The sequence below is a fragment of the Pleurodeles waltl genome, chromosome 1_2 (assembly GCF_031143425.1).
Source record: "Pleurodeles waltl isolate 20211129_DDA chromosome 1_2, aPleWal1.hap1.20221129, whole genome shotgun sequence".
NCBI lineage: Eukaryota > Metazoa > Chordata > Amphibia > Caudata > Salamandridae > Pleurodeles > Pleurodeles waltl.
The window spans coordinates 729,331,624-729,403,712 of NC_090437.1; positions in this window are offsets into that span (position 1 = coordinate 729,331,624).

Sequence of the window (72,089 nt, forward strand, 5' to 3'; positions counted from 1 at the left end):
TCCCTCCAAATCTTTTTAATCCTGAACCCTCCTAATTAATCTACCTGTCATTTTTATTTATTGTGTAAGTGTGTATTTTTTTGTCTGCGTATTTTTACATTTGTTTTCATTTTTCGTGACTTTTAATATATTTTTTTATTTTTAGCCTTCCCTTCCTTCCTTCCTCCCTTCCTTCCTTCCTTCCTTCCTTCCTTCCTTCCTTCCTTCCTTCCTTCCTTCCTTCCTTCCTTCCTTCCTTCCTTACTTTCCTTCCTTCCTTTCTTCTTTCCTTTCTTCCTTCCTTCCTTCTCCTGTTTCTTTTATTTACTTGACCCAGCACTTTGGCAGAGCAGGGCAGCGACCAGGGTGAGGTGGAGATGGCAGCACTGTCTTTTTTTACATGCAGCACCACCTTCCCTCCATGCTGGCAGCAGGTGGTAGGCCTGGCACTGGGTAGTCACTGTGGGAGCATATGCTGTGTTAGAGAAGGGTGCCCAGGTCTGTGGTTGCACCAGCAGGTCCAGTGCACCACCCAGCAGCTTACACACCACTAGTTGGATATCCGCGACTGTGAGCAGGACCTGCTCAACCTACTAAATGTCGTGATTCCGGGCCTTGTGAGTATTAATTGTGTGATCTGTTGTGTTTGTGTTCTACAATGCTAACTTTTTTCTGAATAGCATGCTGCTTACACTCAGAGGTAAGTTATGTTTAGTTTACATAAAGAATATTATTAATGTATTTCAATTTGAGCTAGGCAGGTGCTCAGCGCTACCTAATCGTACGCGTCGGTGCTCGTTTTGGCTGATTATTTAAGAGGCCATTGTAGTGCAGACTCCTCTGCCCTCCTGTCACCATAGTGAATTAGTCATGTCAGTGTGTTTGTGCTCTCTGTGACTTCTATGTAGCTTGTACAGTCCCAACCAATGTCACAGTGATGTGCAGTACTAGTATGCATCTTCAGTGCAAAAAGGGGAGACTGAGTTGGTCCAGCAAGGGTGTTGAGAAATGAAAATGGAATCAAAGATCATTCATTTCAATGCATTATTTCCAAATGCAGTTTTTGTATTTGGAATAGGGACTTTAGGATTAGTATAGTCAACTGAACAATAGTCGATACTAGCACTATAGGTGATCTGATTTAGGTAAAACAAAATACCTGCATTTGCCTGTTATAAGAATTTTGTAAAGATTAACTGTACCACTAATCTAGTTTTTCATCTCCTTTCTTTCTTACATCAGCTACCAAGGGCAAGAAGAGAGGTAGCTCCGAGGCAGGTCTAGGAAGAGTGGAGGGGGAAGAGGCACAAACCACCAGTCCCACTGCTGAGGGCTCTGCTCATCACAGTAAGTCCTTTTATTTATTTCCCTAACTTTTACCTCTGCCCACTGTTATACTACTTTTAGTTTTGTCTTGTTTCTTTCTTTATAGTGTCTCCTTTTTTCCAACTCCCCTATCCTTTTTTTGAAAATTCCTGTTATCCCTGCATTTCTTTGTTTTCCTTATTTCATTTTTTTTTTGTAACTGACTTTTTCTTGTCTGTAGTAGTCTGTAGATTTCTTCTGCTTTGGTGGTAATCTTTCCCTCTCCCCTATATGTATTGTGGTACTGTAAGACTAGGAACAGATTTTTGGTACTCTACTGTCTACTGTGAAGATCTCATGCTCAAGTAAGTTGGTATTATAAATAATATTCACATGTATGTTTATTGAAAAGGCTTTCATGTTCATGAACAAATAACAAAAGAGAGTGCCCATTGGCATGGCCCACCCCCAACCCCAATGTTGTGCTGTGTAATTCTTTTTCACAGTATCCCAGCAGCTCCCATAACAGTGCATCATGGCTGGAAAGTATGAGGTCCCATTGCATTTGCCAACAAACACCATGGGGCATATTTATACTCTGTTTGCACCGATTGTGCGTCAAACATTTTGACGCACATTCGGCGCAAACCTTGCACCATATTTATACTATGACGCCCGACCCCGCGAATGTCAAAATTCCTCTGTGTGTGTCATTTTCTAGATGCGGGAAACCGCCTTGCGTTAATGACATGCAAGGTAGGCGTTCCCTCCCAAAAAATGACTTTAAGACCTGTGCGCCTTATTTATACTCCATCGTCATTTTGACGCATATGAGGGGGTGGGCCTTAAAAAACGGCGCCCAGCCTGATGTGCGCCAATTTTTAACACCTGGGTGAGGGCAGGCATTAAGGGACCTGTGGGCTCATGTCCATGGTCTCTGACCATGGAAGCAGTCCACAGGTGCCGTTCCCTGCCCCCAGGGACACCCCCTGCCACCCACCCCTGGAGGACAGCCATGGATGGGGGGACCCATCCCAGGTAACTACAGGTAAGTTGAGATAATAATTTTTTTTTTTTAATTTAGTGGCATAGGGGGACCTAACTTGGGCCCCCCTACATGCCACTGTGCCCAATGGCCATGCCCAGGGGACAGATTTCCCCTGGGCATGGCCAATGGGCAGGCGGTCATGACTCCTGTCTTTGCTAAGACAGGAGTCATTTCAATGGGGGTTGTGCATCAAAAAATGGTGCAAGTCCGGTTAGAGCCATGATTTTTTACTCTAACCTGACTTGCACCATTTTTTGACGCACAATCCCCATTTTCCCTTATGCCTGCGCTGCCTGGTTAGAGACTTTTTCTTTTGTCTGACCAGCCCGCAGGGCCGGCTAATGTCAATCCATAAATAAGGCGCCCGACTGGCGCGTTAGAATGGCGTTAGCCGGCGGTAAAAAATTTCACGCAAACCGGCGCTGGTTTGCGTCAAAAAGTATAAATATGGGCCCATATGTCTTTCATTGACCATTATTATTCTACCCCTTTATAGTGCTTCCATGATCCAGTCATCATCATCATAGGCTATAGTTCTGCCCCTCCATTATGAAAAGTTTTTGGTTGGCTTGACTACCTGGCTTTTCTATCATTGTGAACCAACATAATGCCCATAGTGATATTTTTGATAGAAGATACTGCAGTGCTAACCAAACTATAGCGATGCATTGCAGGTGTATTTTTTTTATTTAAAAAATTAAAGGAGCAGCATATCTGGCATCTAAAAACTGTGTAATGTGTTTTACTAGCCACATAAAGTGCTGCTGGCTCACGTGCGATTGCAGGTGGAGATTAGAGGGTGAAGAGTTGGTGGCAGGGACGGTGGTGGTAAATCACATTGCTTTCTTATTGGCAATTGCTATTATATGCCTTGGATGAGGCTCAGCAGCCTAAAGCTGAACTCTGAAAAAACGGAAGTCCTCATCCTCAGCAACACCCCGTCCGCCTGGGACGACTCCTGGCGGCCCGCGGCCCTCGGCACCGCACCGGCCCCCGCAGACCACGCCCGCAACCTCGGCTTCATCTTGGACCCTCTTCTCACCATGACCAAGCAAGTCAACGCCGTGTCCTCCGCCTGCTTCCTCATCCTCCGCATGCTCCGCAAGATCTTCCGCTGGATCCCCGCCGACACTAGAAAAACCGTGACCCACGCCCTCGTCATGAGCCGCCTGGACTACGGCAACACCCTCTACGCTGGGACCACAGCCAAACTCCAAAATCGCCTGCAACGCATTCAAAACGCTTCGGCCCGCCTCGTCCTCGACGTACCCCGCAACAGCCACATCTCCGCACACCTGAGACACCTGCATTGGCTCCCAGTCAGCAAAAGGATCACCTTTCGACTTCTCACCCACGCACACAAAGCCCTCCACGACAAGAGACCGGAATACCTCAACCGACGCCTCAGCTTCTACGTCCCCACCCGCCTCCTCCGTTCCTCTGGTCTCGCACTCGCTTCCGTCCCTCGCATCCGCCGCTCCACGGCGGGTGGGAGATCTTTCTCCTTCCTGCCGGCCAGGACCTGGAACTCCCTCCCCACCAGCCTCAGGACCACCCAGGACCACTCCGCTTTCCGGAGACTCCTAAAGACCTGGCTTTTCGAGCAGCAGTAACCCCCTCTTTCCCCTAGCGCCTTGAGACCCGCACGGGTGAGTAGCGCGCTTTATAAATGTTAATGATTTGATTTGATACTCACTAGCTACAAGGGCATCATTGTGACTCATGATCGCAAACCACCAGCTTTACCAGCTACAGCGGTGGTTGAGTTATGGTCTCGTCTATCTGCAACTCAGCAAAAGCTCACATGCACTAAAAATGATGGCTTGATGTAAACAGGAAAGAATGGATTGTTAGAAGAAAGGATGGGTGAAATGACTGAAAGTAAAGGATGCGTGGGTGGGTGAAAGGATGTGTTGGTGACTATTGGATAAATGGATGGATGGCTGAAACGGTATTGAAAGAAAGGGTGGAGGCTGAATGGATGGCTAATGGATTGGAAATTTTGGTGAGAGACTGGATGAGAGAAAATAAAGTTCAAATCATGGTGGCTATGGGTGAATATAGTAGGAAGAATGAAAGGATGATTTAAAAATAGCTTGGAAGAATAAACAAGGGAGATCTTCTGGAGAGGGGCATGCTGCTCACCTACTTCACTTACTTTGTTTTATCATTATCAAAGCTATGGTTTAAAGTGGGGGGTATTTTAATTTCTGTTCTAATCCCTTGACTCACTGTATTTGTTAAGCAAGGTAGATATGTATCTCACCCATCACCATTCATCAACCCTCTCCCTGACCATGACATTTCACCACCCATGACCAAAGAAGTGGATTATGGTTCAATTTATGACAACAGTGTTGGCTCTGCAATATACATATGCTACAGCTGATGAATCATTTGAATGGTTTTAAATACATTGCAAACAGAACACACAAGGTGTGTTTCCCTTCACCCACTCAGATCTCTTATTACTTGACTCCTTCATTCTTTCCTAAGTTCTTCTGTCCCAGCCAACTCAAAAAATTTAAAATTCATTCTTGGCATGTGCCACACTTTTATGGCCACGTGAAGTGGTTCCAAAATATATTTCATGGTCTGCTATAACAGATTTATTTTACGCCTGTTCATACTTTTTGTTTGAGACTGTTGTCTATTATAGTGACTGAATAAGCCAAAGCATAGGGGCAAAAGCTCTGCCTACCTGCCTAATCCCTCTACCTTACCCTGCAATAGAGTAAATCAAGTTTCCTTTCCTCACTGCCCAGCAAACTAATTAGTTGGAAATAATTTGTGGTGGTAGGCAAGGTCATTTAGTAAAGTGGGACTAGTAAGTGCCTGATTTGCTGCTCTGTAATGTACTTGCCAAATGCAATCGATATAGCCAGTTCTTTTCCTGTAGTGCAGTGCATTGTTTTCCCTACCGTCTACGTACGGCAGACAGGATAATAATATCTACATTTTATACATGAGCTGTGTGACATGGTATCCTATTTATTATGCATCTACCTCTTTGGAGTCAGGGTAGAAAGTGAAAGGCATTATGTGAGGCATGTGTCGGTAATCAAATAAAATTGGCCCTGTGATTCCTAACAATAATCAGATAAAATTCCAATGTTCCTAGGGGGCCAGCAATGTACTGCTATGGTGCCACCCATGACTCAATTTTAAACAAGTGTTTGCACAGAGCATTGTGTTCAATTTGTCCTTTTTTATTTTTGTTTTTCTACTACTGCTATGGTCTACCTGCATCACCCACCAGGCAGGAGATAGTGGCCCATCTACAGCGGCGGAGGCTGGTGACTATCCAGGCATACTACCTGCAGCTGGTGGTCGTGGAGGGAGGATGAAGAAGTGGAAATAGCTGCCTCTCACTTGGGTATGCGGGTTTGATAGCCCAGCCTCCAGCCTCCTGGCCATTACATTGCTGGTGCTGCTGGCAGCTGACGGGGGCCCTGAATACAACTGTTGCTGCCCCTTCCCACTCTGAGACAGGGCATTTCTGCATCACATTTTGCAGCGGTTGGACAGTATGGATAGCCAGCTTTGGACCCAAATAGACAATCCCCTCTTCTGAGCCATTTTTAAAAATGTTGGTTTTGGTGGGAGAGACTTGTTATGAGTGGAGAGGTTGGGCAGGGAGTTGGGACCAGGTGTCACTTTGAACTTGAACTTTCATTGGACTTTATGGGGACAGGGACATTTGTTTGAAGAGAGGGGCGGGCTTTCTATTTGTAAAAGATAAAAGGGGATGTTTCATTTTACTTAATTTATACCTCATATGTTTATTTGATGTTTTAGCTTACACTGCTGTCTTTTAGTGTAGCCTGTTTTTTAAATCTGCTACAAAAAATGTATTTTACTTATACCCTCATTCTACTGCCCTCTGTAACTATATCTACCATGTGGGGATGACTGCCATTGATTAGTTTGCCTACAAACCTAGAAACACACATACAGCATCTTCAGTAGACGTTAATTACTAACTAAGCAAGTTTACTTCAATCCATAGTTCTTCTCTCACCTGAATAGATGAAGCATCAGCTGATACCTCTATCTTTTTTCTGCAGGGTTTTTCTAAGGTGGCATATTATCTTAATGGGATAGTAGTAATAGTAGAAGTAGCTGGCTAACGCACTAACATGGAAGACACACGGTACCACTCCCACCTATGTGAACTCCAACTGCAGGATTAATCAAAGGATTATCCATTACTGTCAACAAGATTGAAAGAAAACAGAAAGTTAGCGGGTCATATGTTATATCATAACTTTAGCGAGACTGAGACCAGACTACCACAGTGACAGTATTTGACACACAACAAAGGAGACTTGATATGATAGTAAAAACTAGCAAGATCAATTTCTTCTGAGCTATGGGGAGCTAGTATGAAAACTAAAGTTAGGAAATGAAATGCTTGACTCAGGACAAGTGTGGTCAGAGTCAGAAGTGGCTGGACAAGGTTAAATATTTTTTCAACACAAGCCCTTAATGATGATGTTGAGGTGGCCACTGTGGAATATTGCGCAGGTAATTGAAGGTCATGCAATGAGTATAATTTTGACCACATCAGCCCCAGTAAGTGTGTAATATGTTTATGGTGTAAAGTTAAGTCACAACTCAATAAATCACAAAGCACAGGGGGAGAGGATTAGGGGCTTAATGAATGGATGGGAAAAGGGAATTGGGTAAAAGTGTGACAAAGACAAACACCACACAAAAGAAACCACTACAATATTAATCGGGTGCTGAGCAGCACACCATAATCAATCTGTTGTGGAAGGAAACAATGAAGGGATAAGTATGACACAATTCAGTTAAATGCATTCCAAACAGTCCTTCTGATCCAGAGAGACCCAAGAGAGTATATCTTTAAATGTTATGTCTTCTAGGTTTGAAAAGTACAAATTATGGAAGATTGCAGTTAACCCACTGAGTTGTAAAAATTATGATTGTTTAAAGGAAAAATATATTGTATTGCCATATTGGGCGGTGCATCTCCATTCTTCTTGGATTGTCTGTCACTCCTGGGTGCCTGGCTGAACCTGTCTTGTAGGTAAGCTGGTGTGCTGAGCATTCACCAAGTTTTGTTCATGCAGGAGAGGAATAGGAGAAGGCCAGCATATTGAGAAACTATAACTACTATAGAGTAAAGGAGAAGGACAAAAGAAGGCAAGGTAAGCTTCATGAGGAGTCAGAAGTGTACCAAGAAGACTGAGAGCAAGAACATAAAGAAAAGTTTCAAGTTTGAGTCAGCAATGCAGCAAACACACACTCAGCAGCATTACCTAAATCAATTCAATGCACCTCTTTCCAGTCTACAGAGCTGAGTGATTACTAGGCCTCAGAGTCCTCACCATCGTCATGGTTTCACTTTGAAGTCAATAAATTTCTCCTTCAAACAGTTGAAGTAGTCCCGCCCTGAGTCCTTCCATCCTCTCCTCCTGATTCTGAGTAACTCCTTCCCAGTCCCAAACTGAGCGAGGTAGACCTGTGTAGAGCACTGATTTTGAAGAACAAATAAAGAAACAGAATTGGAGTATCTTGTGTGGATTTGTGTTTGGTAACTAAAATGACTGGCCTGGTATCTGAGGAACCAGAAAAAAGGAGGGGACCCTTCATGTAGATTTTGCTAAGTTTGAAAGGCCAATAACTTTCAGTAAAGAAAGATTACCCATCAGGCCCCAAACATTGCAAATCATCAAAATCAAGTTGACATATTTGTTAAACTCTCTTCCTTACTGCCAGCCACCAAATACTCATCAGTCATCACTTACAATCACTCAATATATTACCACTCATTGGTGCAATAGTTGGTAGTAACCTCTTCCAATCCAAGCATGGTGGTTGATACAAAATGTTATCTTCTCTTAGATGGTAGCAACACATTGAAATGTGGCATTGGCATTGGCAGTCTTATAATCAATGATTTTCCTGGGGCAGTCCTGCTAGGTGATGTAAAAAAAAGAATAGACAATGGCATGTGAGAGAGGCAGGCATTGTCTCCAATGGTTTGAAGGAAAGTGGGGGCTTCTTCACTGCACACTGTTACAACTCCAGTACGGCCCTATATGCCACTACAAAATGGTGGGGCAGCGTCAATTTGACACAAACATAAAGTTATACTACCTGTTATTTTATTTTGCTAAGAAAGAAACAAAGAAATTAGTTCAATGACAAATATTTAAGAAGTTCTACGGTGGCACTGGCATACTCAGTCCAGGAAGTAGAGTTCATCCTCAAAATCAGCTAACACACTTGATTCTGAACAATTATCCTTTTCACCCTCCTGTGGTGTTTCAGGAATGGTGATATCAGGCGGTATAAAAAGCTGGTTCATTTTGATCAGGGTTTTGAGACAAGAGACTGGTCCTTCTCACTGCAAAAACCACACCAGCTGCACTGAACACATGTTCAGCTGACACACTGGCTACAGGCGAGGCTAGATACTTTATTACAAACCTGTTGAACCTTGGCCATTGGCACATATTCCCATACCAATACACCAATGAGTTTTGATCCTCTTAAACCTCTTTTGGGTCATCCAGATACTCCTGGAATATTCTCTGAAGTGTCATTGTTGCTGCCACCTGCTTGACCTCTTTTGCCTTTGCCTCTGCACTGGACTTAAGACCTGCCACTTGAAACCAAACCAATGCCGAGTTTGGGTTTGAGTCTCCTGATGCTGTTGTTGAAGGTGTTTTTGTTGCTGGTGTTGGCTGCTGTGATACAAGACTGCCTTCTCAGGAATTTGAAGGCAGCGCCCCAGATCTTTAAGTTCCAGCCTTTCTTCTTCCAGTTCTCCGGCTTGCTCAACAATCCACCTCTTGTATTTTGAAACATCCCCTTCATAAAAAGGACTGAAGGAAGAATTATTTTGGAGTGTGGGTCAAGTAGGGTGCCACAGATGTGCTCTTTGAATGAGATAATGGCATTTTGTAGCCTTGCATTACAAGTCAAGCAATAGCTTAGGCTCTCAACCAAGGCAGATGCTTCTCAGTTTTTGTTCACACCTCCAATGTGAACATTTCAGAAACCTTCTTCAGCTGTTCCTGTAGCAGATGTAATAATGGAATAACTTGGCATATTGTACTATCCTCCTTGCTAACTTTTCGCATGAAAACTTCAAAAAGGAGCAACATCTGTGTCAGCCATTTGACTAGGCTCCATTTGTCCACATTGATGGTCATAACTTTCCTAATTGCATCCTCTTCTCCTTGAATGACATAGTCATTGATCTGTCTGTACTGTTCAAACATATTCAAACCTGTTGACACCTTTTGTATCAGGGCTTTAGATAGTACTCTGTTAGCATGTTGAATAATCTGCCATGTCTTCCAGGATTTAATAAAATGACTGAAATGAGTGCAGATTCAGCTGCAGGTGGTCAGTATTGCTGACTAAGGGACCGATTATCATGATGATGGAACGAGTCCTGCTATTGTGTTTTCAGTGGTCTGTCCTCCGGATAATGACAATGACAGTGACACTGACTGTGAACTGCCTCTACCACTGACATTCCTACCACCATGGTGGTGGCAGGGGCCATGGGGGGCAGCTAGGCTCATTGGGACCTGCCTGTCTGCCAACTTTCACCTGGTGGGGTCCACTCTGGGTGAAGGTTGGCAGAAACAACCACACAACAACAACAATGGTCCCAGGGCAATTATGCCCCTCCAAGCAGTCCTTCAATGCTGGCTGTCGGGGACATTTACTGTGTCACTTTCTAGGGATCCAGCATGCCCGAATGGCTGGCCTGCAGGATGCCAAGCATTTGCCCCAGGCTATCACTATAGCTGAAGTGTGCCATTAGCTGCGGTGCCATCACACCACCAGCCCCACTGTGAGGTCAGAATTCAGCAGTTGGGATGCCACTGGCTTGGCTGCCTATTCCCAACCTCTCCACTGTGGTGTGGCAGTGTGTTGCTAAAGTCGGGATGGGGCAGTATGTATTTTGTTTTTTTTTAGAAAGTCTTACACGATCGGGTTGATGCAGGGCACCAAACACAGGACCCTAAAATAGCCACCATCTGCCATGGCCTTGACTATGTTAATGCCATTGTCCGTAATAACAAACCAAATTCAGGGACCTCTGGGTCGCAGCAATTTAGGCACCTTGCTATTAAATTCATCCTAGATGTTTGCAGTTTGAAGTGGTTTCTCCATGGCGAACATAGCTACTGTTGCATGCTCCCAAACACTCTTAAAAATTTATTTAGGGCCAAAACCTGTAGATAGCTTTTGCTTTACCACCACAAAAGAGATCCATTTTTCATGTAATCAATAGCCTGACAACTGGTCCACACATCTGTCATCAGGTAGATAGTGTGAACAAAACTTTGCTGCAAAGCTTGTCCGACCATTTGCAGCACATCAAGATGCAGCAGTGGAACAGTGACTCTGACAAAATAGGTCTCACTTGGAACCTTCTATTTGGTGCAGATGGCTGCCACAAATTCTAATAATCCCACCCCTTAAACAAAAGAAAAAGGGAGGAGGTCCAGCGCTAACATTTTTGCCAGCTTCACATTGTACAAACGTGCCATTGTGTAGTTTTAGGGCCCTTCCTGCCTAAACATGTCTGTAATAGTAGCCTGGATTTTCTTCTTTTCTACAGCCACTGACACAGGTGACATTCGAGAAGTAGGTGGTGGTAGACTCAATGTGCATCGTGGTGCAATCACCATATGCCGTGGTGTCTCCATCTGACTCTGAGCCTTCCTGTGCCATCAGGCGGTCGATCAGGTGGGGGATGCTGGCACTCTGCTGGGGTCAGGGCTGCTTTCCATGAGGATGTCACTCTCTCCTTCATCACCTTCCACCATGACTTGACCAGTTGTAGCTGATGTTTCACAGCTCTCCTCACCTTTACCACCACAACCGCGTTCAACAATTCTTTTAAGGTACTCCTCCCACTGGAGTGTGTGATGATTTTTCATATGGGTCATCTGGCTTCCAGTACAATAAGGTCAACTAGGCTACCTCAACGAACACTTGTGTGTCAAACAGAGCATATTGCAATGTTCTCCTCTTGTTTGCTAATGGTAAAAAGTCCCAAACTGGAGAGAAGTACTTTCTTATTGGGCCACTGCCAATGTCCGAAGAAGAAATGGAGGTAGGTGGGTGTGTTGATTGCCTCTTTGCAGTGCATACTTCTAATGAGGTAGTGGTTGGTTTAGGTCTCAGCTAGGGACTTACAAATATGGGAGTTGGCAGTGCTGCCTGTGCCACATCCCCTGGAGTAGGTTTGTATAGTAATGTCGGACTCCTCTGTGCCAGTTCCCACAATGACTAGCTCATTGTCGTCATCCTCCTCATCATCATTTCCTTCCATGATTCTACAGCTTTCTGGAACTTTTCTTTTCCCTTGACTTTCCTTGTGTCTTCCGGCCCCTGCCGGAGTCCACTCCATGTCCCTATCATTGTTATCAGAAGTGGTGCTTGAAGAAGATTGTGAAGTAGTACTCTTCCTTTTTCTTGCTGGAGATCTGGGAGAAATTGATTCTAAAAGAAGAGGTTGCTTTTCAGCAGGAAGCTCAACCTGTTCTGCTACAATTTTGGGAAAATCTACTATTGGTGGCTGTGGCTGCTGTCCACTTTGCTCTGTTTTCTGAAACAATTGTGTCCTAAGTAGACTTTGCGAAAGGGACAAATCCAACTTAATGTCATTGCTTGTTGGTGTCATCAACGATTGCACTGGCTGCATCACTGGCAGGTATGGTCTTGGGCTTAGGTGGGGGAGGTGCTGTTGATGCAGGAGTGCTGCTCGCAGGTTCCTTCCCAGAAGTCTGGGTGGCAGGCACACGTCTCTCGAATAGGTTGCGATCGGCATGCCACTGGTAGAAAGCTCCTTTTTCTCACTGGCCACTTTCTTGTGAGCAACTTTCTTTGGGGCTATCTTAAAGCTCAGTTTACAGTGGCACTAAGCTTCACAAGCGGAAGGGATTGGAGGACTGAATAATAACTGTACAGGTCTTCTCTTTGACAATACTGCGGGTGATGTGACATCTCTTCTCTTGTGCATCGAAAAACAACCAAGCTAGAAAAGCATGTAGTTAGTGAAATGTGTCATTGTTGCAGGTTAAAATAGTACAGACAAATGCCATATCATTGTGGTTGGTTACTTATGTAATAAATACCAATTTAATCAAACATTTTGAAGTCAAACCATATCACTGCACCATAAATTTAATTTGAAATCAGGTAACGCAACATGCAGATACAGCTTTATGCATTGTCTCCATAAGTTTTAAATGGAGACGCCTGTGGTAGTACATGGGTAAAGGGAATAATCCTTAAAAAAGCTATGGCAGCAAGGTGGTACAAGGGAAGTGGAAAACTCATTAACAAAAAAATGAATTATGCTGTTGATGTGTCTGTAGTGCACCACAGCCAGGGTGTCGAGGAGAAAATGGAATTATTATACACCTAAAGAAACCGAATGTTGTAGCATGGTTGTGCACTTATGGTGAATGGATGAATGGATGGAGGGATGGAGAAAAGGATGGATAGATGAATGGATCACGGCAAAATGCAGAATTAAATAAATTGAAAGGATAAAAAATGAAAAAATAAAAAATCCGAAAACAAAAATTAACAAGTAATAATAAAATGACATTTGTTTTATTTCAAAATAAGAAATTAAAATAAAAAATGATAATAAAAGTAAAACAATAAAACAAAACATTAAAATAAAAAATTTAAGTAAAAAATAAAATGAAAAATTAAAATAAACCCCCTGTCTAGATTCAATCCTAACATTACAGTGTTAAGCTTAATGATCCAAGACAATAAAAAGCCATAAGATTGGCATCATGTGAATAGTTGTGTCATCCTCAGATCACATTATAACAATGATCTTTATGGATACACCTCTGGTTGAGGGACCAGAGATCTGAGACTTAGCCCTGGCAATTCTATCTGGAAACCCTCTAACTTTGCATTATATCCAAAATTATACTTACTATTCCAAATTGCACCTTGACCAGTTACTTAAAGCTAAATTCCATTTAATAAACATTCTACAGAAGATGGAACAATTTACTCACCTAACTCTGGCAAATATTATGGAGGACAAAATAAGACTGGCAAACTCCAAGCCGACCATCTCAAAGTTCAATAAGAGTGAAGGACAAATTAGGGTTGAATCTATTCTAAAGGGGGATAATGTTCCTATACTTGGAGATATTGAGATCTTGGATGCATTTCAAACATATTATACAACGTTGTGTACTCCAGAACAGATACCTACTTTTGATTCTCAACCACAATATCTTTCTCTTAGTCACAAAGAGCCTGACACCTCTATTGACTTCTTTCCTTATGAAGATAAGATTACCACATGTGAACTTCTTTTTCAATTAATTTAATCAAGAAAGGGAATGCTCCTGGGCTTGATAGATTTCCAATTTAATTTTATCTTCATTTTCACAAAATGTTATTCGTAACTTTTCAAGTTGTTTTAATTTTTTAACCTCAACCCTATGGAAGATATTAGATCCAAAATGTTGCAATGAATCACTCAATCATTTCTAGAGCTCACTAATCCCCCACAGGGTCTCAAGGCGCTAGGGAGGGTCCTCAGAGATCAGTTGAAGAGCCAGGTCTTGAGGTCCCTCTTGAACTGAGGGAGCAATGGCAACTGTCTGAGGTGCGGTGGTAAGGTGTTCCAACCTTTAGCTGCCAGGTATGACAATTATCTTCCACCAGACGAGGACTTTTCTTATGCCGGGTACATTAATGAGAGAGTGTTGGGATGGGCAGAGAGGCCTGGAAGGGGAGTACGAGGTGATGCGGTGGTTGAGATAGATGGGCCTACTGTTGTGGATGGCTCTGTTGGTGTGTATGAGGAGTTTGAAGTTGATCCTCTTCTCGACGGTGAGCCACTGGAGGTTCTTCAGGTGAGCGTACTCGCATCTATGGGAACAACTATATGATTGTAATTTACACATGAGAAACGATAAAATCAACTTGTCAAAATGTACTAAGATAAGGTAAGGTGGTAATTAAAATTTGAATAATCTCATTATACAAACAACCACCACAAACCGAGAACGAGTGCTATACCAATAAATGAAGCCCTGAGGAAGTCGGTGGGAGATATCCCTGAAGCAACACTTGTTGGCTTGTGCTCAATGTGGACATCATAAAGTTTTCATAATGGAATCTAAGTTGTTAAGAATGCTGGGCTTGTGCTCAATGTGGACATCATAAAAGGCTTTACAATGGACTTGGACTTGTTATGAATGCTGTAACAATCTGTCTTGAATCTGGGAAATGACAGGATTTGAGGAGGATGTTATGAAGGCTTATGTGTTGATTTGGTTTTGATATCATACATGTAACATTACCTCATTATTATACTATGTTGAAGAGATAGCAGTGAGAATAGAATTTTGTTTGTTTGTGATGTTCTGAATTTGTCGCCGCTTGTTTATGTTCTTCTTTGAAGTTCCACCACAGAGGGCGTTACCGTATTCGAATCTGCTTGTGATTAGGGCGTGTGTCACGGTTTTCTGGCAGTTGGGTGGTATCCATCTGAAAATCTTTCGGAGGAGTTGGAGGGTGTGGTAGCAGGTGGAGGCGACGAAGTTGACCTGTCTGGTCATAGTGAGCATTGAGTCGAGGATGACACCGAGGCTTCTAGCGTGGTCTGTAGGGATGGAGGGGCCTGATAAGTGTTAAGGGCCACCAGGAGTTATCCCAAGCTGACGGGGTGGTCCAAAGATGAAGATCTCGGTTTTGTCAGAGTTCAGCTTTAGGCAGACCTTCCTCATGCAGGTGGTGACTTCTTCCATCCCATCTCTTAAATTGTTTATGGCTGTTGAGGGGTTCTCAATCATGGAGAGGATTAGCTTGGTGTCATCAGTGTAGGATATGTTACTCATGCCATAGTTCCTGAGGATGGGGGTGAGTGGGATCATGTAGATGTTGAGCAGCGTGGGGCTCAGTGATGATCCTTCAGCAGCTGATGTCAGCGGGTTCTGATAGGTGTGGTGGGAGCCTGACTTTCTGTGTTCTGCCTGTTAGGAAGGAGTGTATCTATTGAAGGGCCTTGCCGTATATGCCTGCCGCATGGAGTCTGGCGCATTGTGTACAGTGGGACACTGTATCGAAGGTAGCTGAGAAGTCCAGTAGGATGAGGGCTGCTGTTTGTCTGTGATTGCAAGCAGGGCAGTTTTGGTACTGTCGTTTGTTCTGAATCCTGATTGGGAGAGTCCAGGATGTTGCTTTCTTCAATGTGTTGGTGCAGCTGAGTGTTGATTGCTTTCTCAGCAACTTTCACTGGGAAGGGTAGCAGTGAGATGGATCAGTAGTTCTTTTGGTCCAGCAGGTTGGCTGTGTTTTTTTCAGAAGTGGGCGAATCCTGCGTCCTTTCAGTTTTTGGGGTAGGTTGTTGACTCTAGGGAACAGTTGATGGTCTTGCAGAGTTCAGGTGCAATTGAGAAGCTGGCCTTGTTGAAGATGTATTGTGGGCAGGTGTCAGTCGGGGCTCCCAAGTGGATGATGCCCATGATGGAGTAGGCATCATTCGTTGTGAGGGGAGAGTCCATGTGTGCAGGAGTTGTGTGAGTTCTGATGGTCCTGGCAGGGATGTTGCTGGTAGGCGTGGAGAGTCTAGGGGTCCAAAACTGTTGTATGTGTCTTGGATCTTCTGGTGGAAGAAGGTGGCCAGTCTGTCACAGAGATCCTGCATTGGAGGGACGTCTGTGGCCTCAGCAGGTTTGGTGAATTCTTTGATGTTGTTGTAGAGTTCTTGGGTGTGATGGGTAGTGGAGTTGATGTGATCCTGTAGGGCAGATTTTCTGGAGGACCCGATGAGGCTGTAGTGGGATCTTGTGGCGGCTTTGAAGGTGGCCAGGTCTTGCAGGGATTTGCTGTTTCTCTACTCCTTCTCCTCCTCCTGCATGAACGCTTTGATTCCTGGAGTGTGGGGGTAACCAACTGGGTTTCTTGAAGGAGAGGGACTAAGATGTCAGTGCAGTTGGTGATCCATTTGTGGAGGTTGTGAGGTGTTGGCATCTGTAGTGATGGGGGAGGGAAGTTGTTGAGGGTGCTCCTCTCAGATTTGGTTCCATTTTCTGTAGGGGGGGGGGTGTTGAGTGGGTTTGGGCTGTGGGTGTTGCAATAGTGCAGATTTGTACCAAAAACTATAAATCAGGCCCTCAGTGTTACAAAAATAAAGGTACTTTATTTTTAGTGACATTATGCCAAAAATACATTGGAGACTATGGCCCTCATTACGACCCTGGCGGTGGGTGATAAAATAGTGGTAATACCGCCAACAGGCTGGCGGTAATTACTGCCAAATTATGACCATGGCAGTGATATCTCCCATAGACAGCCAATGTACCACAGTGACCGCAAGGGCGGAAACAACAGTCACCACGGTGGTAACCGCCTACAGCCGGGTTGAAGAGAAAGTAGAGCCCACCATATTTTGACACACGATTCCGCCACCTTTGTCGGGCCGTACCAATGACATCAAAAGCCACCATTGGGACATAGGGAAGGACCACACCGTCATGGAACCCGATCTGCAAGTCTTTCTGATGATCTTTTGCGTTATGCTCCACCTGGAACACCAACGCTGGCAAAGAACACAACAGTGAGTACAGCCGCCTAACACACAAGGGAGGGTGGGAGGAAAACGAGAGTGACACGCACCACACATACCCGACATACACACGCCTTACACACAACCATATGCAATACAAAACACAATTTGGCCACGAACATCTGCAGAATAATGCAAGGACAACAGGAATTGACAAAAGTGATTGTAATCAGTCCAACAATAAAATCAACAATCCTATTTGGCCATGAAATAGATATGTATAATTGTATAAAAAAGGGGCACTGCCCAGCTCATAGTTCATAGGGCCCACATGGCCACAGGGTACAGTCCAAGGCCCCACTCGAATCCGGCACCAATCTAGATAGAACACTGCAGGGGCATCAGTTTTCAAATGGGCAGGCACCTCAGGGAAGGGGGGGCAACTCAGCCAGATGCAGGAACAAGCCCACTGGTTCTGGAGAGGGCACCCTCTTATGGCTACACTGTAGTGGTGGTGGTTGTGGGAGGCTCCTTTTCAGCCCTTGCGATCTCTGATGTCTGCACTGTGATGATGGCTGTGGGAGGCTCCTGCTCAGCCCCTACACCCTCTGATGGCTGCACTTTGGTGGTGGTTGGGGGAGGCTCCTGCTCAGCCACTGCACCCTTTGATGGCTGCACTGTGGTGGTAGTTGGGGGATGCTCCTGCTCAGCCCCTGCACTCTCTGATGGCTACACAACCACAGCTGGTGGTGGGGGCCCTGTGGCAGCTGCTTGTGATGGCAGTGTTTGGCTGGCAGCTTCCGCTGGCGTAGATTGCCTCCTCTCCTCCTGCTCATGGTTTGGGGATTCCTTACCCCTCCTGGCACTAGTGGATGGGTTCTTATCCCCTCTGCCTGCTGGTGCAGGCTCCTTCCCCTTTTTTCCAGCTGACGCAGGCTCCTTCTCCTTCTTTGCAGCTGGTGCAGACTCCTTCCCCTTCTCTCCAGCTGACGCCGGCTTCTTCCCCTTCTTTGCAGCTGGTGCAGGCTCCTTCCCCTTCTTTGCAGCTGGTGCAGGTAGTTATAGTTGGCCTCAAATCCGTACAACCACGAGTAGGTGGTGCTACCACTGGGCCCGTGGACTGTTTGGCTGAAGTGCTGGGCTGGGTCCTTGCTTGCGTTTGTGTCCTTTCGGGGTGTGGGAAGACACAGTGGGAGAGGACACAGGGGATGTGTGCATGGATGTTGTGGAGGTGTACGCCAGTGAGGTGTGTGTTCTGCTTGGTGTGGTGATGATGCTGGCAGAGGATATTGATGTAGTGCATGCAGGTGTGAGTGTAGACGCAACTGGGAGGGAGGTGAAGGAGGAGGGGAAGACCGTGGAGATAGTGGATGTTGTCATGTCTGATTGGTTTTTGTGTGAGTGCCTGTGGGATGAGGTGTGGTGCTTGTGTTTACCTGTGACACTCTTGGGTGTTGTCGTATATACATTTGGCTGTGTGCTTGGTATGGTTTGGGGTTGAGGAGAATGGGACTGGGAAGTGGAAGTTGGAGGGTGGACGGTTGAAACAGGGACAATGGCTGCCATCAGAGAGGAGGACAGAGTATGGATCCAGAGTCTGGATCGATCTCTATTGGGCCGCCAATCCACCATGAATGCCCTCCAGGAATGCATTTTATTGCTGCATCTGAGCTGCCAGCCCCTGGATGGCATTCACAATGGTTGTTTGCCCTACAGAGATGGATCTAAGGAGGTCAATGGCCTCCTCACTCAGGGCAGCAGGGCTCACTGAGGCAGGGCCTGAGGTGTCTGGGGCGAAGGAGATGCCCACCCTCCTGGGTGAGCTGGCACGGACAACTCACTGAGAGGCTACTGGGAGAACGGTGCTGGTACGGGTGGTGGCTGTACCTGCAGCTGGGGTGGTCACAAAGACTCATCGGCGACTCGGATGCCCAATGGATTGGTCGCGACGAAGGATTGGAATCTCGCTGCGGACGATCAATGCCTGAGGAGACCCGAGTCTTGGCAACCACGGCGTTTTTCCCTTCTTTCTGATTTGACCATCCAGGTGGCGCCGGTCCTCGACTGAGATCCTTTTTGTTCATTCGTCATGCAGTGACCATTTGGTCGATTTTAGAACTTGGCAGTTGGAACCTGGACACCCTGTGATTGGTAAGAGCCGTTTTTCGGCACTTGCTGTGGGTTTTGATGCCTGTGTTTGGTAATGTAGTTAGTACTACTTACTGTGGCTTTTGTGATTTGGGTGACTAGTCAATTTGTATTCTTTGGATTTGATATATAAATTGCAATTTATATAGGCAGGTAATGAGGAGAATTCTCTCCAATTTGATTTTGATTTGAACGGCACCTTAAGTGCTACTTTGATTATAATATTGCATATTCTGCACTATTTTTGGCATGCCTGTTTTTAGCGCACTTCGTAGGATGTGTTGCTTTTGTAATGGTACCAATTTGAAACTGGAAGAATCGCACCCGGCACCCCCAGAGGGGACGCCAAATAGAGATATGTATGTTAAACATGGTCTTTCTTCTATAATGTACAGCACATTATGGAATAAATACACCCGCGCGGATCCTGAATTACGTTGGCCTATGAATGGGTCATATGATTTGCGAAAGATTGAGCATGTGGAACAATGTATGCGTAAGAGAAAGTCTAGGCAAGATATGTTTGACTGTGAACGAATGTGGGAGAAAGAAGCGCGTGGACAAGTGAAACGTGAGCAAGCCTTGCTTGAGAAAGAGCAGCGGAAGAATGTATATGTGAAAGCATTGGAAATAAGAAAGAAAGAAATAAATGACTTTAAGGAGCTAGAAGAGAAAGAACGTAAGCTACAGGTAACTGGCCGATACACTGTTAGGCAATCTCTCTATCCTATCCTTAATAAACTACATGATGATTTATTGTTACTGGATCACCCTCCTCCTCCGTATGTCGTCCCTTCTGCCCCTCATGAGTTACCTAAAGTCTCTAGTTCGGAGCAACAGAAGATGCGGGACAGTCGCTCTATGCTGCCTGCTGACCGTGCGTCTGAGCTTAGATCGATTGCTCGTAAAACAATTCGTAGCGCTGTTTCTGCTTCTGAATTTTTAGACAACATGAAAGGGTGGACGGAAAAAGAGCTGCTATATTTTACTGAGGCATTCAGCTCAGAAGTTATTGAACTATATCGGAAATATTCTGATGAGTTAGAGCCCGATGATGTAGCAGCTGATTATAAGCAAATGCGTGATGGTCTTTTTGTTTTCTCCCAGGTGGCTGATGCAATCAGGCGTTTAATGAAATTACGTATTGTGGCAGTCCGTTTGCAAGAAGAGAAAAGGGCTGCGGACGCAGTTGCACGAGCATCTCAGACCGAAGGGGCGCAAGCTTCCATCTTTGAAACAGATAAGACTATGATAGTTCACGCGAAACCAATGCGGGAGGCCGCGCCTTTGTATGTTCCTCCTAAAGGATTGGGTACAAATGATGATAAAACTTCTGTTGATGCTAAGGGTTATTTTATTTATAATTGGGTGTATACTCCTTGGAATAGGGCAGATGTAATGGCACTTAAAACAGCATTACCTGACCCGCGGAAAAATCCAGCCGCCTTTTATGAGGAAGTTGAGGGAGCAATTAGTTCTTGTACTATGACTTTGGCTGACATTGATTTATTTTTTGGATTGATATTACCGCCAGATATGTGGAGAACTGTTCGTAAAATTGATGATTGTACAGTTTTTGGGGCATCATGGAAAGAATAGAACAGATGGACGGGGATAGGGAACCTGCGAAAAAGCCATATCAGTTGATTCTAGATCTTCCTGCAGCCATATTAGTTAGGTTGAAAACGATTATTCCCCCTAAAAAGATAGATTGGACGGTTTTAGCGTCTTGTAAACAAAAAGCAGATGAATCGGTCTCTGATTTCTTTACACGCTTTGAAGAAGCATTTCATGATTTTAGCGGTCAGTCATTGTCAGATGATACGGGCAGACATTTGTTTGTCGATAAATATGTTGCAAATCTGTTACCAGGTATAGCTAGTCGCCTAAAAGCTAGTGAAAGTTCATGGACTACCTCTACTCCGGTTTCTCTTTTGACTATGGCTCAGTATTATGAACGACAGGAATTAGAAGCAAAAGGTAGCGAGGAGAAAAAGATTAAAGAATTAAAGACGAAGGTTATGTTGGCTCAAGCTTATGGTCCGCCTTTTAGAGGCAGTGATAGAGGTGGACGTGGATCTTATGGTTCTTCTTACACTCGTTCGAATTTGTCTGATGATCAGTGTGCGTATTGTAAGAAATTTGGGCACTGGGCTGCCGATTGTCCAGCACTACGTGTACAGCAGTGTTCACGTGGTCGGGGACAAATGAGAAATCGCTCAGGATATTCAGGACCTAGAAGAAGCACAAATGATCATGCTAGGGTTGATGCTAATACACGAGGGCAGGATGGGTTTAACACTTTTGATAGACGGAACCAATACCAGATGTCTGATCATGTGCAGCCTGATTTCCAAGATTCTGCCTATGCATAGGATTGCCTAGGATGGGGTAAGGAATCAGTTGAAGTTCCAGTAGATCAGAGGGGTCCCTATGTTACAGCACATGTGTTGGGTCTTACTGATCAGTTTCTGGTTGATAAAGGAGCTACTCGTAGCGCCTTGTCTAAACAATTGATTCCGAGGGCTCCCCTGTCTGGCTTAACCATTACATCGGTAGGTTTCGATGGAACACCTTCCCCTAGCCCGTTGTCACAACCACTTGCATTCCATGTTGATAAATTTACTGCTCCATGTCCAGTTTTGCTTTCTCCAAATACACCAGACAATATTGTGGGTCTTGATATGCTCAAGTATTTCAGGGCTACAATACGATGTTCTCCTGAAGGGGTGCGTGTTATTTTAAATGATAATCATCCTGTGATGGAAAGAGTTTGTCTTGTTAAAGAGGATATTGCATTAGCCTCACTCCCTAGTACTTTGTGGGCTACTTCGGATACTGATGTGGGACAAATGATTATTCCACCGGTACATATTAGTGTCAAGGAGGGAGCTGTATTGCCACGTTTGCCTCAATACAAAATTTCACAGGAGGGCGAAGAATCACTCACACGAATTGTGCATGATCTTATTGCAGTCGGAGTTGTCGAGGAAGTTCTGTATAATGTTTGTAACAGCCCGATTCTTCCTATTCTGAAAAAGGATATTTATACTAGGATTTACCGATTCATTATTGATTTACGAGAAGTCAATAAGATTGTGATACCTCAATATCCTGTGGTATCTGACATCACGATACTCCTTACTTTGGTTCCCCCGACAGCAACTACGTTCTCTGTGATAGACTTGAAGAATGCTTTCTTTTCGATCCCTATTCATCCTGACAGCCGATATTTGTTTGGTTTTACTTTGAATAAACGATCATGTAGATTTTGCAGAGTTCCTCAAGGCTATACGGAGAGCCCAAGTATTTATAGTCAGGCGTTAAAACGACAACTTGATTCTTTTGTTTTGCCTGAAGGTGTGGCTCTCATACAATATGTCGATGATATTTTGTTGGCAGCTGATACCCCGGAGCAATGTGAAAAGTGCACTTTGTCCTTACTTTCTTTTCTTGCTTCACACCATCATAAAGTGTCACGAAAGACACTGCAATATTGTAGACCAAAGGTAACCTATTTAGGTCACCTTTTGTTTAAGGAGGGCCGTGCACTTACATCAGATCGTATTCAAGCAATTTTAGACACACCAGTACCCTCTACTCAGAAAGATGTTCGTGCATTCCTTGGCCTTGCTTCTTTTTGTAGGCAATGGATATTAGGGTTTTCACACATTGCCAAACCTTTGCTAGCACTTCTGACTAAAAATACTCCAATGCCCCTCCCATGGACAGATGAATGTGAGACTGCTTTCCGACAGCTGCGACAAGCCCTTTGTTCTGCACCAGTGTTAGGTACTCCAGATTACATGAAGCCTTTTGTACTTTACGTACATGAGAAAGATGGATGTGCATTATCAGTTTTAGTACAGACACATGGCGATAAGCAGCGTCCTTGTGCATATTTTTCAGCAGTACTTGATCCTGTCGCTCGAGCGTTGCCCGGGTGTTTTCGTTCAGTTGCCGCAACAGCTGTCTCAATACGTCAGAGTGAAGGGATAGTTTTGTCACATAAGCTGTTGGTGCTAGTACCCCATGCGGTTGATGCTCTTTTAAATCAAACAAAGACACAACATTTAACTAGCGCCCGCATGACAGGTTATGAGTTGACATTGTTGGCTCCTCACATTACACTGAAGAGATGTGCGACACTAAATCAAGCTACTTTGTTGCCATATCCGGTGACTCAGCCTCAGTCACAAGAAACACATGATTGTATATTCCTTACCGAAGAACAGACAAAGGGTCGTGTTGATTTACAAGATACGCCCCTTTTAGATGTAGACGGGGAACTGTGGGTTGATGGGTCTTGTTTGAAGTTGCCAGATGGTACAACCTCAGCTGCATATGCAATCACCACAATACACACGGTAGTGGAGACAGCTCGTATACCACAGAAGTCAGCTCAAGCAGCTGAACTAATAGCTTTGACACGAGCATGTGAGCTTAGTACTGATTTAAGTGTGAACATTTACACAGACAGCCGCTATGCTTTTGGAGTGGCTCATGATTTTGGTTTGCTTTGGAAGGAGAGAGGTTTTCTCACATCCCACGGGATGCAGATAATGCACGGAGAATTAGTGCATAACCTCTTGACTGCATTGACATATCCAAAGAAACTAGCTATTGTGAAATGTAGTGCACATAAGAAAGTGACCGATAAGATAGGGCAAGTTAATGCTCTTGCAGACCGTGTAGCACGTGAGACAGCAATGCAGCGAAGTACTACTTCTATGTATGTAGTGAAGTCCCAAGCTGAACGCTGGCATAATGCAAGACAAGACGTATTAGATATACAGAAATCTGCTTCAGTGAAAGAACGTGAGCAATGGTCTAAAGATGGAGAATTGGATGATGAGGGCTGTTGGCGGAATAAGCAGATGGATAAATGGAAATTGCCTACAGCTTTTGTACAACCTATGGTTCAGATGGCACATGGACTGGCACATGTTGGAGCTTCAACAATAATGAAGTAGCTTACGCAAGTTTGGGAGCATCCAGAAATTTCCAGTACAGCTAAAAGAATAGTACAGTCTTGTTTGATCTGCTTACAATACAATCCTGGAAAAGGGACACGTACTCCTGCGGGAGGGTTTGCTACACCAACTGCACCGTTTGAAGTTCTACAAATGGATTATATTCAGCTTGAACGCTGCAACAATTTAAAGTATGTCTTGGTGGTGGTTTGTGCCTTCAGTAAATGGATAGAGGCTTACCCCACAAAGGATAATACTGCCATTACCACAGCGAAGGTGCTTATGAAAGAATTTTTCCCTAGGTTTGGTGTTTGCAGACTTTTATGGAGTGATAACGGACCTCATTTTGTTGGGGAAGTTATTAAGTATGTCCTGAAAGGATTAGGGATCAAACAGAAGTTCCATGCGGTTTTCCACCCACAATCAGCAGGGTTGGTGGAAAGGTATAATGCTACATTGAAGCTGAAATTAGCGAAGATACAGGCTTCCACATCCTTAACTTGGCCGGATGCATTACCATTGGCATTATTGTCTATTAGGTCAGTACCACACTCCCGACTTGGCCTTAGCCCCTATGAAGTAGTATTCGGGAGGCCAATGAACATTTGGGGAGTTCCTAAACCAAAATCTGTATATGATGTACCTTGTGTTCTGATGAATGATTATTTGGCACAGTTAACCGACAATTTGGTTTCTATTCATCAACAGGTTCGAGAAGCACTTCCTGACAGATCCACAGGTGAAGGCCATGAACTCCGACCTGGTGACCAGGTGATGATTAAGGGGGTCATTCTGACTTTGGCGGGCGGCGGAGGCCGCCCGCCAAAGTACCGCCGTCAGAATACCGGTAATTCTGATTTTCCCGCTGGGCTGGCGGGCGACCGCCAGAAGGCCGCCCGCCAGCCCAGCGGGAAACCCCCTTCCACGAGGATGCCGGCTCCGAATGGAGCCGGCGGAGTGGAAAGGGTGCGACGGGTGCAGTTGCACCCGTCGCGATTTTCAATGTGTCTGCATGGCAGACACTGAAAATCTTGGTGGGGCCCTGTTACGGGGGCCCCTGCAGTGCCCATGCCATGGGCATGGGCACTGCAGGGGCCCCCAGGGGCCCCACGACACCCCTTACCGCCATCCTGTTCCTGGCGGCCAAAACTGCCAGGAACAGGATGGCGGTAAGGGGGTCGGAATCCCCATGGCGGCGCAGCAAGCTGCGCCGCCGTGGAGGATTCCCCAGTGCAGCGGGGAACCGGCGGTACACCGCTGGTTTCCTGTTTCTGACCGCGGCGGTCAGAATGCCCAGGGATGCACCGCCAGCCTGTTGGCGGTGCATCCGCGGTCCCCGGCCCTGGCGGATTTTTCCGCCAGGGTCGGAATGACCCCCTAAGTCTTTTGAAAGATCAAGCAGCTTGGAACAAAGGTGGCGAGGCCCAGAACAGGTGCTCCTTGCGACAAGGACAGCAGTTTGAGTGACAAACCGAAAGAATTGGGTCCATAGTACTCACTGCAAGAGAGTGCTACCTACCTTGGTGGAACCTGCTGTGCTGACCGATCATCGAGAGATTTTGACTACGGAGAAAGGCCGTGCTATATCACCTGACGAATCTGCAGAGGTCTTCCCGGACCATACGACTTCTGGAGTGTCGCGATATAATTTGAGACCAAGGAAAGAATCTGAAAATTGTTTTGAAAAGACTGGTTGAGCTACCGCCCTGGGTTAGTGAAACAGAGAGCCAATGTGGTAAGGGGGGTGGATCAGCCATGTATTAGAGTAGTGACACCCGTCTTGGCCAGTGGTGAAGAAATCAGCGGCTGCCCAGGGATAAGAGCTCCAACGATTGTTTTTAATTCATTTCTGAAAGCGTCGATTATCACTGTTGCTAAAATGAATAACAAATTGATCATTAGTATTATGGGGTTTGTTGTTGTTTTGATGGTTACAGCAACGATCACCTGGTTTATTGAAAAGAAGTCTCCTGCTCGTGAGTTCTTTGTTGCCACTACTCCAGTACCAGAGGATCAATATTACTTTACGCTTCCCTATCAGGAGCAGAAGCAGCGTCAATCGTACTTCAATAATACTTTCATTCAGATGTTGCATCATACTCATAATGCTACAAATACTACTAACTGTTGGGTATGTGGAATGATACCTGCGCATCAAAAGAAAGGAGGAACACCTTTCATTCCTCTTCCTTTTTCACACAATGGTTCTTGTCAAGCCTGGTACATGCTTTTGTTTTCATCTAGAAAACGTACGGAGGGCGGACTTCTTTTTCGCCTTAATGAAGTATGCTACCAAGACAAAGATGGGTATCCCCAAGCTAAAGGAACTAAATGGGAATCGGAAGAGTATCAACCGGACAATGTTTCAATACCATATGTCTTCACGAATATACGAGACTCTGACAAGAAAGAACAATTTGTGATTTCTATTACAAAACTAAAGCAGATTTATGTATACGAAGCATTGGACGAATTCCAGTAGGGATAAGCGATTGTACCTTGATTTTAACTATTGAGGGTTTAAATAATAGAAGTTTTACAGCATCACATAATACATATTTTGTTTGTGGTAACCATGGATATTACCAACTACCTGTTGGGTGGTCAGGTGTGTGTTATGTATCTTTTCTATTACCTCCTGTGTTTTTGGCTCCTGCATCATATCACCGAGATTTAAAACTGTTTAATGACATCATTAACAATAGATATAAAAGGGAAATAAGTACAAATGAGGTAGACCAAACTGATACTAGCCTGCAACAATATGTTGATTTTAATTTAGGATTGTTCCCCTTTGTAGGTGTTGTATTAAACAGTAGGAAGGTGAGACAATTGACTAGGGTTGTGGAAACTGTTACCAATCAGGCAGCTCTGGCACTTGGGAATATTACTGAGGAGCTCCAAATTGCAAGAATTGTAGCGCTCCAAAATCGTATGGTATTAGATGTGATATTAGCTGATCGAGGTGATGCATGTCGAATCATCGGTAGTAGTTGTTGTGTTTTTATCCCAGATCACTCACCTTCAGTCTATGATGCAATATCTAAATTGCATAAAATTGCTGCAGAAATCCATACAGAGACTGGTACTTGGACTTTTTCTGGATGGTTTTGGGCTCTTGTTTCCGTCTGGGGCTGGAAACTATTGACTATCCTGTGTGTAATAATTGCAATATTTTTTACATGCTGTATCTGTATTCAGTGTGGTCCAATGTTCTGCTCCATGTGTATTACTGCTTGTATGCCTACCAAAGGAAATATTACCGAAATGAAAGCACAACATATGTTAGATAAGGAAATAGCTGAAATGATGAGCATAAATATACAGGATGAATATTTAGATTATCCCAGAAAGACGAATGTCTTCAGCTAATGCTGAAAAGGTCGTCTGTTGTAATTTAGCAGTGATAAGATTAAGCATTAGCAGAAGACATCTTGTATTTAGTAACTATTATTTACATTTTTGCGGAATCCATTCTGTATTCATGGCAGCCATTTTCTCTGCTACATGCTGCCATGTGCTCACCATGTGCTCTGTCCTACCTTTCTGTTAACTGCTCTTGAAATCTGCCTAGTGACAAGTTATATTTAGCATCTCTTACTTTCGCACATGCTCAGTAAGGTCTGCAGCTGTTAGTCCTTGGAAACTGTTAGCTCCTCCTACCTGTCGACTGTGCATTTTCCACATGACCTTACATGTATACAAGTCTTGTTTCCATAATTGTACCATCTCCTTTTGGCCCCTGCGTGGGTATAAAAGGACCATGCTCTCTCCGTTCAGTGTGCTACTTCAGACATTACCAAAGGGTGCTGTCTGAATTGTGGTACCACCTCATGAGGTTAATAAACTTTTGTCTTTTATTCCAGTTTCCGTGCCAACTTCTTCCTACATGGTCTGAGGACTTTGTGCAGAGAAAGGTGAACCCCTTGCACTAGTAGGCCTTGCTGAGGCTTACTTCAACAACTCCCTTTTCCTTGGTCCAGTTTCACACCAGAGCAGGGACTGGGGGTCCCTGAAGTGGTGTATACAGGATTATGCAAGGAGGACACCATCTGTGCCCTTCACAGCATTTTCGGAGTCTTTAGGAGGCTACCCCTCCCATCCCTGCCACACTTATTTCCAAAGGGAGAGGGTGTAACAAAGGAAATGTTTTGTTCTTTGAGCTGCTCAAGCAACAGAAGGGCAGAAACCTGTCTGTGAGGTGGCTACAGCTGTGGCTGCATAGAAAACCTCAGAAGGCTGGTATGGCAGTACTGGGGGTCCACTGTGAAGCCCCCGATGTGCATGGAATTGTAAAACAAATGCTATAATCAGTATTGGAGTACAATTCCCAGATGTTAGACACTTTACATGGCCATATTCGGAGTTACCATTGTGAAGCTGGACATAGGTATTCACCTATGTCCAGTGTACATGTAAAATGGTGTCCCCACACTCACGAATTCTGGGAAAATGGTGCTCGATGACGTGGGGGAACCTCTGCCAGTGCAGGTGTGGCCTCACACACAGGTACTTTGCACCTAGCCTTCAGGGTTGGAAGGCCTGACATATAGGTGACTTTTAAGTGACCTGGTGCAGTGTAAATGGCTGTGAAATGGTGCATGCACCATTTCACACAAGCTACAATCACAGTCCTATAGAAGCCTTTTCATGGGCTCCCTATGGGTGGCAAAAGTAATGCTGCAGCCCATAGGGATCCTCTGGAACCCCAATGCCCTGGGTACCTAAGTACCATATACTAGGGACTTATAAGGGGGCACCAGTATGCCAATTTGGGATTAAATTCTGGGTTACGAGTATGTAGTGACAAATTTGAGAGGAGAAAGAACATAAGCACTGGGGTCCTGATAATCAGGACTCCAGTGACACAGTCAAACACACTGACATCAGGCAGAAATTGAGAGTAACATGCCAAAAAGAGGGTACTTTCCTACAAATGTTGTACCAAAATCTCTATGAACTGAAAGCCTGTTTCCTTTGTCTGACCATTTCACAATGGTAACTCTTACGTCAGGTAACTTAAGTATAGTTCAATTGTACAGTATATCATGTGGAATCTGTAATGAACTTGCTTAGCAACGTATTACACACTTTGTACATACCTATGTTGTTGAAAATATTAACTGAATTTTTTTTGTGGTGGATTGACAAACATTTTTGACAGGATCAGTAAATACATAGGCCTTGATACATTTCTAACCCACTTCAGTACAGAGCAAAACATATTCACATTTCCTAAAGAGTTATGTTTTCTGCCTGATATTGACTTTTCAAGATGGGATACTCCAACATCTATGTGATATCACACTTGATTCTGCAAATGACCCTTTAAGTGTTGCATTTCTCACCATCATTGATTTCTCATCTAGCTGTAACTAAGGACACAAAAATGTTACTTGAGGTATGTGTAACTCTGTCACCAATGTGGACGCATTGCTGTCTGTTTCAACCAATATAGGTTGACTGAATAATTCATATTGGTTGACACAGTCTGACTTTTATACACATTTGTGAAGGACAAAGGCTTCATGCCGATCTGCTACTGTCTACATGAACTGACTTAAATCTTGCTGTGTAAAAAAAATTCTAATGTTGACATTGTATACTTGTTTTCAGTCCTTTTGGACCAGATGCTCATTATCATTTTGTCATTGTACCAACTTACCAATGTAATGTCTGAAACACCAAATGTATCATGAGTGCTTAGTATGCCACGTCACTAGTAATAGGGCCTACACTACCTACTCATATTTGTGATGGAGCGTCACACCTGACCCAATTCTCATATGGGGCAGTTTGGTACAACTGTCCTTCATAACAGAAAAAATGCCGGTACCTCTTTTTTCACATGAAGCCATGTGTTTGCTCGACACAGTACTTGGCTTGTGATGAGGAATCTAAAGGCAACCAAATCAATACACCAAATACATCAGACACCGCCTGAAAAACTTACTCCTCCAAAAATCCTTGTGTGTGTTGGAAGTGTGTCAACCGTCCTGTTGATGCCACACAAGATTGCTGTAACTAAAAAAAGTTACAAATAATAACTCACCCTCTTGATGCTTCTGTTGGGCCCTCAACTGCCCATTGTGCTCTGGGTAGTGCATTGTAAGGATGCAAGCCATTAGGGGAGTCAGGGTTTGCCACACACACTTTTTTCATTGAAAGGACAGCCGAGCTGGATTTTGGCTGACATTCTGGTCCAGCGTTGTAAATCCTCCCACCTCTTAATGAAATGCAGTCTGTGCTGCTTATGGACCCCAGGGTCCACACCTTCTTGGCGATGGCCTTGAAGATGTCACTTTTTTAATGAGTGTTGACTGTATGGATGAGAAAAAATAACAACAAAAGGGGTTTTAAGTGATTTTATTTGTATGTTGTGGTGTGACACACTTTTGTTGAATCTCTCACATACATTCCCAAAACAATCTATACCGATTATTTTCAAACATTTAAAAATTACTAGGAAATACTATTTTGCAATGTACTGTTGAGTACCCTCAACACTTTCTATCTCCTCATATTACCAATCCACGCCACAAACATTATCTAGGCCAGGGCTATGATAATTTCCTATAGTGAAACCCACTCCTTATTAGCCCAAATTATTGTGAGCTACTAAAGGACAAACAACCTGCTCATTATTTGTACATGATCCCATGCAGAGCAATATTGGCTTCCTTCCTAATCTGCTAAGAACCAGATACTTTAGTTTGCACTAGATGTAGTGACTAAGGGCATTATAGACGGGCTGAAATATGTCAGTGAGAGCATGGTTTTGAGCGATGTATGAACAAGTGTGTGCAATATTGGGACATACGTCTATGACTGATTGCGAGCCTGTGTCACTTAGACTTACAGCACAGGAAATACCTTTCCCCATGTGTGGCACCATGGCGTTTAAAACATGCAGATACTCTTATTTCAAAATATGGACTGTGATTTCACTGGACAGAACAGCATCAGACAACTCTATAACTTTGAAGATTCTTCTTGCACTTTACATTCCACTCATTCTGACATGGCCTGTATATTTTCACTTATACTAGTAGTACAGTGTCTACTGGCTACAGAAAGTAAGGGAACTGCAGTTTGTCTAATGAAGTCTAGAATTTGTGAGTAGCATCAATTAAAAATTCACCTTATTCTTTCTGGTGACTTTTCATTTCAATGTACAGACATTTCTAACATCGTCAAACAACATTCTGTACCCAGCTAATTCATTCACTTCACTACACTCCAATCACAACACTTCACTCTTGAACAAAAAGAGACACATTAGTCTATGTACAAAGAAGGAGCACTCAAACATATATCTGTTCCTTTGCATTTCCATAGAGCTGGCTGTGCAGGGACAGGACCTCCCTGGTGAAAGGTTAACAGTCCTCACAGGAGAAGACAGGGGCTCTGTCACCTGCTTTACCCCGCATCCTGGCTCCCAGAGGTCAGTAAAAGCAGCAAAATTTGAGGAGGTGTTGTTGGTTGCAGTGTTAGGAGGTAAGTGAGCTTTTTTTCAATATGCTAAGTACAAGTACAAGGCCTTCACAATCTGTGACAGAAATGGGCACAGCAATTGGTTTTAGTGCCTAGCCATCACACCTGTTAACCTATGGATGTGTCCGTCATAAAGTGTTACACCTACTATACGGTCAACTTCCGCCAACGGTGGACCGAGACCCAAAGTCCTGACATCAATGTCAGGTGCCCGTCATTTTAGGAAGTGAAGCTGTGTATTTTTAATTTGTTTGTGTGTCGCCAGCACTCAAAATGGTGACTAGTTTGTAAACCAATGACAAATAGGAACAATGCTGTTTTGGGCAAAATATGACACATTAAAAAATGAGCCATGGCTGTGTCAAAAATAATGTGCAAATATACATTTCAAATATATTATTAAAAAATGTAAGGTAAAAAATTGAGATTTGTAATTGGAACATTTTGAAACAATTAGATGTACGTATATGACACAATGAGATTACTAATCTTACCAAGACATAAGACGTGTGATGATTCTGAAAGTATTTTGTGACCATTTAAAGTGATAGTTTGTTTTCCTTACATGTAGACATATGAACCCATGGATGGGTAGAAGAAGATGGCCTCAAGTTTTCAAGTTTTCCAGACCTTGCACCATGGAGAAATGGAGATCATAAAGAAATTCAGATTAAATAGGCAAACTATACTGGCTTCATGCCAGCAACTGGAGCCTCATCTCCTGCCTCACAATAGGAACACAACAGCAGTAACACCAATAGAGAAACTCATGGCAGTACCTCGTTTTGTGGCCAATGGGTATTTTCAATACACTGTGGCAGTATAGTGAGGCATGTCACAGCCAACGTTCAGTGGTGTGCTACAAGAAGTCCTTGTTTCAATGATGAGACACATCAACAGCTTCATCCAGTTTCCAAGACATCCGAATTTGATGAATGTGAAGGGTGACTTTTATGCTTTGGGTGGTCTACCACATGTGAATGGAGCAATTGATGGCACACATATTGCCTTGGTACAGCCACACACCAGGGAACATGTATACCACAATCAGAGAAACCTCCATTCCATCAATGTGCAGGTGTCTACTTCCAGATTTGCACATCTCAAGTGTGTGTGCTGGCTTTCCAGGGTCAACACATGATTTCATTCTACTACCGAACAAGACTATACCCCTGAAAAGGTCACAACTTGTACCTGAGAGGGTCTGTTTTTTTGATAAGTAAAATATGACTTGTGGTTTATTTGCTTTAATACTAGTTTAGGAATGTACAATAGCTTGATATGATTTTATTCTATCAATGTATTGCTTGCATGTAGGAGACTCAGCATATCCTACCAACCATGGCTATAGGCACTGCTGAAGACTCCAACAACATCAAGAGAAGTCCACTTCAATGAGGCCCACAGAAGAACAAGAAAGCCAGTAGAGCAGGCTGTTAGGCTTCTTTCACTCAATAAGGTGTGCCAAATCACGATTGCCTGCTGCATGATGCATAACATCGCCCTATGATGGAACATCTCAGTCATCACAGAGAATGGAGTCTGTGAAGAGCCACCGGGTGAGGATGTTGAAATGCCCAATGAAGACAGTGGTGAAGAGGAAGTAACTTACCTACGTCAGGATGCTATTGACCACTTCTTCACCTGAGTGTAAGTGTGTTTTTACGTATTGTTGCATCCAATGTCAGAAAAACCTGTGATATACTGATCCTATCAGTCTGTGATGATAATTTAGTAGGAATGGTCAATTCAGGCATGTCCAAGGCAAAGGTGTTTTATAGATCAATGTTTCCCTACATTGACTACTGTGTTTATTGACATAAGATTATCTTTGCTTTTGATAAGCATATGTATCCTCCTAACTCATCATTTGAGTCAGATTTTTTATGTGAAATAATTAATTTTCCCTTGCTGTTGTATTTTGGGATCCTTCACCATGTCATCTTCATTTGGACATTTCAAAGTTGTGACAATTGCTGTTGGAAAGTATAAAGGGAACATCGGTTGATCCTGGGACATACACACACTTTGGATGGACAGATCATGCATGGCGACAACTTGCACTGTGATTGAATGGAAGTTCTTGAGATTGTATCAGACCTGTTTTCTGTTGGAGTTTGCCAACAGGGTGATATAGACTACTTGACCTGCTCTCACCACTTGTATAAGTCAAGCCATATTATATTGATCTACCTTTATAACGGCTAAATCTTCAATTTGTATTCAGTGTATGAAGCTGTTGATGTGTCTCCCCATAAGTGAAATAACTTTTTGTAGCACACCACTGAATGGTGGCTGTGACATTACACCAGATACTGCCACAGTGTACTGAAATGGGCATGTGGCATCCCTTTCTGTTATTTCCAAGATGTAGACTGTTGGTGTTATTGATGTACGATTCCTATTGTGAGAGCAGGATGTCTGGCTCCATCTGAGGTCATGAATTAATAATAGTCAACTTCTAAATGGCATAGGCTGCAAGAATCATCTTTGATTTTGTAAAAGACGTTTTACCTACAAATATATGACCCCAATACAATGTGAGATCATTGTTTCTTTTTCCATATTTTTTAATGAGAAACACATAGTCAAGTTGGTATCTATTATTTGTTTTTGATTCATAGTGGTTAGTAGGTTTAAAAACCGTTGGTGTATAGAAGACATGGAAAAGAAATTATGAAAATAAATGCTACACCAGACTTTGACTTTGTTTTATGTGCATTTATTTAGGAAGGAAATGCGTGTGATATCTTTGAAACCAGAATGAACAAGAATAAAAAACTGAAGTCTATCATAGTGATGAAAATATATTTGTTGAGCATACATTGTTTGGAGTTCAATCTACAAAATACAACTGTCCTCAAAAAAGGTAAAAGTGTCAATGAAAAAGTCCAAAGACTGAATGGTAGACACACACTGGAGGAAATTAAGTTTGTCATCCCTTGGAGGTAGTGGTGGAGGTATTACCATCTTCTGCTGGTCTGGAACAACGTCCCTTCCTTGGGGAGGACACAGGTGTAGGGACTGGGGTAGGTGGAGTCATCTCATGTTACACTAAGGCCTCCCTTTTTGTGGCGGATGGAAGGTGTATTTCATCCTCATTTGTATTTGTATATATAAAGCACATTCCTGCCCTAGCATCAAAGTACTAACCAGCAACTAGTGGAGAAAGACGGAGAACTCAGAAAAGGAAGCAGGAAGCAGCTAGAGAAAAGCGAAATGTATTGTGGAAAGAGCCAGGTTTTCAGCTGCCTCCTAAAGGCCATAAAGTTATGTTTTATTTTAATAAACAAAGGAAGAGTGTTCCACCATTTGGCTGCTGCCACTGTCAAAGCTTTGTCACCCCATCTAGTCAAAACAAAATTAAAGGTATGAAGTACCCTAATATATATATATATATATATATATATATATATATATATATATATATATATATATATATATATATATATATATATATATATATATATATATATATATATATATATATATATATGTGTATATATATATATATATATATATATTCAAGAGAACTGGTGCATTATAATCTTATAATATAAATGTATTTTTAGGTTGCTTTTATTAGCTGCTGAAGAGAGCTGTTTGACGCCATTCACTTGCAGAAAGTAAAGTGTTTGCTCTGACTTGGCGGGTGCAGTCAAAGCTCCTGCCAAGTGAGAACAAACAGCTATGTCTCGGGGATGGGCACTCCAGGCCATAAACTGGAGCTGACCCTGGGGGGTGGTGGGCCCCAGGGACATTATTGGCTCCATGAGGGGGGCTGTTTGCCCCCCACCACAAATATAATCCAGCCTTGAGGAGATGGTGGTTCCAGGGCTTGAAGGTCCACAGTGGACTCTCTTCATTATTTTTTTGTAGCCCTGAGGAGGTGGTGGTCTCCAGGGCTGTGGCGGGGGGCATGCAGTCCTCACATCCATTTTTCTTTAAAGCCCTGCAGAGGTGGTGGTCCCTAGGGCTGCAGGGAAACAGTCCTCCCTCATTCATTTACTTATATGCCCGGGAAGGTGGTTGTCAAAATGTCAATGCTCCCGGGACCTGGCCCAGCCTGGGGTTCCTAAAATCAATTGCTGTAGTCTGCGCTTGTATTTTCTTTAGCCTTTCCTGTAAAAGCACAACATCCTGGTGAAATTGTGGCACTTTGAAAATAAAAGAATCTATATTTTCACCCGGGGGGGGCTCTGCAACCCTAGCACCAGAGCTAAGGGGTCAGGATGATTCTACCCTTGCCCTGTGTCTTACTTTTTCCCTTTTGTTGTGGAACTTGGCTAAAACCCAAGTCCCAAGATGGATGCCAACACTTCCTGGTTAAGGTGCTGGCAGCCAATCAGAGTTCTGCACGAGCTTGTTATTAGGCACAAAGGTGTTGCGATCACATATACACAAATTTGGATTTCCTTTAATTCCTCAAAAACTACTGAACAGATTTACACCAAATAACCCAAAGCACAATCTGTATACTGACAGATAGCTTTTGCAATATTTGGTGTAATTCCATCCAGTGGCTTGGGCTCTAGTCGTGTTCAAAACTCATATGGAAATTAACATGGGAAACACATGTTTTTTTACCACCCTATTTTACAGCCCCCCCAAATGGCAGATCACCACAAAACTATCCATGTGCAACAACAATCACCAACATACTTTTTTTGGAAACTATGGTGAAGATTCATCAAACGGTGCCAAAGATATAGGGAAGTCAAAAAATGTTTTTTCTTTGGAAACATGTTCCTAACTATAACTACTTCATGGCAACTGTCAGTAGGTTATATATATATATATATATATAAAAATATATACTATGTATATATATGTCAGTATAAATATATATATATACATGTATGTGTATATATATATATATATATATATATATATATATATATATATATATATATATATATATATATATATATAGAGAGAGAGAGAGAGAGAGAGAGGAGATAGATATTTGCTGAAAAAACCAAGGTCCATATTTATGAAAAAGTGGCAGATCAGAGCTCATGCGCCACTCTTTCTGTGCCCCCTACCAGCACCTAACAACATGGCGCATCACTGTGGTCGTTAGCACAATAGTGTCAACATTTTTTATGCTTTTGTGGCGCTTTGCTACACTAGCAGAACAAATGTTGACGCTAGTGTAGCAAAGTGCAACGAGGCTCATTGGTTTCTATAAGTGTATAATTTGAACACCTGCTCTGAGCTGCAGGCATTAATAATGACGCCAAAAATGGCACAGTGAAATCTGTTAAATTTCACTGTGCCATTTTTCGAGCGCCAGAACGCCCTCCTTGCATGCATTATGGCTGGAGCAGTTATAATGTGGCACAATGGGTTACAAAGTAGAACAATGTGTGCATTGCACCACTTTGTAAATATGACAGGGAAAAGGGCACCTTAGCACTGCCTTAGTGTCAAAAGAATTACGCTAAGGTGGCAAAAAGTGCTCTTAAATATGGCTCCATACGTTACAGGGAAGTTATAGTTAGGCTCACATTTTAAATGTGGAAAACCATAGGAATTCCCCTGTTATAGTTAGAGTCATCTCTAGCCTGGGGCACCTGTGGGGATGTAGGTAATTTGTTAGGGTACTTGTCTGTCACATTTTCCTCATTTCTACCTTTCCCAATGATATTGCTGCTGTCCTCACACTTTTGTTAGTGCATGGTGATGGATTGTGGGATTGGTAGTTCTACCTGCTGTCCATGCATTGCTGGTGGGTGTGCATACATAGCTGGGAGTGATGTGCCTGCAGTGGCTATGGCATGCAGGGGTAGACATTTAGGTGTGGTAATTGGGGTGGTCCACTCTGTGGGATGAAGTGGGGTGAAGGGAGTCAGGGTGAGGGGTGACATGGCAAGCAGGTATGGGTTGTGGTAGGTTGGTAATGGTGACTCACCATTGTTCAGTCCTCCAGCTACTCCAGTGAGGCCCTCAGGATGCAGTATTGCCAAGACTTGTTCCTCCCATGATGTCAACTGTGGGGGAGGAGGTGGGGGTTCACCACCAGTCCTTCTGATGGTGAGCTGGTACCTTGCTGCTATGGAACGCATCTTCCCCCATCGATCGTTCCTCCTCTTTCAAATGTCATCCTTTGTGCATGGGCATTGTCGCACGCCATTCACACTGTCCACAATCCTCCCCTATAGCTCCATCTTCCCGGCAATGACGATCTGCTGTACCTGTGCTCCAAATGGCTGTGGCTCTACCCTGACTATTTCGTCCACCATCACCCGCAACTCCTCATCAGTGAAACAGAGGGTGCCTTTGTGGGGACATGGATGTTGTGTGGTGTGTGTTTTGTGGTGAGCGTGTTGAGTGATGTGGTGGGGTGTGTGGTGTGTGGTGCGTGGCGGTTGAATGGGTAGTTGTGGAGTATGGTTGCAGTTATCTCTGGATTGGCCTGGAAAGGTGTAGTGGTCTTTTTGTGTTTGCAAAGGATTGTGGGTGATGGGGGGTGTTTTATAGTGCTGTTGGGATGTGTGGGGAGTGTGTATTTGTGTCAGGTGTGGGTTGTTTGGCCTGGTCAGTAATGGCTTATTTTGGATGGCCATTTCCACAGTGGCGGTGTGCAACACCAATGGTTTACTGCAGTTGAATGTCTGCTGTGGTGATTCGTGGGTCATTATTTGGAGGGTGTTGTATTGTTGGCGTAATTGTACGGGTGCTAGTTCTGACAGTTTTTCACGTTCGTTGGGTCTGGCAGATTTGTGGCTGTGGCTGGTTTGTCGTTTTTGTGTGTGTCATTATCTGGCAGGTGGATGTGTGGCTCTGCGGCGGTATGTTGGTGGCTGTTACCACAACAGTATTTGATAAATACCGCCAATGTCATAACGAGGGCCTTAAAGTCTTTGAACATGCCATTTTGGTTTGCTTTAGGGCAGTACATTGATGAACTGATGGTTGCATTTAATACATGTAAAGCCTGCAGACAAGATACCATAGCTTGGGTGAAAAAGGACATAAGGTTTCCCTACAAAATTACAGTATTACCAGAAAAAAGTGAAGCACTGGGAAAGGTGTAAGAGAAGTGTCCAGAGATTGAATTGCAGATTCCCGAGTAACACAGGGAGACATCCAAATATTTTTGGGAATGGTGAGCTATAGTCACCAATGGATCCCACATTTTTCAGTAATTTCCAAACCACTGCAGAAGGTAACGCACAAAGAAGTTAGAGACTCAGTGCTCTTTAGTGAAGAATATGTGAAAGCTTTCACTGAGTTGAGAGAGAATTTGTGCAAAGCTCCAGCTTTTGGAATGCCTGATTATACCAACATCTTTTCACTCTTTTTTCATGAATGGGATGGTTGTGCTCTTTCTGTTTTGACACAGTTGCATGGATGTATGAACCGAACTGTGGCATATTTTTCCACCACATTGGATCATGTCACTGCTGCTTTGCGCGGCTGTTTAAAAGCCATGGCAGCTGCTGGTGTAAGCATAGTCAATGCAAAGGCATTGTGATTGGACACCCTTTCACCGTTTATGTCTCACATACAGTTGAAGTTCTTTTAACAAGAACTAAGACCCAATATTAGACCTGTGCCTTTCTCACCCATTATGAACTATTGATCATTGGATCTAACAATGTCACAGTCAAAAAGTATTCTGAGCTAAACCCCACTACATTATTACCTGTTAATGTTAATGATTTCAATGATATTAGTGAGGTAGAACATGTCTGCCTTAGTGACACTGAACTGTGCACAAAACTGGGACCTGATAATCTGGACATGCCTTTAGAGGAGTATGATCAAATTGTGTTTGTTGGTGGCTTCTGTTACTAAGGTACTCTGAGAGCTGGTCTTGCAGTTTGCACCCTCTGAGGAGTATTCAAAGCTTAATGGTTTCAAGGAGTAATTTCTGCCCAACTAGCTGATTTTGTTGCTCTTACAATAGTATGCTGCTTATCTGAGCAGCTTAAAGTGACAATATTCACATATAGTCAATATGGATTCGGTGTTTTGCATGGCTTCAGGTGGATATGGCAACAGAGAGGTTTTATGACCTCTTCGGGATCACCCATTCAAATTGGTGAAAAACTTCACAGTTTATTGAATGCTTTGCAGCTTCCTGAGAGGATTGTGGTTGTGAAATACACAGCCCATCAAAAGGCAAATGAATATGTATCTTTGGGTAATGCCTATGCTGACCAAATTGTCATATAGTATGCATTCCATTGCATCACTTTCAATGAAGAGTGGGGTGGGGGAAGTAACACTGGTGAGACCAATCAACATTTCGTGATGTCAGTGGTTGATACCTGGAATTAAAATAAAAGATTACAGTAGGAAACAACAAAGCAAAAACTCAAAGGTTGGATTAGAGCAGGTTGCGTACAGAGAGAGGAAGACAATGTCTGTATTTCAAATGAAGAAGTTGTGTTGCCAGATTGTTTGTTGAACTAGATGGCAAGATATTATCAAGGTCAAGTTCATCTCAGCAGAGATACAATGATTCACAAATTCAAACAGACATGGTACAGCCCCAAATTTAGGCTGATTGCAGAAGCAGTCTGTTACAGATGCATTAAATGTCAACAAATGAATGTAGGGAAACACATGGTGGTTAATTTGAGCCACGTAGGCAAATAAGGAGGTCTATTTAACAGAATGCAGCTTGATTTTATTGTGATCCCTGTTTGTAATAGATTGAGGTATATATTGGTTACTGTGTGCATGTTTTCCCATTGGCTAGAGGCCTATCCTCTAGCTAAGGATTGGGTTCCCAACTTCTTTGGAATCAGATCAGGAACTCATTTTAAAAATGAGATCATAACATTGGTGTGTGCAGCACTGAATATTGAGCAAAATTACACTGCAATTACAGACCAGAGGCATATGGATTGGTGGAACAAATGAAGGGGGCACTGAAAGCTTGATTGGCAAAGGTCGTGCCTTTACAACATTGAAATGGCCTAATGCATTGCCACTTGTCCTGATGAGCATGCATAGCACCCCTGACAGGAAGACAAGACTGTCATCCCATGAGATCATTATGGGGCTCGCAATGAGGTTACCATCACTACCTGCAAAATGCACTTGTGAACATAACAGGTGACTTACGCCCATATTTATATTTTTTTATCGCCACATTGGCGCTGTTTTTTAAAGCAAAATTGGCACAAACTTACAAAATACAATTGTATTTTTGTAAGTTTGCACTGATTTTGCGTTAAAAAGCGGCGCAAATGCGGCGATAAAAAAGTATAAATATGGGCCTTAGTGCTGAATTATTGCAAAGGGCTGGCTGATGTAGTTCGCTCTTTGTCTCATCAGGTTGAAGCAGCAACAATTCAAATGGCTCAAGAACAGTGTCACAGTTTGAAAGCTAGAGATTGGATTCTCATTATTAAGCATGTAAGAAAGACTTGTCTAGAGACAATGTGGAAAGGACTATATGAAGCTATTTTGGTGCCAACAACAGCTGTGAAATGTGCTGGTCTTCCGAACTGGATTCATGCAAGTCACACTCAAAAAGTTTCTTGTCCTCTTGAAAACACAGATTCCGATTCCTTGTGAGTAAATGCCGAAGAAGAAAGGGTTCAGATTAATCAAGCTGTGAGGATTGAACAAGTGGTTAAAATAAAACTCGTGCAAAATGGAGAAAATTCAAGCATTCCAAATGCAGACAGTGATGCAGGAGAGCCAAGTCAAAGCCAACTGACTCCTGCCAATGTAGCAAACATTGTGAATTCAGATTCATCCAAGAAGAAAACAGTAAAAGGAGATCAATGGTCTGCAGTTGTGCATGAACTGGTCGCTGATAAACTCCCATCTATAACAGAAGTAGTTGAGGAGTCAAATCAAAGTGAAGATGAAAAGGGCACTGTAAGGAGAATGAAAAGGAAAAGAGTACCAAGCTGCAAATACCCTTCACCTGAATGGATATATCTTGTCAGAAATGAATGGGAGAACAAGTTTATGGCCTTTTCTTTTGACAGTGATAATTCAGTTAAACATTCTGGAACCTGAAATCGCATTTGAACTGAATTTTAAAATAACCTTGACAATTGATCAACAAAGACATTGCACTGTAGAAGCGACCAGAAGTGATCATCAGACTGTGTTTTATTGAAAATGAACATTTGAACTATTTTTGAGAAACGTTTAGTTGAAACTTGATGAACTATCTTGAAGATTAAGAACTGCTATAAACTGTGCAAAAGTCACTCTTGATTTGCTTTTGCTCACTTTTTGCTTTGAATTTTTCCTTTTTCTTTTCCTCTCTGATTCTACAGAAACCATGAACCCAGGAAACGTTAAATTCAGTAAATGTAAATATGTATGCATTGGCTTGGTTATAGTATTTATCACTATGAGCATTTTATTGAGTGTGGGAATGAGTGTTTTGATGAAAGGAGAAATGCAAAGCACAGCAGCTCCAGTGCAGTGAATGACAACATCAAAGCAGGATAACATTTATAAGGATGAGGGATTTCGTCATTTAGTTGGTACCAAGGGAGATTTATCTTCCAATATTTATTATAGCTTGCTGTATGAATATGTAGACACGATGAATGTGTGTGATTGTTCTGTGTATCCACAAATTCCTTCCTCAGTACAAGAGGGAATCACCTATCATTGCTTACCACTGACTCATGGCATTAGTTGCAGCTTATTATTAACATATTGGTACAACGAAGAATACATCCAGTATTTTTATTAATATTTTGATTTTGTTTACTCTTTTCTTCTGATAAATCACCATTTGAGCAGCATTGCAAAGGCTAAGAAATAGATATAGTAGGTGGGTTATTTGAACCTACACTAACCTTTGGCACTGCATAAATAAACCAGAATAATTTAACATGTCTTCTCACACAGGTAGAAAAAGAATTAATTAATCAAGATGATGACAGAAGAAAAACAATGAAAGAGAAGATAGACAAGGTCATAGCTTCCAGAAAGAAATCAGTTCACAACACACCTAATACACAAGGACGCTTAGCTTTAGACTGAAAACATTTAGGCAAGCTTTGTATGTATGGGCCACAATCAGACCCTGACAACACGTTTGTAGGGAAGAGTGAATGCAGACATATGTTTTTGCTTAAGAGTGTATGGGATTTTATCCTAAATGGACAAGATACCGCTGTGCCTGGTTTATATTACATCTGTGAGAAAAACGCTTATTATAAGTTACCAAAGAGTTTGTATGGCACATGCTATATAAGAGTGTTTTTTTCTGAAAATCTTCCAAGTAGACTACATTGACAATCCAGCAAGAATTGAGATATTTAAATGATATTTAAAAAAAGAGGGAGTAGTTCAGAGATCACTGGAAATATTTGTGGAGCTTTTATTCCATCAATTGGTGTGATCTTGAATGACATAAAGATCAGGAAGTTATCAACGATTCGAAGATAAAGGGCCTGATTCTAACTTAGGAGGACGGTGTTAAACCGTCCCAAAAGTGGCGGATATACCACCTACCGTATTACGAGTTCCATAGGATATAATGGACTCGTAATACGGTAAGTGGTATATCCGCCACTTTTGGGACGGTTTAACACCGTCCTCCAAAGTTAGAATCAGGCCCAAAATGTTGACTGATTTTTCAGGTTCTATGTTGCTAATGTATATAGAAATGGTTGCAGTAAGAGTAATGGTTTTGCGGAACTATCATACATTAGACATCCTTTCAGCAAAGGAAAGCAGAGTCTGTCAAGTTTTAAAGACATAACACTGCTGTATTTACATACTCAATAACAGCAAAGAGATAAGTAAATACCTTTCTAATCTGACAAACCTGAAACATGATTTGAATGACTTGAAGCAGACAAATGTTTGGGAAAAAGTAGTTGAAAGATTCTCGATGGTAGGATCTTGGGTTGGAAATTTGGGAAATTGATATGTAAGAATAATCCTGAAACCTTTATTGATTGTGACAAGGTGCATAATGTGTGCACTTGGACTTTACAAAGCTTATAATGTCTGGAAAAGACAAAGGGGGTCATTATCACCCAGGCGGTCGGAGATAATGTGGCAGTGATACCGCCAATAGGCTAGAGGTACTTACCACCACATTATGACATTGGGGGGTTGGCTGAAGCCAACCAGCCAATGTACCACTCCGACCGCCATGGCGGTAGCAACCGCCGGGATTGAGATATAAATCTCCAGCCAGGCTATTGTACCGCCTGCAGTATCATGACCCTGCCTACTGCAATGGTTTTCGTGGCATTCATAATGGCACGAAAACCATGGCAGTAGGCCCTATCAGTGGCAGGGAATTCCTTCCCTGTCACTGATAGGAGGCCCCATCCACCCCAACACTCCCTAGACCCCACTAACCCACCTTCATCCATGCTCCCCATCCCTTCCAACCTCCCCCATACACACACACACTCAGACACACACTCATTCACACAGACATACATCCACACACACACGCATGCATCCATTCATTCACACACATCCGTACACCCATTCACACTGATCCGCAGACACGCATTCACATGTCCATGCATACACGCATTCACACACATGCAGACATGCATGCAACCAACACTACACACACACACACACACGCATTCATGCACACACACACACACATACATGCACACACACACACACAACACCCCCTACCCCTGCCCCTGTCGGAAACCGGACTTACCTGAATCCAGGTGGTCTTCCGGCAGGGTGCGGGATGGGGTGCTGCTACCGCCAGCAGGGCCCACCAGCAGAGCACCGCCAGACTGTATTATTTGTCATAATACGTCTGGCAGCGGTCTACTGGCCCACTGGCGCCACCTTACCACCGTCCAACAGTATGGCCACAGTCGGATTTCCACCCTTTTTGTGGCAGAAATCTGGCTGGGGTCATATTATGGCAGACAGATAGTAGCCGCGGTGATGGTCTTTTAGCGGTCGTCGCTTCGGCGGTAGGTGATTTTTACTGCCAAAGACATAATGAGGGCCGAAGAGTACAGAATAGACAGAAGAGGTAGGAAATAGAAATGGAAAATATAACATATCTGGTATTACAAGCCTATGAAGAGAATTGACAATTATCGTAGACCTAGATCTATGAGTTGTCAAACTACATGGTTTTGATTTATCTAATCGTAAATCAGAAAAGTTCTTTTGTGATGGCATAAATTGCCATCAGAGGAGGGTCTGACAGAGATCAAATTTTAATAATACATTAGTGGCATAGAAGTTAGCCTATGGTGACTTACAAACCTTCATTTAAAAGTTTAAAAAAGAAATTAATGTAAAAATGTTAAATTGTGTATGCTTCTATCATGGTGGACAATGTGGCCTCCATTCATATTTGACATCATGTTTAAATATGAAAATATTGTTCATATTTATGTGAGTGAATTACTAAAATGAATTAATGTTCAAAGTGTCATCATTACAAAGAAATGGTAGAAATGAAATATATTATTAGTAATTAATGATCATGAATTAATCATACTTATATTGAATTAAATACATTTTATTTACACGAGTTACATGTGTGCAGAAAAATAAATGCACATTTAAAACTGTTCTGCACACATGATTGAATTCTAAGTTGAGCAATAAGATTTATGTTTATTAATTGTATTGATGTACATTTAGGCTTTCTTAACTGGACTGGGCCTGAAGTTTCATTCTTGCAGCAGTAGAGGAAAATGACTTTCTTGATCTGATCCCTCTGACCTGAATTTTTTCCTAGGTTGCTGATATGATGTTGAATGTCTCACTGTATTGAAGACAAGGTATGTTTCAGTATTAATTATGTAACAATATTTGTCTAGCTGTTGAACAAGACAGGAAACTTTTATAAATTGCATGTGAGAATTGTTTAGTTAATTAGTTAATTCTGTGTGCTGTAAGAAAGAATTCTGAAGTAAAAAACAACTAGAAAATGTAATATTTTGGCAGAATTAAATAAAATCATTGAAATGGCTACAAGCTTTCTCTGAGAAAATCCGGAATAGTTGCAAACTTGATGGTGTCACAGGCTACCATTCGATGCTGAATCTTGTGAGTAAGATGAACCCAACTGAAGGAACAATCGGAAGGAAAGGGATGGCTATTTCTAATTAGTGAGAGACATTGAAATTTGTGTTATTCCATTTTGAACTCTGCCAGAGTCAGTTAATTCCTGCCTTGAATCTGCTGCTGTCACCTCCTGTCTCTCTTCATGTCTTCTGATGAGTTTACTCACAGTCTTAATCACCCCATTTGCTTATGCTGTTCAATTCTAATGAGCCCAAACTAACTCCGAACTGTTGACCTGTCGAACGTACAGCTTGTGTTCTGCAATGTCATGATGCTGTTGTCAACTGATGTTGCATGAAGGTGAACACTCTTCTGATTAAAATTTCCTGTCTGATGTCCCATGAGAAGATGTATAACTAAATATGGTTTCTTGTTTCCTTTTCTACTCAGATGATTACACCAAAGTATTTTTATAGAGCATTGCTATAGTTAGATGATTTTTCCAAATTATTTTTGTCTTTCTGTTTTTGTTTTTGCCCACATATGTTAGTCTATTCCCACACATGAAAGTCAAAATTTGTGTTAGAGATAAGGATGGTCTTAATACATTTGATTGTTAAAATTGTGTTTTGATGATTTACTGATGTCACCATTATCTGCTTTGAAGTCTGAAATTAATTTGCATATTGTTATTTTGATGATTTATGTCATTCTTTTGGAGTGTTTACCAGTATTGATGTTTAGTAGGCTAAGGGCCTTATTTATACTTTTTGGTGCAAAACTGCACTAAGGCAGTTTTGCCCCAAAAAGTTTTGCACCGGCTTGCACCATTTTTTAGCACCAGCTGGGCACCATATTTATGGAATGGTGCAAGCCGGTGCAAAGGGTAGGCTAGCTTAAAAAAAAATTACGTTAGGCAGTTTTGAGTCAAAATAAATGATTCTGACCAGATTAACATCATTTTTTGATGCTAAGGGGCATATTTATACTCTGTTTGCACTGAATTAGCGTCATTTTTTTTTACTCTAATTCAGTGCAAAACTAACTCCATATTTATACTTTGGTGCTAGACCTGTCTAGCACCAAATTTATGGAGTTAAAGTCATTTTTTGGAAGTGGAAACCTACCTTGCCTTAATGAGATGCAAGGTAGGCGTTCCCGTGCAAAAAAATTACTCTATGGCCTTAACACCATATTTATACTCCCATGTAAAAGTGGTGCAAGGGAGGGAGGAGGGGTCAAAAAATGGGGCAAAGCTTGCTTTGCCCCATTTTTTAAGACCTGGGTCAGGGCAGGTGTTAGGGGACCTGTGGCCCTATTTCCATGGTGGAACACCATGGAATAAGCCCAGAGGTGCCCTCCCTAGGCCCAAGGGGCACCCCCACCCACACTAGAGGGACTGCGAGGATGGGGGACCCCATCCCAGGTAAGTACAGGTAAGTGCATTTTATTTTTGAAAGTGCCATAGGGGGCCCTGAAATGGGCCCCCATACATGGCACCGGGTGCAATGGCCATGCCCAGGGGAACCCTGTCCTCTGTGCTGGCCACTGGGGTGGTGGGCATGACTCCTGCCTTTTCTAAGGCAGGAGTCATGTGGCATGGTAGGTTTAGCACCATAAAATGACGCTAATCTGGTTAGAGCCATTTTTTGGTGCTAAACCCTCTTCTTCCATACTGCCAGCCCCACCCGACTAAAGTCATTTTTTGAAACTCTAGCCTACCCTTTGCACCGGCTTGCACCATTCCATAAATATGATGCCCGGCTGGTGCACAGAAATGGTGCAAGCCGGTGCTAAACTTTTTGGTGCAAAACTGTGTTAGTGGAGTTTTTCAGCAAAAAGTATCAATAAGGGCCAATATTTTGTAAGTTTGCACCACTTTTGTGTCATAAAATGACGTTAATGCGGTGCAAAAAAAGTTTAAATCAGGGACTTGGTGCTAGATGGGTCTAGCACCAAAGTATAAATATAGAGTTAGTTTTGCACCGAATTAGAGTAAAAAAAAATGACACTAATTCGGTGCAAACAGAGTATAAATATGCCGCAGAGTATAAATATGCCCCTAAATATGGCGTTAAGGCCATAGAGTCATTTTTTGCACGGGAACGCCTACCTTGCATCTCATTAAGGCAAAGTAGGTCTCCGCTTTCAAAAAATGACTTTACCTCCATAAATTTGGTGCTAAAGGGGTCTAGCACCAAAGTATAAATATGGAGTTAGTTTTGCACTGAATTAGAGTTAAAAAAAATGACACTAATTCGGTGCAAACAGAGTATAAATATGCCCCTAAATCTTTTTAGATGCTTTGGTCAAACCATGGTTTTCATGTATGTTAATAACTTAGTTTTTTGCACCATATACGTTACATTGATTCAGGGATTGTAATGAAGCTTTGAGACTTTATTTGGTTTGATGTAGTATTTACATTTTTTATGGTGTCTAGAATAGTTTAGGGGTTTATGTTACTGATTTGTGTTGAATGAATGGGGCTACTGCACTCCTCACAGAGTCCAAAGATCCACTTGACTTCTAATGGAGGGATAAGGCATGGTGTTTAACCAGGACGCTTGTGGTTTCTTAACCTGAGGAGGGAAGAAGACCTCTGCGAGCACCCCAACACAACTCAGCACAGTTGAAAGAAGATTTGAGAGCTGAACCATTTCAAGGTCTAGCTGCCTCAATAACGAACTATGAAACTTTTTTGCATTAATGGCATTGATCATCATATGAACACTGCAAAATAAATTATGTAACAATACTACTTACATACAGCGCTCCACAGAACATGACTGGAAAACTTTGAACCAATAAAGAATGTATCATGCAAGCAAGCAGATCAATTCCAAAGAATAAGAATAAGGTGACAACATACTGGATCAACCCAGCAGATGAGATATTCATACATAGGCCCTCATTTTGATTTTGGCGGTCTATTCCAAAGACCACCGAAGTCACGCCTGCCATATGATCACCAGTGTTGGTGGTCTGAAGACTGCCATATTATGGCTGCTGGCTGCTATCCGCCACCATTTGGCTGTAAGCCGCCAGCAGCCATACTGGTGGTCGATGGTATAGTGGAGCTTGCTCTGGCACCACTGCCACATCACCTCAACACCTCCCGCCGTATTAGAACATTGTAAACAGCATGGCGGTGTTGTGTTGGCAGCAGAGCAAGCGCCATGGACCCCGTTCCCTCCCGGATGACTACCGCGACCACCAGGTAAGGTGATCGTCCAACAGGGGAGGGGGATGTTGAGTGTTGTGTGCATGAATGGTTGTGTATGTGAATGGCAGGAGATGGGGGAGTGTTTTTTTGTATTTGTGTGCATGTGTGTGCAAGTGTCTGTGTGCTTGTGTGAATTTCGTGTATACGGGGGTGGGAGGGGTGGCATGGCCGTGTGTGCATGTGTGTGTGAATGAGTGAGCATGGATGTTTGCGTGTATGGATGTAAGTGTGGTGTGTGTGTGTGTGTGTGGATGGGGCATCTAGGGGGTCAGTACAGGGATCCGGGGGTCACTACGGGGACCTGGGGGGATCAGTACTGGGACCGGGGGCATCGCTGCTTGGGGGACTTGCGGGGGTTGGGGCGGCTCCTAAATGGAGGGGGGTTGGGGAGTCCCGCTGTGGAAATAGGAATTAGTATTCCTGTCACCAGTACCCTTACCGCCAGGGATTTCATCGAGGGGCAGCCAGTTCACTGCTGTGGTCATTATTTGGTGGTCTTGCACCACCACACTGTCAGTGGTCTGACCGCAACCGCAGGCATGGCGGTACAGGACCGCCAAGGTCATATTGACCACCATAGTGTTTTCCAGAGACAAGAACAGGGCATCACTGTAGTAGAAGTCATGTGTGAACACCATTGCAAATCATTGTTAAAAAGTGGATTACACATACCTTTTTCAATTTCTACAGTGAAAATCAACACACATTTACAATATGTACACACATATGTGTATAATGTGAATAGGTGAAAATATCACTTGCAAACATTATACCTATATGTGCAATTATATGGACTTTTTAACCTTTTTTGTGGAGTACAACAACCTACCTTGAGATAAAGCAAAGGACTAGGTAAATGGAAAGGGATGATCCATGGAGAACAACTCACAATATGACAAAACATATCACTCATTGTTAAAAAGAGAGATACAAAATGATGCTAGTAATTTGGACAAACCAAGCTATTTTGAAGACTCTTGTTTAGATACATGTTTTGATAAGGGTCTTGGACATTATGAACAGCTAATGTTACTGCCTCTGTGGTGGGACAGCGTATTTACCATCAAGATTTAAATGAGGCCCGTTTCCTCATTATAGAAGAGAGGAACAACAGGCAAGGGGGAACTTACAGAGATAAGTCGGGTCAGAATGGAATCCCTATACATGAAACCCCTAGAGTGGATTGGTGTACAGTGGAGTGGTATATAATTGAGTGGGTTAGAGGGAAATACCATATACCTGATTGGCCTAGAGTGGAGTGGTGTCCAATGGAATAGTAAAAAATAAAAATAGAGTAGCGTAGAGTGGAGTGACAAACACTGGAATGGCGCAGAGTGGAATAGCATATAATGGAGTAACGTGTAATGGAGTGGCATACAGTGAAGTGGCATATACTGAAGAGGTATGAAGTGGAGTTGTATACAGTGTAATAGCGTAGAGCGGATTGGCATAGAGTGGAGTTGTGTGCAGTGCAAATGTTTAAAGTGAAGCAGCTTAGAGGGGAGTTTCATACAGTACATTGGCATAGAGTTTGATAGTGTGTATTGGAATACTGTACAGTGGAGTGGCATATAATAGAGTGGTGTAGACTGGAGTAATGCATAGTGGCATGGGGTAGAGTGTAATAGTATACACTATAGTGGCAAGCATCGGAGTGGTATCCAATGATATAGTGTAAAAGGGAGTGACATAGAGTGGAGTTGCATACAGTGGTGTAGCACTAAGTGGAACAGTGCATAGTGGAGTGTTTTAGAGTGGAGTGACATGCAGTGAAATAGAGGAGAGTGGAGTAGCACACTTTTGGATGGCATACAGTGGAGTGATGTAGACTGGTGTGGCATAGAGTAGAGGTGTGCACAATGTATGAATGTAGAGTGTAGTACCACACAGTTGTATTGCATACAGTGTTGTTACTATAGAGTGGAGCAGCGTAACATGCTCTTGTACAGTGGAGAGGCATAGTGTGTAGCATATAGTGAAGTGGCTACAGTGGTGTATGCCAAATTTAGCACCAACATAGATTATGGTGTGAAGAGTAATGCAAAACAGTGAATTGTGCTGCCTTGCATTCCTCCAGATTTAACAATCTTTTCAGGGCTGAGTATGGGGGCCTTGCCATGATCTGTAAATCTTACTTAAGTATATTGCAGTGAGCATGAGATACCATGAGTGTTGCAAGGATACCACAATCAAAATATTATTATTTAAAATTTGGGCCTGGTATACCGTGGTAACTTTAGAGTGCCCCCTGGTACTTGTCGATGACAAGCAAGTATATAATTGGGTAATGGCTGTTTTTAGAAAATTAAAAGGCAGCCATTTAGTTTTTACCACACTTTGGCTGTTTTCGGTGTAGGGGCCTTAGATATAGGTAAGTAGTAGGCCCCTACCAACTACCATGTTTTTAAAATGTTAATAGGATGGACATTTCTTTATATTTTTAAAAATATTTTTAAATAAGTTTATGCCTAGTACCAGAGTAGTTTCACAAACTTTTGTGACATTCTGCAAAAGTACTGCAATAACAGCTAACACTAAGGCCCATATTTATACTTTTTGACGCACAACTGCGCCAACGCAGTTGTGTGTCAAAACTTTTACCACCGGCTAACGCCATTCCAAAGCGCCATGCGGGTGCCTTATTTATTGAATGACGTTAGCCGGCGCTGCGGACTGGTGTGCGTAAAAAAAAATGACTCACACCAGGCTGCACCGGCGTAGGGGAAAATGGAGCTTGGGCGTAAAAAAATGGGGCAAGTCAGGTCTGAGGCAAAATTCAGGCCTCAACCCGATTTGCGCCATTTTTTTTTACACCCAACCCCCATTGAAATGACTCCTGTCTTAGCAAAGACAGGAGTCATGCCCCCTTGCCCAATGGCCATGCCCAGGGGATTTATGTCCCCTGGGCATGGTCATTGGGCATAGTGGCATGTAGGGGGGCACAAATCAGGCCCCCCTATGCCACAAAAAAAATACGAGAAAAAAAACTTACCTGAAATTACCTTAACTTCCCTGGGATGGGTCCCTCCATCCTTGGGTGTCCTCCTGGGGTGGGCAAGGGTGGCAGGGGGTGTCCCTGGGGGCATGGGAGGGCACCTCTGGGCTCCTTCTGAGCCCACCGGTCCCTTAACGCCTGCCCTGACCCAGGCATTAAAAAACGGTGCTCATCAGGCTGGGCGCCGTTTTTTAAGGCCTGCCCCCTCCTGTGCGTCAAAATGACGTCACAGTATAAATAAGGCGCACAGGCCTTAAAGTAATTTTTTGGAAGGGAACGCCTACCTTGCATATAATTAACGCAAGGCTGGTACCCCCTTCCAAAAAATGATGCACATGGTGGAACTTTGACACCCGCGGGGTCAGACGTCAAAGTATAAATATGGGGCAGGGTTTGCGCCGATTGTGCGTCAACAATTTTGACGCACATTCGGCGCAAAGAGAGTATAAATATGCCCCTAAGTTTCAATGGCTTATAACTTAAAAAATTTGCTACTTAACTGGCCTTTCAAAAAAACATCATCTCTGCACCATAATATATAGGTCTACAATATTTCATGTAAATCTATTCAGCCGTTTGTGTGCTACGTGAAATGCAATAGTCTATAGAAAATAAATTGGTGGAAAAATGCATTTTGAGTCACCCCTATACTCTTTGTACCCCCTTAAAGATTGTCCACAAAAATTTACATCATCTGAAAATGTAGAAAATGTAGAGATGTTATGAGTGATGTCATCAGTTAGGTCACTGATCATGTGATGAGTGATGTAATATGTGAGATTATAGGCGGTGCATTGCGGGGTGTAAATTATACTTAGCACAAGTGACCATAACTGTTAAATTTCAATGGGTTTGTGTGTATGAAATCTGAGCCTTCTGCAACGTCCCTTTAACCTTTGGTTTTGTCAGAGTAATTTTTTGTATTCTATTTCTTAACATAACATTAATGTAACCTTTGGTTTTTGTTTCTTTCACTGAATTGTTTTACTTCTATTTCCTAACTATAGTGCACTTGTAACCTTTGGTATTTAAAGTGAATGTATATGTTTTCTTAATCCTATCTTCTAAATATAACATCACTGTAACCTTTTTTTTGTGTGAATTTAACCTTGTTTTTAATATAAATCATGCTACAACTTCACCCATAAGTTTAATTTAACAATATAAGTTTTCACAAGGTTATAAATATATTTTATTTAGACTATACATTTTAAACATAAGAATTTAGAAAAAATAAGGGCAAGGTAACTTATGTAGTTTTTCTATGAATGAAATAGAACAAGTTGTTCTCTTTTTTTTAATCACTTTATGGATCCAGGGATCAGCCATTCATTTGAAAGAGGGGCCTGCACAAGTACTCTGTGGTTACTAGTTCCTGTGATGAAACCATGGTGGATCTGTGGAGTTATCAAATCTTTAACATGCTATAAATATTGTAGACAGACCCCTTAGATTTTAACATTGACATCAGAAAAACCACATCCATGCATTCATATTTGGAAGCCTATGTGTGTTTTACAACATTTTTATTTATTTTATGAGTTCAGCGAATCTGCAGATCTACCCAAACCCAATTTCTGGTTTAAAGCAGTAGGTCCCCACCCATGCACAAGACAAGCCAGACCCTAAATCAGTTATTTTTTTCTTTACCTCTCTTTAGAGAACACTGAAAATCAAAGCTGCATTGTTTTTGGCTTTCCTGCAAAATAACATGCTTTGAAAAAGAATATGGGGGTCATTCTGACCTCGGCGGTAAAAGCCGCTTACCGCCGGTCAGAAGGCCGCCACAATACCGCCGCCAGCCGCCACGGACATTCTGACCCACAACTGCAAAACCTCCGAAAATCCGCCCTCCACTGCAGTCCGCCACATCAGCGGCCAGCGGTAAACTGGAGAAGACCAAACCTCCACCGCCACGCCAACAGAAATACGCCCATCCCATTATGACCCGCAAATCCATGCGGCGGTCATTCAACCGCGGTATTCCATTGGCGGTACACACCGCCGCGCTCAAAATACACACACCTTTACAAACCCCTACCACATTGGACAATTTGAAAGGCACACACCTGAAACACATACACACACCACTCCCACACATCCAATACCATATAAAACACACACCCACATCACCCACAAACCCCTACCAACAAAAACCAGAGACGAAGGAGAGAGAGAGACACATCAGAGAATAGAGAGCCAGACACACAGAGGCACACCGCAACATCACACACACCACATAGAAGCACAAAGCACCACACACCAACACACACATCATCACATACACCACCCCACACCTCATACACACCACCCCATGGCACCACAAAGGCACCCACGCTTTTCGGACCAAGAACTCCGGGTCATGGTGGAGGAGATCATAAGAGTGGAACCCCAGCTCTTCGGCTCACAGGTCCAGCACACCACCATAGCAAGGAAGGCGGAGCTCTGGCAGCGGATCGTGGACAGGGTCAACGCGGTGGGACAGCATCCCAGAAATCGAGAGGACATCCGCAAACGATGGAACGACCTACGGGGGAAGGTGCGCTCGATGGTCTCGCGACACAACATCGCAGTGCAGAAGACTGGCGGGGGACCCCCACCCACTCCACCCGAATTCACAACATGGGAGCAAGAGGTACTCAACATCCTGCATCCTGATGGCCTCGCTGGAGTACACGGAGGAATGGACTCTGGTAAGTACAAGGCCAACCACTTCACCCCCCCCCAGCATGCTAACCCCCGCCCTCACCCCCAACCCCCCAGCACACATCCTCCCTGAGAATGTCTCCCCAGCACAACCCACCCAACACCAACCCCTGCATGCCACCCCCAAACTATGGACACCCATCACCTAAGCATGACCACTGCACATACCCATCACCCCCCCCACAAAACACCCTCACAACACCTCCCCCAAGGGAATGCCAGCACTGGGGGACAAGGGCACCCATAAAACGCAAGCTAATGCACACACAGAAACAATAACCATACCCTCTTACCCCATGCAGGACCCGAACGACAACACACCGGTCAGGAGGGACCAGAAATGTCCATCCCACCCCCGGAACAGGCCCCTAGTGATGACAGATGCTCTGTCGACCTGGAACCTGACGACCAGCCCGGACCATCGGGGACCTCTGGGCAGTCGGTTCCCCTCACCCAGACACAGGCCACTGCAGACCCAACCCCCTCTGGGAACAACAGCACAGCTCCCACCCAGCGGGCCCATGCCTCTGTCTCTAGGACAGGTCAAGCAGCGGTGTGTCTACCACTACAGGGCCCCCAGGGTAACCCACCAACCCAACAACAACAGGGACCTGGGGCAGTGGGAGTGGGCACACCGTCCAGGGGACAGAGGCCCAGGGAAACTGGGCAACTCGGAGGGCTGCTGTGCGACAGTGGGGGGAGGAGAGGCCCAGGGAACCCACTCTCCAAGAGGCCCTCACCACCATCATGGCTGCCTACCACCACTCACAAGAGACGATGGCGACGGTACTGGCCAGGTTCCAGGAGATCCAGGCACAGCAGGAGCAACGCTACATGGGGTTCAGCGACCAACTCAACAACATCTCAACCGCTATGGGGAGCATAGTCCAGGCCCTGAACCGCATAGAGGACACGTTTCGGGACCATGTGGCATCACACAGGGCCCCTGTCACTAGCCAGGAACAGGAACAGCCTAGTGGACAGGAGGCCCCACCACAACGACAGCCCACCAGAACCCCACCTCCTGCTGAACAACAACCGCCCGCAAAAGGAGCCTGAGATCAAAAAAACCGACAGAGTAGGATGTCAAGTCCCCCGCCAGCATCACATACCCCCTGAAGTCCTCCCACTGTTCCACATTGCCACCCTGTCAAACCTTGAACTGCCCCTGCTCCATCCTGCCACAGGCATATGGACAATGCACCTGTGAGACTGAGAACTGGACTCCGCCATGGACATTACTCCACCCCCACCCATCACTGTTTCACTATCATGTACCAATATCTATGCACTAATAATAAATCACACATTGCACTGAAATCAATCAGGACTCAGCCTGTCTTATTTACAAATGTATGACACATTACATATCAATTACGTATTGTTAACATTGTGAATTACACATACCGAGGTAACTTAGCATTAGTCCATGGGCCAACCAAGCCGAGGTCACGCAGTGGCTCATACAGCACAGAAAAGGGAAGGGAAAATCAAACATCATGTTCATAGGTCTGGGGGGAAACCGACAAAGTTGAGATGCAGGAGGCTTTCAGGAAATGTAAAATGGCATGGGTGATTATTACCTGTGTGCTACTGGAAATACTGTTCTATTACTCTGTCCCTGTTGTCTGTGTCGTCCTCTGAGTCTTCCTCCTCTTCACTCTCCGCAGGCTCCACAGCTGCTTCAACACCACCATCTGCACCATCCTCCTGCAGGAAAGGAACCTGACGTCGCAATGCCAGATTGTGAAGCATACAGCAGGCCACAATGATGTGGCACACCTTCTTTGGTGAGTACATCAGGGATCCCCCAGTCATATGCAGGCACCTAAACCAGGCCTTAAGGAGGCCAAAGGTCCTTTCGATGATCCTCCTAGTTCGCCCATGGGCCTCATTGTACCGTTCCTCTGCCCTGGTCCGGGGATTCCTTACTGGGGTCAGTAGCCAAGGCAGGTTGGGGTAACCAGAGTCACCTATTAGCCACACACGTTGTCTCTGTAGCTGCTCCATCACATAGGGGATGCTGCTATTTCGCATCACATACGCGTCATGCACTGACGCTGTGAACTTGGCATTTACATGGGAGATGTACTGGTCAGCCAAACAGACCACCTGGACATTCATCGAATGATAACTTTTTCTGTTTCGGTACACCTGCTCATCGTCTTTTGGGGTACCAAAGCCACATGGGTCCCATCAATGGCACCAATGATGTTGGGGATATGTCCAAGGGCATAGAAATCACCCTTCACTGTAGGCAAGTCACCCTCCTCTGGGAAAATGATGTAGCTCCGCATGAGTTTCATCAGGGCAGACAACACTCTGCTCAAAATCTTTGAAAACATAGGCTGAGACATTCCAGATGACATGGCCACTGTGGTCTGGAATGACCCACTTGCCAAAAAATGGAGGACTGACAAAACCTGCACCAGAGGGGGAATCCCTGTGGGTTGGCGGATGGGGGACATCAGGGCTGGCTCCAGCTGGGCACACAGTTCATGGATAGTGGCACGGTCAAGTCTGTATCGAAGTATTATATGGCGTTCTTCCATTGTCGACAGGTCCACCAGCGGTCGGTACACGCGAGGATTCCTCCTTCTCATCGCAAGTCCCAGCGGACGGTGCCTAGGAAGGACAACATGGAGCACAGAGTCAGCCAAACCACAGGTACGTACAGACAGCTTGCACAGTTAAAGAATGGCAATGGGTTGAAAGGCGTGTATGTGTGGCAATGCAAGGCCTAGGCCTGTGTGTCGCAGTCAAAATTAAGCCATGTAGGCCCTTGAAATGGCGGCTGCCTGACCTGTGAAGTGGGACAATGGGATGTGAGGTCAATGCGCTGGCGGGGCACACCGTGGCGGTAGGCGGTCGAAGACCGCGGCGCAAAGCCGCATTGGTTAACATTGAAGCCTATGGGTTTCAGGAGCCAATGACGATGTGCGCCGGCGGTCGCGGTACGCACCGCCGCGGGCGTGACCGCCATTTTCTATCTGCTTAATCACTCGAGACCTGATCATCCACAGGAGAGGACCTATACTGCAAGTGCTGTTGTGACCTCGGTCTGGAAGATACAATGGCTGCTGCGACTGGGGAAAGGGCCCCTGCCTTCACGTCTGAAGAGTTGGAGAAGCTCGTGGATGGGGTCCTCCCCCAGTATGCGCTACTCTACGGTCCTCCAGACCAACAAGTGAGTACACCGGGTGCACATGGAATGGGCTATGCCTGTGTGGATTGGGGTGGATGTAAGTTGGTGGGGTGGGGGGCGAATGAGGAGTGCAACGCCCGACAGATGAGAGCATGTGCCATATGGCAAAGTTGGTGGGGGGGGCAATCACATCTAACATGCAGGTCATTGATGATTTCCTCCTTTCCACCCTGTACATGTCAAATAGGTCAGCGCCCATCAGAAGATCGAGATTTGGCGTGCCATCGCCAAGGAAGTCCGGAACTTGGGGGTCCACAACAGACGGGGCACCCACTGCCGCAAGAGGTGGGAGGACATCCGCCGCGGAACAAGGAAGACCACAGAAACACTGCTGGGGATGGCCTCCCAACCTAGGAGGGGTGCCAGTCACACCATGACCCCCCTGATGTCCCGGATCCTGGCGGTGGCCTACCCAGAATTGGATGGGCGCTTTAAGACATCACAGCAGACACAAGGGGGTGAGTATCAGCACATTCTCCTATCTTTCTGCGCAGTGGAGGCGTCTGGGTGGGGGAGGAGGGCTGTGGGTGACATTAGGCCAGGGCGCTTTCTGTAGTGTAGTCCTCTCCCTTAGGCATGGCCCTGTGCCCCCGGCCCCCACCTCTGTAGGGTGACAAGTACAGCCATTGAAGGTCCAGCATCTCCCATGTGCGCGTTTGATGTCTCTTGGCCTGTTGTCCTAGTCAGTAGTACTGAGTAGTGTACCCCGAATGCGCGGCTTAGTGCATTTGGCTCCTGTGTCTGTCCTCTCCGCCAACGGTGTTGACATTGCATGCACTCAACCTGGTCTTCTTTTTTCTCCCCCCACCCTTTCTCTTCATCTTCTTGTGCATGTGTGCATTAGCATCATCAGGCGGAGGAGATTTGGCATCGGAGCACGAGGGAGCTGCAGGACACAAGGCCCCGGTGGGCCCATGAACAGACACCGAGGGCACCAGTGATCCGGAGGGCGAGGGGAGCACCACGACGGGGACCGCTGGTGAGAGCAGCGACAGCGACATGTCCTCGGATGGGAGCTCCCTAGCGGTGGCGGCAACATCCGTGCCCCCCGCCTCTACAGGTACAGCCGCCACCCAGCGCACCAGCCCCGCCCTCCCAGCAGCCCCTCAGTCTTCGCTCCGTGCCCGTTCGCCCAGGAAGGCGCGCGTCTCCTTCGCCCCAGGCACCTCAGCCCCTGCCCCTGTTGCCTCTGCTGCCCTCAGTGCGGAGCTCATTGACCTGGTAAGGACGCTCATTGTTGGGCAGACGACCCTTTTGAATGCCATCCAGGGTGTGCAAAGGGAGGTGCAACAGAGCAATGCGTACCTGGAGGGCATTCATTCGGGTCAGGCTGCCCATCAACGAGCGTTCACTGCTCTGGCCTCAGCACTGACGGCAGCCATTGTCCCTGTTTCCAGCCTCCCTCTTCTTACTGCCTCCAGCCTTTCTCTGTCTCCTGTTCCTCAGCCTATCCCATCCACACCATCAGACCAGCCTGCACACACCTCAACACCCAAGAGCAGCTCATCCAAACACAAGCACCACAGATCCCACAAACACTCACCCAAGCAACACCCAGATGCAGACATGCCAACAGCCACTGCCACCCCTGTGTCCCCCTCCTCCTCGTCTCCCTCCTCCCTCCCTGTGACGTCTACACTCACACCTGCATGCACCCCAACATCAGCCAGTGCTTCCATCACCACCTCACCCTCCAGTACAGTCCACACTCGTGCAGTCACCACCCCCACTGCCATTTACACGTCCCCTGTGTCCTCTCCCACTGTGTCTGTCACCCCCTCTTCCAAGACACACAAACGCAGGCAGCCACCCACCCAACAGCCATCCACCTCACGTCAGCCTACAGCACCAGCACCTTCACCCAATGACAGCACACCTGACTCTCCTACAACCACATCCTCCACCTCCACTTCCATCTCCACTTCTCCTACCCTTTACCTTGGCCCTAAAAAACTTTTCATGGCTAACCTTTACCTCTTTCCCCCCGATGAGCTCCCCCCTCCATCTTCAAAGAGTCCCAAGAGCACCGCAGCCACCACCAGCCCAGCTTCGGGTGTCACTGTTGTGCATGGGTTCTGGAGCCCACCCTTTGCCAGCAGTGACACATCGATCAGCAGCAAGGACACGTCCAGCCCCCCCCCCCGGCAAGAGGACCCGCAAAAACAAGGGCCGCCGTGCGAGGACCGACAGGGCTGCCCCCAAGGAGCAATGTGCGGCCACTTCACCACCCACACCATCTAGGGGAGGCAAGGGCCCATGAGCCCCATCAAAGGAGCGGAAGGGCAGCAGGAGCGCGGAGAAGGTGGACCCCACATGTCACATCCCAGCTGGGAAGGAGGACACTAAGGAGGCCAGGAGTCCGTCCCCGAAGGGTCCAGAAACGTCACGGTCCGAGGGCGACTGAGCAGGGAGTCCAGGCCAGGTCTGGCTCCCTTGACCTGCTGGATGAGCACCGCTGAACAGGGCCCGCGGGGCAGAAGAGCACTGCTGAACAGGGCCCGCGGTGCAGAAGAGCACCGCTGAACAGGGCCCCGCCGTGAGGATAGGCACCGCTGAAGAGGGCCCCGCCGTCTCAAGCACCGCTCCGCTGGGCCCTTCTTCTCAAGCACCGCTCCGCTGGGCCCCGCCGTCTCAAGGACCACTCCGCTGGGCCCTTCCTCTCAAGCACCGCTCCGCTGGGCCCCGCTGTCTCTCCACCTCTCCGCTGGGCCCTTCTTCTCAAGCACCGCTCCGCTGGGCCCTTCCTCTCAAGCACCGCTCCGCTGGGCCCTTCCTGTCAAGCACCGCTCCGCTGGGCCCTTCATCTCAAGCACCGCTCAGCTGGGCCCCGCCGTCTCAAGCACCGCTCCGCTGGGCCCCGCTGTCTCTCCACCTCTCCGCTGGGCCCTTCATCTCAAGCCCCGCTCCGCTGGGCCCTTCCTCTCAAGTACCGCTCCGCTGGGCCCTTCCTGTCAAGCACTGCTCCGCTGGGCCCCGCCGTCTCAAGCACTGCTCCGCTGGGCCCTTCTTCTCAAGCACCGCTCCGCTGGGCCCCGCCGTCTCAAGGACCGCTCCGCTGGGCCCTTCCTCTCAAGCACCGCTCCGCTGGGCCCTTCCTGTCAAGCACCGCTCCGCTGGGCCCTTCATCTCAAGCACCGCTCCGCTGGGCCCCGCCGTCTCAAGCACCGCTCCGCTGGGCCCTTCTTCTCAAGCACCGCTCCGCTGGGCCCTTCCTCTCAAGCACCGCTCCGCTGGGCCCCACTGTCTCTCCACCTCTCCGCTGGGCCCTTCCTCTCAAGCACCGCTCCGCTGGGCCCTTCCTGTCAAGCACCGCTCCGCTGGGCCCCGCCGTCTCAAGCACCGCTCCGCTGGGCCCCGCTTCTCAAGCACCGCTCCGCTGGGCCCCGCCGTCTCAAGGACCGCTCCGCTGGGCCCTTCCTCTCAAGCACCGCTCCGCTGGGCCCTTCCTGTCAAGCACCGCTCCTCTGGGCCCTTCATCTCAAGCACCGCTCCGCTGGGCCCTGCCGTCTCAAGCACCGCTCCGCTGGGCCCTTCTTCTCAAGCACCGCTCTGCTGGGCCCTTCCTCTCAAGCACCGCTCCGCTGGGCCCCGCTGTCTCTCCACCTCTCCGCTGGGCCCTTCCTCTCAAGCACCGCTCCGCTGGGCCCTTCCTCTCAAGCACCGCTCCGCTGGGCCCCGCTGTCTCTCCACCTCTCCGCTGGGCCCTTCCTCTCAAGCACCGCTCCGCTGGGCCCTTCCTGTCAAGCACCGCTCTCGCTGGGCCCCGCCGTCTCAAGCACCGCTCCGCTGGGCCCTTCTTCTCAAGCACCGCTCCGCTGGGCGCTTCATCTCAAGCACCGCTCCGCTGGGCCCCGCCGTCTCAAGCACCGCTCCGCTGGGCCCTTCCTGTCAAGCACCGCTCCGCTGGGCCCCGCCGTCTCAAGCACCGCTCCGCTGGGCCCTTCTTCTCAAGCACCGCTCCGCTGGGCCCTTCATCTCAAGCACCGCTCCGCTGGGCCCCGCCGTCTCAAGCACCGCTCCGCTGGGCCCTTCCTGTCAAGCACCGCTCCGCTGGGCCCTTCTTCTCAAGCACCGCTCCGCTGGGCCCCGCCGTCTCAAGCACCGCTCCGCTGGGCCCTTCCTCTCAAGCACCGCTCCGCTGGGCACCGCCGTCTCAATCACTGTTTATGGTTCACTGTGCCCACTATGCCTCCTCCTTGACCAGTGGAGACTGTCATCCACCTGATGGACTGTGGCTTTGCACTCCCCAGGATGGTACAGTGGGCAGCCCACCCACTGTAGAGACATTGAGAGACTGTGGCTTTGCACTCCCCAGGATGGTACAGTGGGCAGCCCACCCACTGTAGAGACATTGAGAGACTGTGGCTTTGCACTCCCCAGGATGGTACAGTGGGCAGCCCACCCACTGTAGAGACATTGAGAGACTGTGGCTTTGCACTCCCCAGGATGGTACAGTGGGCAGCCCACCCACTGTAGAGACATTGAGAGACTGTGGCTTTGCACTCCCCAGGATGGTACAGTGGGCATTCCACCCACTGTAGAGACATTGAGAGACTGTGGCTTTGCACTCCCCAGGATGGTACAGTGGGCAGCCCACCCACTGTAGTGACATTGAGAGACTGTGGCTTTGCACTCCCCAGGATGGTACAGTGGGCAGCCCACCCACTGTAGAGACATTGAGAGACTGTGGCTTTGCACTCCCCAGGATGGTACAGTGGGCATGGTGGCTCCTCGTGGATCTGGCGTCGTGGACTCATGTGGCTGTGGTGCCCCCCCCTTCCCTTCCCCCTGAGGTGCCTGTAGTTTTTACATCTGATGCCCCTGCAGTGTTCTCTCCAAAGGACTCAGGTCTCCTGTGTGGGCTTTGCCCTTGTTTCTCAAAACTTTGGCCCACGGACATGATGAATTCGTAGGATGTGCAGGACTTGTTACTTCAGTTATACACTGATGTGTATGTCATTTGTTTTCTTGTGAATATCTTTCATGGTTGTACGATAATTTTCAGGAGCTTTTTGGTACATAAATATTTATTCCAAATTTGATTATGTCGTAGCATTTTTCTGGGGTGTTTGGGTGGTGTCACTGTGACTTGTTGCTCTGCATTGGTGTGTACATAGTTGGGGGGGGTCGCATATGTGTGTGCCCGTAACCTTTTGTCCTCCCCCCTCCCGTGTGTCGTAGGTGCAGTACTCACCGTTGTCGTCTGCACCGGACTTCGTACTCGTGGTAGATGAGAAGGTAGACGAGAGCAGGTAGGATGTTTAATTCGGGTTCCATGCTGTCCTCCTTCCTCCTGGAGTGCGTAGTGGTGAGCGTTTTCCCGTTCGCAGTCTGTTTCCGCCGTGTTTTTATCGGTGGTGCTCCCGCCCCGGAAAAGGTGGCGGATTGGTGAGTTGTGATAGTGTGGGCGGTACATTGTCTGCCGCCTGGCTGTTGGCGGTGACCGCCGCGCTGTTTGTTTGTACCGCCGTGGCGGTCGGAGTGTTAAAGTGGCTGTCTGTGTTGGCGGTTCCCGCCAGGGTCAGAATTCCATATTTTTTACCGCCAGCCTGTTGGCGGGTTGGCCGCCGCTTTAACACCGACCGCCAGGGTTAGAATCACCCCCTATGTCTTCTTCAGAAGAGAGAAGAGAAGCAGAACACCATGATGATAAGGAAGAAGACTTGGCAACTTCCAAGAATGAGTCTGAGGTGAGAAAGCATTTCTCTATCCCTTCAGGAGAAGAAAAGCTTGTGGCTAAAATTGTAGAGTGTAACTTATGTCACAAAAAACCTATTGTGTAGAACAGGCAAAAAGTATTCCCATGGCATTTCGTCTAAGTGTGTAAACATTTTAAGACCATTCACTCATGCACATATAACAGGATGATGCGAGACTAGGAAGGCGGTGGAGCATCATTAGCAACTGGGCCATCTGTGCAACAATCAGCACCTGACTAGATGATTACTATCCCTGGTTTTGCACGAAAACTGTTGGAGATGGTCACTAATTGAGGGAAATGTCATATGCCAGTGGGACTGAATATATCTTCTGTTGCTGACTACATGGATGCTGTCAACAATCACAACACTTATTTTTTTTTTCCTCAATGTTCCACATTCCATTGTTCATAATGACTGAAGCCAGTTTCTTCCTCCAGGTTGCCTACACTTACCACTTTTACAACACTGGTTATTTTTGTTCACAAAGAAAAAATTAAAAAAAATATATTTTTATTGAAAATTCTAACCTAAAAAAATTGTTCTTTTTAGAACCACTTCATCTGGTCAAATTAACAGCTAACTACATGCTCTATGTTTTTATGCAATTGTGTGTTTAACTGTATAAGTGAAATCAAAGTAGCACAACTGACTATGTTAATATTCACCAAGCGGAACAAACCTATAAAGTATTAGGAAGACACTAGCAAATATTTTGCAATGTCATCTAGAATACTAAAATGGAAATTTATTTATATGTGGCTGTACAAGAATCTTAGTGGATGTGTATTGGCTGTATGGGTATATCACTGTGTGTAAGTGGCTTTCTTGGTCTGTGAGCAGCTGTATGGGTCTATGAGGGTATGTATAAGTGGTTACGTGAATAAGTGTGTGAGTTCCTGTATGGATATAGGAGTCTATATGTGTAGGTGTTTGCTTGTGGAAATGAGTGTGTGGATGACTGTGTGAGAGTGAAAATGAGTGTACGTGTCTGTGTGGCTGTGCCAGTACCTGTGTGAGTGATTATATGGGTGTGTTAGTGGTGATATAAAAGCCTGTGTGTGTAAGTGGGTTTGTGACTGTGTGGGTGTGAATGAGGCTGTATGAATATGTGGGTGGATATCTGAGTGGCTGTGTGGGTATGTCAGTAGCATGTCAGTGGCTGTGTGAGTGACTGTATGGGTATGTTAGTGGGGATGTAAATGTCTGTTGTGGAAGTTGGTATGGAAGTGGGTTTGTGAGTGTCTGTATAGGTTTGTGAGTGGGAGTGAGAGTAGGTGAATGGGTATGTGAGTGGCTCTGTGAGTGTTTGAGTTGGTGTGTGAATTTTTGTATGGGTGTATAAGTCTATGTGAGCAGGTGTGTGCATGTGCAAATGGGTGTGTGAGTGACTGTATGAGAATGTGAGTTGGTGTGTGGGTGACTCTATGGGTACGTTAGTTGGTATTGAAATGTCTGTGTGGGTCTGTAAGTGGGTTTGTGAGTGTGCGAGTAGATGTGTGAGTCTGTGAATAGGTATTACAGTAGCTTTATGGGTGGGTGAGTGAGCAGGTGTCTGAGTGGGAGTACGGCTGTGTGAGTTATGTGTGAGTATCTGTATGGGTGTATTTGTAAGTAGGTATGTGGGTGTATGAGTAGCTATGTGAATGTTTACATGGGTGTACAAGTCGCTATCTGAATGACTGGGTAGATATGTGAGAATTGTGTATCTGTATAGATGTGTGTGTGAACATGTAACCAGCTTTATGGGACTGTAAGTGGGTGTCTGACTGTATAAACGGGTGTACTTTTTAAAATTATTGTAGACCATAACACCCTCTCAATGTAATCTAATACAACACCACTGGAAAAACTACTTTGCAAATCACATTACTTCAGTAAAAGGTGCCATTCACCTGTATAAAAAAGAAAAAAAAAAACAATTAGTATTATGATATATGCATTTATAATTTAAACTTAGAAATTTCAAAAATGCATAACTTCATAATAGCAATAAACCACAACACCTTTCCATACTCTAATGCTATGTTATAGCAAAAATAAACACTTCATTTTCTTATTTTTACTTCTCTCAAATTTTATACAGCATTAATGTTCTATTGCATAAAGAATCATCATTGAACAGTGGGGCAAGAGCAATCATATAGACTATAAAAACAAATGCAGAATGGCACAGTATGTCACTGCAAACAAGCAACACTGCACAATAAACTTACTGCAATTTTTGAACATTCATTGTATCTGTATTTGCACTACTAATCCAAAGAAACATATGCTGTAAATCAGAACTGCAATATTAGAAGTGTTTGTAAATAAATAAGGCACACCAGCATAGTCAAAGTCTCATAAAGACATAACCCTTGGTAGGCAATATAGGGGGTCATTCAGACCCCGGCAGGCAAACCGCCGAATGACCGCACCGCGGTCAAAAGACCGCGGCGGCCATTCTGTGTTTTCCGCTGGGCTGGCGGGCGACCGCCAGAAGGCCGCCCGCCAGCCCAGCGGGAAAACCCTTCCCACGAGGAAGCCGGCTCCGAATGGAGCCGGCGGAGTGGGAAGGGTGCGCTGGGTGCAGTAGCACCCGTCGCGAATTTCAGTGTCTGCTATGCAGACACTGAAATTCAAAGTGTGGCCCGCTTACGGGGGCCCCTGCAGTGCCCATGCCATTGGCATGGGCACTGCAGGGGCCCCCAGGGGCCCCACGACACCCCTCACCCCCATCCTGTTCCTGGCGGTTGGAACCGCCAGGAACAGGATGGCGGTGAGGGGGTCGGAATCCCCCATGGCAGCGGAAAACCGGGGGGACACCGCCGGTTTTCCTGTTCTGACCGCGGCCAAACCGCCGCGGTCAGAATGCCCTGCGGGGCACCGCCAGCCTGTTGGCGGTGCTCCCGCCGACCCCGGCCCCGGCGGTCAATGACCGCCGGGGTCGGAATGACCCCCATAATGTTCTAAATCTTGATAATGCATCTACAATAACTAGATTTTTCCACTTTTACAACTGTGCCCTGCTGCGAATTTTGGTTCTAAGAGCAAAAGATAAGAATTTAGGGTCAGATGCACAGCCATATTTTTTGTGACTTGCAATGTGCAACTCTTTTGCAAGTCACAAAGTGTGAGTCACAAAACCAAATACACAACATTGTCAATGACACTGTTTGAGATTCCCAAAGGGGTCGCAAATGACTTACCTCGTTAATATTCATGAGGTTGGTCACAATTTGCAACCCCATTGCAAATGGCTGCACTCATTCACAGGGATGATGCCCTCTGGGGGACAGCAGACCACCATGTCTGTGACTGCTTTTAAATTAAGGAGTTTTTTAAAAAAATGCAGTTGTTTTCCTTAAAGGAAAATGGGGTGGGATGCATTTAAAAAAAATGAATTAATTTTCATTTTTCAATTTTTCGGAGTAGACAGTGGTCCATGGGACAACTGCTTGCTCTGAAAAAATATTTTCACATCCATTTACAAAGGGGAAGGGGTTCCGTGGAGACCTTTTTCCATTTATGAATAGGTTAGCACCAATTTGAAATTGGTGGTAACTGAGATTGTTTTGAAACTGCAATTGTGGTCACAAAACAATCATTCATCCCATGTGACTCACAATTTGGAAGGAATCCCCTTGGGACGCCCCTTCCTAATTGCTAGTGGCAAATCCCTCTTAAACAAGTCAGTAATTATGACCGACTCCCAAAATAGAGATGGTATTTCACACCAGCCCATTTTGCGGTCGCAAACAGCAATTTTCGATTTTTGCGATCATGTTAGGCCATCGTACTTTGGGCCCCTAAGAACTTCTAAGGCAATCTTTAGCTGAATTTAAAGTTCATGTCATTACATTCTGTCCATCCACTTCTACTGTTTGGATAGACAGCATAATGATTAGATCTAATGCTAGTTCCTTCATGAAAACAGATAGTGATAAAAGTGCATGTTGTACAAGAAGTAAATATTTGTTCTGCTGCTTTAAAGTTAGTAATCTCAGTATCTAATTCACTACCATCGGCTCTGCATCACTGTAGCATTAAAATATCATATTTCCCAGTTCTTGCTACACATAAAGTCAACAGAACATCTGTTCAACAATTTGGATATACATTATTTTGTGCAGCTTTTCTCACTGATCTACACTTTTGGAATTTGGTAACATTAAACCAATAAAACCCACTGATTATATTTGCATAGTTGATGAGTATGAGCAATCTTCACATTCATAGTGCCACATGTAACTAACTCCAAACAACTCATTAACAGGTATCTCATTGTCTTATAAAAAAGCAAACATCACCATTAAAAACTCCTGTGCATCCTCTTGTATCCTGAGTAAACTGTACAGATCCCTTACACATATCTACAGTATCTTGAAATACTGATACAGAATGTATTTGTGTTCCCTCACTACGTAGATGGTTCAACAAAGCACACAGTGCAGAACACAAAACCTTTTGTTGTTTCTCTTAAATTGTATCTGCAACAAGAGAAATGTGAACAATACTTTTACCCCAATATTAGCATAGCAGTTCACACCAAAGGGGGTTGACAATTGATGACCAATAATAGCTACATCATTTTAAATTTTCTGTTTCCTAACAACTTCCTTCTTCTTTTTAATTGCTTTCTTTGCAACTCCATCACTGCCCTAGTTTGAAACTTTCTGCTTTGGACAGATGGATCAGTTCTCATTAAATGGAAACTGTCATAAATGAGGAGCATACAGACTTCTTAATTGGTTGTATTCCTTAACACAACTAGAGTCTCTGTTTACTCTGTTGTCATCAAATGCAACAGAATACAACCAAGCATTGCCCTAACTTGAGACAATGCTACTTATGACATGCCTTCCCAAAACACTGTACTACCAATAATTATAAATGTTGCATCTTAACTTAAACCTTGTGATTTAGAATAGTAACAGCTAGAGAAACTGGTAACTGTTTTCGTTGAACATCTTTTAAAAAAAAATGTGCACTAGATTGTCCAATTTGCTTTGCATTGTCAGTCTAATCAAATTTAAATCACAAGGTATTCTACCTCATTCCTATTTGGAAAATTAATAAAATCAACAACTTTACCCATAGCACCATTAACCAAACCTTTTATATTTAAATGTTGGCACAATATCATCCTACAGTTTTTGACTGGACTTAAACGTTTCTCCAGTCCAGCAGGTTGTGAAACAGATTTTTCTAATGAATCCAGTTTTGCTTGTAACTTTTCATTTAGAAATAAAAATATACCCTGGTGTTCCATTTTAAATATTGCCTTCATTTGCAAACTTTTTCGTTTTTACAGTTCCAGCAATTCATTGTTCAAAGATGCACAATCCCCCAATGTATACATTAGGCAAACAATATGTTTACCTTCTTGTATAATGCTGAACATTAGTTTTGATGCTGTCTTCGTGTTGGATAAAGTTTTTTAAGAAGATGACTTTCCGGGATGCACCTTTCCTGTTTTAAAAGAACACATACTCTAATATCTTTCAAAATATGTTCCTAGTTTCCTCATCAAGCAGTGTTTTGAACACAGTCTGACACTTCACAGGTGTCAGTTGCTGTAGCTCTCCAAAATAATCAAATGTTTTCCTCCAATTAGAACATAGTAATCCCGTCTCAGAACCTCTTCTATTCTCAAGTGTACAGAGGCAAGTATTCAGTTTGAGCCCATGCTCACTTAATCAATGAATAAAAGTTTAGACTTTTTCATTACTCTTGAAACTTCATAACAACTTCACCATATGGCATTTGGTATTCCAGTTTGTTGCCATGTTCCACAGACAGCATCAAAAGTCGATGTAACATAATACCTGTGGTCTTGGATGCTGCTAATCCAGTAGGTGCTGAACCCACACAGTCTTTTGTAGAAAAGCAGTATGAACTTGTATTAAGAATCGTTTACTAGTATCAGCTTGACCCTGACATACAACAGTATAGGTTTAAATGTTGAGCATGCACACTCTTTCTTTTCATGAAGCAATCCATGTTCAACTGTAGCTCTCACCTCCATATATATTTCCTTTTCCTCATCATTTAGCTGTGTCATTACATGTGCCAAATCAATTGTTTCCTCTCTTTCTTGCTCCACTGCAGTCGCCACCGCATTCATTGTAATAGCAGCCTCATATTCAACTATTGGCTGTCCAAGTAGGCCCTGACTTTGATGACCTGAACTTTGGCTACTTCGGGAATTCTCTTCAGCTACCTCAGCAGTAACTATATCTTCTTGTTGAATTTCATCATTCAACATTTTAAAGTAGTTGGGAAATTCTGAGCACTCAATGCCATGCTTTGCAGGATTGAAAGTCTTCATAGCAGCCAAACTCTCAGTTTCAGAACACCAAGGTTTAAACAGCTTCAAAAAGTGCCAAATAGAAAACGTTTCTTTTTTCAGAAGCCAGGCAACTCAGTATGGTTAATTAGACTGCTTTGCTATGTCACATCAAATAGCCAGGGCAAGCAATTCCTGCAAATTTGTCTTTGTCTACATTTCCTGTCAAATTGTTTCTATACATATAGTACTGGAGTACTTCATAAAGACAAACATTTACAAGATGTATATCCCTTTTTAGATAGTAAGTGTCCAGTATGTTTGTTTTTATAATGTCTCTACTATCTGGCTCAAATTTGGAAAGATATTGAATTTCTGGAAAAGATTAAAAAACTCTGGGGCCTATTGACAAGTCCTGTGTGCCACTGGTGTGTCACTTTTCATGATGCACCAGTGGTGCATACTGCTGGACCATATTTACAAGGCCACTCAAAGCCATGTTGTGTGGTTTGTCATGGCCTTGTAGATATGGTGTGAGTCAACGCAGCACAAGTCGCTGCGTTGCCTTACACTGTGTCAGGGAGGCATTCCTTGGGCATTGTGGTGGGTTTTCCCTTGCTGCACTCAGTAGTTTTGACACATTCCTAGATTTGCAAGACATTGGTGGTCATTCTAACCTTGGCGGTAAAAGCCACTTACCGCTGTCAGAAGACCGCCAACATCCCGCCGCGGCCGTGGTAAACCGCCACGGTCATTCTGACCCACAACAGGCAAACCGCCAAAATACAGACATCCACAAAAGTCCGCCACACCAAAGGCCAGCGAGAAACTGGCGAAGACCAAACCTCCACCGTCACGCCAACAGAAATACGCCAACACTATCACGACACACGAATCCACGCGGCGGTCTTTCAACCGCGGTATTCCATTGGCGTACACACCGCGGCGCTCAAAATACACACACACATACAAAACACCGCCACATTGGACAATTCGAAATACACACACCTGCTACACATACACACACCACTCCCACACACCCAATACAATATAAAACACACACCCACATCACCCACAAACACCCACTTCTACAGAATCGGGACCACGCACTGAGAAAAAGAGAACTGAGCACCCAGACGCGCATTTAACTTTCACCCAGCAATATTTCCACTCACTTCACACAACACACCAATACACATCACCACACAATCCACCCCACACATCACCCACACCACCCCATGGCACCGCAAAGACACCCCAGGTTCTCCGAGGATGAACTCAGGGTCATGGTGGAGGAAATTGTACGGGTAGAGCCACAGCTCTTCGGGACACAGGTGCAACACACCACCATTGCCAGGAAGATGGAGCTCTGGAGCAGAATAGTCGATAGGGTCAACGCTGTGGGACAGCACCCAAGAAATAGGGACGACATCAGGAACGGTGGAACGACCTACGGGGGAAGGTGCGTTCAATGGTATCCAGGCACAACATCGCGGTGCAGTGGACTGGCGGCGGACCCCCACCTCCTCCCCCAGAATTTACAACATGGGAGGAGCAAGTCTTGGCGATCCTGCATCCTGAGGGCCTCGCAGGAGTATCTGGAGGAATGGACTCTGGTAAGTCTCATCTTCACTACTTCTTCCCCCCCACCCCACCAGCATGCCAACTCATACCCCCACCCTCACCCCCATCACATCCTGCTCCTTGCAAATGTCTCCACATCACAGCCCACCCATCCCAACACCAAGCCCTGCATGCGACCACAAGGACACCCATCACCAAAGCATGCCCACTGCACATACCCATCCCCCACCAAATCACCGTCACAAAAGCCCCCACACGGGAATGCCAGCACTGGGGTACAAGGGCACCCACCCATTACACGCTATGGCACACACAAATGTAATAACCATACTTTTATACCCCTGCAGGACCCGAACGCCACGTCACCGCGCAGGAGGGTCCACAAATGTCCACTCCACTCCCAGAAGAGGCCCACAGTGAGGACAGCACCTCTGTCGACCTGGATCTAGATGACCAGCCCGGCCCATCGGGGACCTTGGGACAGTCGGTTCCCCTCAGACAACCACAGCCCTTAGCAGACCGTCCCCCCTCTGGCAACACCAGCACAGCACCCACCCAACGGGCCCATACCTTAGTCCCCAGGACACGTCAATCAGCGGTGTGTCCACCACTACAGGGCACCCAGGTTAACCCACCACACCAACAACAACAGGGACCTGGGGGCAGTGGTAGTGGGCACACGGTCCAGGGGACAGAGGCACAGGGAAACAGGGGAACTGGGAGGGCTGCTGTGCGACAGGGGGGGGACAGGCCAAGGGAACCCACTCTCCACGAGGCCCTCTCCAACATCATGGGAGCATACCACCACTCCCAGGATACGATGGCGACGGTCCTGGCCAGGTTTCAGGAAATCCAGCTTCTGCAGGAGGAACAGTATTTGGGGTTCAGGGAGGAACTACGAAACATCAGTTCCGCCCTGGCCACCATTGTAGGGGCTCTGAATCAGGTA